The sequence below is a fragment of the Aegilops tauschii genome, chromosome 4 (genome assembly GCF_002575655.3).
Source record: "Aegilops tauschii subsp. strangulata cultivar AL8/78 chromosome 4, Aet v6.0, whole genome shotgun sequence".
NCBI classification, from domain to species: Eukaryota; Viridiplantae; Streptophyta; class Magnoliopsida; order Poales; family Poaceae; genus Aegilops; species Aegilops tauschii.
This window is the reverse complement of record NC_053038.3, coordinates 467,597,946-467,670,034: the sequence shown is the minus strand read 5'-3', so window position 1 is coordinate 467,670,034 and position 72,089 is coordinate 467,597,946. Positions and strand designations below refer to the sequence as shown.

The 72,089-nt window shown below is 44.4% G+C and overlaps 2 protein-coding genes across 3 annotated transcripts; one reads left to right on the top strand and one right to left on the bottom strand.

Annotated features, from left to right (window-relative positions):
- The first annotated feature begins 33,876 nt into the window (after nt 1-33,876).
- LOC109762787 (transcription factor ILI6) lies at nt 33,877-47,795 on the top strand. 2 transcript variants are annotated; one of them, XM_020321660.4, is made up of 6 exons: nt 33,888-34,086; nt 45,528-45,616; nt 45,706-45,897; nt 46,386-46,497; nt 46,615-47,051; nt 47,404-47,795. In XM_020321660.4, exons 5-6 carry the CDS (start codon nt 46,926-46,928, stop codon nt 47,554-47,556), a joined length of 279 nt encoding a protein of 92 aa, XP_020177249.1. In that variant the 5' UTR covers nt 33,888-34,086; nt 45,528-45,616; nt 45,706-45,897; nt 46,386-46,497; nt 46,615-46,925; the 3' UTR covers nt 47,557-47,795. The 2 variants fall into 2 exon arrangements, with proteins under 2 accessions (XP_040243409.1, XP_020177249.1); XM_040387475.3 differs by lacking the exon at nt 45,706-45,897 and having other exon boundaries at nt 33,877-34,086; nt 46,940-47,051.
- Nucleotides 43,296-45,088, bottom strand: LOC141021367 (uncharacterized). Its single transcript, XM_073496951.1, has 2 exons — nt 43,780-45,088; nt 43,296-43,501 (listed from the first exon to the last, which is right to left on the bottom strand). Exons 1-2 carry the CDS (start codon nt 44,945-44,947, stop codon nt 43,455-43,457), a joined length of 1,215 nt encoding a protein of 404 aa, XP_073353052.1. The 5' UTR covers nt 44,948-45,088; the 3' UTR covers nt 43,296-43,454.
- Nucleotides 47,796-72,089: the final 24,294 nt, after the last annotated feature.

Here is a 72,089-nt window from a genome sequence, read left to right as displayed (position 1 = left end):
GGGTCCTTCTTCTTATTCCATTCTTGGATGCTGATTGGGATGCTGTCCCTAACAACAACTCTGCACTGATGTACAAATGTGTCCTTGGTCCGCTTGGGAGCAATCGGTTGGCCATCTCAAGCGATTTCTTCGATTGTGAACCTTTCATCCTGGCCCAACCTTTTCTTCGGGCCTCGTATCCTTAACGAAGTTTGGCTCGATCCGGAGGGCTAAAAGAAGAAAGAAGCGTCAATATATGTACATACAAAATAATTAATGCATCTAGTCAGTAGAGGCTTAATATATATATACACACACCTCGCCGGACTTTGCAACAGTTAGGGCCCCTTCTCCGTTGGATCACCGGAGCCGTCATGATCTCCTTCCTCCTCCATTCGATCACCGGAGCCGTCATGATCTTGTTCCTCCTCCATTGGATCACCGGAGCCATCGTCCTCTCTTTCCTCACCATCGGTGTTGTTGAGAAACAACAAGGTGATATCACCTCTGTCGCGGCTTATATCCCCCAACAACTCTTCTTTTTCTAAGTCTCTGTCCATAGTTTCTGCAACATTACAACATGGCAATATACAACCATGAGAGATGGATTAGTGGCAAACATAGACTTAATCACAACAAGGAATCATATGCATATATATGAGCAATGGATTAGTGGCAAACATCATTCAAAGTTCACAAGTTTTATAACAGTCAGTTTCAGAAGATCGTCGAGACTCCTCCCCCCTCATGTCTGATGAGTCGTCCTATCCTTCGAGAGAGGATACTTTGTGGACCGCCTCTCTCATGGTCGTCGAGGATTTGCCGACCCCCCCCCCCCTCATGTCGAAGTTATCGGGGATATGTTGAATTCCTGAGATAGTTAGGGGTGTTCTAACGCGGCACTACACGATATAGGTGAAGGGGGATAACATCCGGGAATGTTTTTCCGAAGTCTGCAGTTTCGTACAGATGAACGGGAGGGGGATGGTTCCAGGTTCGCTATGCTAGCTGCTTGTGACAGACGAATGGAGGGCATATTCGGATTCGTCACATTTTTCTGATCGATTTTCATATATAAATTATTTTCATTAGAGTTACAGTTAATTTTCTACTTTGTTAGATGATCGCCATTGATCTATAGTTCTAAATGGAGACACTTCATATAAGTGTTTTACATGGACAAAAAAATTATAACTTTGTTACAAACATATGAACATATGAGTACATTTTCTATATACATCAATCCATCCATCCATACATATATACATACATACATGGACAAAAAAATTCTATGAACATAAAAAAATTTAAGAAAAAAAATTCTATGAACATAAAAAATTCAAACTTTGTTACAAACATATGAACATATGAATATTTTCTATATACATCAATCCATCCATCCATACATATATACATATGAACATTTTCTACATACACCAATCCATCCATCCATACATATATACATATGAACATATGAAAATTTTAAGAAAAAAGTGCAGGGGCGGCGGCGACGTAGGGCAGGGGCAGGGCGGCGGCGGCAGTGCAGGGCAGGGGCGGCAGCAGCGTAGGGGATGGGGGGCGGAGCTCACTGGGGGTGGCGTGAGGGCAGGGCTCGGCGGCGTCGGGGCAGGGCTCGGCGGTTATACGTTTTTGAGATAGCTTACCACTCATGTCAAGTGGTTCGGCGGTTATACGTCTCCAACGTATCTATAATTTTTTATTGTTCCATGCTATTATATTATCTGTTTTGGATGTCTTATATGCATTAATATGCTATTTTATATTATTTTTGGGACTAACCTATTAAGCTAGAGTCCAGTGCCAGTTCCAGTTTTTTTCCTGTTTTTGAGTTTCGCAGAAAAGGAATACCCAACGGAGTCCACACGGAATAAAACTTTCGCGATGATTTTTCTTGGACCAGAAGGAAACCAGGAGACTTGAAGATGAAGTCAGAGGAGGTCACTGGGGGTGGCGTGAGGGCAGGGCTCGGCGGCGTCGGGGCAGGGCTCGGCGGTTATACGTCTCCAACGTATCTATAATTTTTTATTGTTCCATGCTATTATATTATCTATTTTGGATGTTTTATATGCATTAATATGCTATTTTATATTATTTTTGGGACTAACCTATTAAGCTAGAGTCCAGTGCCAGTTCCTGTTTTTTTCCTGTTTTTGAGTTTCGCAGAAAAGGAATACCCAATGGAGTCCACACGGAATAAAACTTTCGCGATGATTTTTCTTGGACCAGAAGGAAACCAGGAGACTTGAAATGAAGTCAGAGGAGCCACGAGGAGGCCAAAAGGACGGAGGGCGTGCCCCCACCCTTGTGGGCCCCTCGTGCACCTCCTGACCTAATTCTTTCGCCTATATATACTCATATATCCCCAAACCACCAGAGGCATCCACGAAAACACTTTTCCACCGCCGCAACCTTCTGTACCCGTGAGATCCCATCTAGGGACCTTTTCCGGCGTCCTGCCGGAGGCGGATTCGATCATGGAGGGCTTCTACATCAACTCTATTGCCCTTCCGATGAAGCGTGAGTAGTTTACCACAGACCTACGGGTCCATAGCTAGTAGCTAGATGGCTTCTTCTCTCTCTTTGATTCTTAATACCATGTTCTCCTCGATGTTCTTGGAGATCTTTTCGATGTAATACTTTTTTGCGGCATGTTTGCCGAGATCTGATGAATTGTGGATTTATGATCAAATTATCTATGAATATTATTTGAATCTTCTCTGAATTCTTTTATTCATGATTTGATATCTTTGTAATTCTCTTCGAACTATCGGTTTGGTTTGGCCAACTATATTGATTTTTCTTGCAATGGGAGAAGTGCTTAGCTTTGGGTTCAATCTTGCGGTATCCTTTCCCAGTGACAGTAGGGGCAGCAAGGCATGTATTGTATTGTTGCCATCGAGGATAAAAAGATGGAGTTTTCATCATACTGCTTGAGTTAATTCCTCTACATCATGTCATCTTGCCGAATGCGTTACTCCGTTCTTTATGAACTTAAAGCTCTAGATGCATGCTGGATAGCGGTCGATGTGTGGAGTAATAGTAGTAGATACAGAATTGTTTCGGTCTACTTGACACGGACGTGATGCCTATATTCATGATGATTGCCTTAGATATCGTCACAACTTTGCGCTTTTCTATCAATTGCTCGGCAGTAATTTTTTCTCCCACCATATTATTTTCTATCTTGAGAGAATCCTCTAGTGAAACCTATGGCCCCCGGGTCTATTTCCATCATATAAGTTTCTGATCTACTATTTTGCAATCTTTTACTTTCCGATCTATAAAACAAAAATACCAAAAATATTTACTTTACCTTTTATCTATCTCTATCAGATCTCACTTTTGCAAGTAACCGTGAAGGGATTGCCAACCCCTTTATCACGTTGGGTGCAAATTGTTTGATTGTTTGTGCAGGTATTTGGTGACTTGTGCATTATCTCCTCTGGATGGATACCTTGGTTCTCAAACTGAGGGAAATAGATATCTCTACTTTGCTGCATCACCCTTTCCTCTTCAAGGGAAAAACCAAGGCAAGCTCAGGAAGTAACAGGAAGAATTTCTGGCGCCGTTGCCGGGGCGATCTACGTCAAGTCAAGACATACCAAGTACCCATCATAAACTCTCATCTCTTGCATTACATTATTCGCCATTCGCCTCTCGTTTTCCTCTCCCCCACTTCTAAAACAATTTTCGAAAAGATTTGCCTTTTCTTCGCCCCTCTTTCGTTCGTCTTCTTCGTTTGCTTTTTGTGTGCTCGTGTGTTGGATTGCTTGCTTTGTCACGATGGCTCAAGAGAATACCAAATTGTGTGACTTTTCCAACACCAATAATAATGATTTTATTAGTACTCCGATTGCTCCCACTACTAATGCGGAATCTTGTGAAATTAATGCTGATTTGATGAATCTTGTTATGAAAGATCAATTTTCCGGCCTTCCTAGTGAAGATGCCGCTTCCCATCTAAACAATTTCATTGATTTGTGCGATATGCAAAAGAAAAAAATAAGTGGATAATGATATTGTTAAATTGAAGCTATTTCCGTTCTCACTTTGAGATCGTGCTAAAACTTGGTTTTCATCTTTGCCTAAAAATAGTATTGATTCATGGAATAAGTGTCAAGATGCTTTTATTTCCAAGTATTTTCCTCCCACTAAGATCATCTCCCTTAGGTATGATATTATGAATTTTAAGCAACTTTATCATGGACATGTTGCACAATCTTGGGAGAGGATGAAATTGATGATACGAAATTGCCCTACTCATGGTTTTAATTTATGGATGATTATACAAAAAAATATGCTGGATTGAATTTTGCTTCTAGAAATCTTTTAGATTCGGTCGTGCGAGGTACTTTTATCGAAATTAATTTAGGAGAAGCTACTAAACTCCTAGATAATAATATTATGGTTAATTATTATCAATGGCATACCGAAAGATCTTCCACTAGTAAAAAAGTGTATGCGATTGAAGAGATTAATGTTTTGAGTGGAAAGATGGATGAACTTATGATTTTTTTGCTAGAAAGAGTGCTTCTATTGATCCTAATGATATGTCTTTGTCTACTTTGATTGAAAATAATAATGAATCTATGGATGTGAATTTTGTTGGTAGGAACAATTTTGGCAATAACGCGTATAGAGGTAATTTTAATCCTAGGCCATTTCCTAGTAATTCCTCTAATAATTATGGTAATTCCTACAATAATTCTTATGGAAATTATAATAATAGTTCCTCTGATTTTGAGAATAGTGTTAAAGAATTTTTGAGTTCGCAAAAGAATTTCAATGCTTTGATTAAAAAAATTGCTTAAGATTGATGATTTGGCTAGGAAAGTGGATAGAATTTCTCTTGATGCTGATTCTTTGAAACTTAGATCTATTCCACCAAAGCATGATATTAATGAGTCTCTCAAAGCTATGAGAATTTCCATTGATGAGTGCAAAGAAAGAACCACTAAGATGCGTGCTAAACGAGATTTGTTTGTAAAAACGTGTTCTTCTAGATTTCGTGAAAATAATGATGAACCTCTTAAAGTGATTGATGTGACTCCTATTGAATCTTTGTTTTCCTATATAAATCTTGATAAGGATGGGACCGGAGATGAGTCAACTTTAGTTAAAAGGTGTCCCAATGATTCGAAGTTTTTAGATCTTGATGCAAAAATTGATAAAAGTGGGATTGGAGAGGTCAAAACTTTAAGTACCAATGAACCCACTACTTTGGATTTAAAGGAATTTAATTATGATAATTGTTCTTTAATAGATTGTATTTCCTTTTTGCAATCCATGTTGAATTCTCCTCATGCTTATAATCAAAACAAAGCTTTTACTAAACATATCGTTGATGCTATGATGCAACCTTTTGAAGAAAAGCTTGAATTGGAAGTTTCTATCCCTAGAAAACTTTATGATGAGTGGGAAGCTACTATTAAAATTAAGATTAAAGATTATGAGTGCCATGCTTTGTGTGATTTGGGTGCTAGTGTTTCCACGATTCCAAAAACTTTATGTGACGTGCTAGGTTTCCGTGAATTTGATGGTTGTTCTTTAAATTTGCATCTTGCGGATTCCACTATTAAGAAACCTATGGGAAGGATTAATGATTTTATTATTGTTGCAAATAGGAATTATGTGCCTGTAGATATCATTGTTTGATATAGATTGCAATCCTACATGTCCTATTATTCTTGGTAGACCTTTCCTTAGAACGATTGGTGCAATAATTGATATGAAAGAAGGAAACATTAGATTTCAATTTCCGTTAAGGAAGGGTATGGAACACTTTCCTAGAAATGAAATTAAATTGCCATATGAATCTATTATGAGAGCCGCTTATGAATTGCATACCAAAGATGACAATACCTAGACCTATTCATGTTTTATGCCTAGCTAAGGACGTTAAACAATAGCGCTTGTTGGGAGGCAACCCAATTTTATTTTTGTTTTTGCTTTTTAGGTTATGGTTTGCAATAAATAATTCATCTAGACTCTGGTTGGATGTGGTGTTATGTTTTAGTTAGTGTTTGTGCCAAGTAAGACCTTTGGGATTGCTTACGATGATAGTTGATTTGATCTTGATGAAAAAAACAGAAACTTTTGCGCTCAGGAAAACAATTCTCATTTTTTTTTACAGAAGATTGCTTTATGATTTGATTCTTTTTGAATAAGATTAATAAACAAATTTCTTAGGTCGTCCTAATTTTTCAGAATTTTTGGAGTTACAGAAGTATTCGAGAGTTACAGATTACTACACACTATTCTGTTTTTGACATATTCTGTTTTCTTTGTGTTGTTTGCTTATTTTCATGATTCCATGGGTAGTATCGTGGGTAATGAACCATGGAAAAGTTGGAATACAGTAGATATTACACCAATATAAATAAATAAATAGTTCACAACAGTACCAAAAGTGGTGATTTATTTTCTTATACTAACGGAGCTTATGAGATTTTCTGTTGAGTTTTGTGTTGTGAGGTTTTGAAGTTATGGGTAAGGATTTGATGGACTATGGAATAAGGAGTGGCAAGAGCCTAAGCTTGGGGATGACCAAGGCACCCCAAGGTAATATTCAAGGACAACCAAGAGCCTAAGCTTGGGGATGCCCCGGAAGGCATCCCCTCTTTCGTCTTCGTCTATTGGTAACTTTACTTGAGGCTATATTTTTATTCACCACATGATATGTGTTTTGCTTGGAGCATCTTATATGATTTGAGTCTTTTCTTTTTAGTTTGCCACAATCATCCTTGCTATACACACATTTTGAGAGAGACACGCATGAATCGTGATTTATTAGAATACTCTATGTGCTTCACTTATATCTTTTGAGCTCGACAAATTTTGCTCTAGTGCTTCACTAATATCTTTTTAGAGCACGGCGGTGGTTTTATTTTATAGAAATTGATGAACTCTCATGCTTCACTTATATTATTTTGAGAGTCTTTAAACAGCATGGTAATTTGCTTTGGTTATAAATTTAGTCCTAATATGATAGGCATCCAAGAGGGATATAATAAAAACTCTCATATAAAGTGCATTGAATACTATGAGAAGTTTGATTCCTTATGATTGTTTTGAGATATGAAGATGGTGATATTAGAGTCATGCTAGTGAGTAGTTGTGAATTTGAGAAATACTTGTGTTGAAGTTTGTGCTTCCCGTAGCATGCACGTATGGTGAACCGTTATGTGATGAAGTCGGAGCATGATTTATTTATTGAATGTCTTCCTTATGAGTGGCGGTCGGGGACGAGCGATGGTATTTTACTACCAATCTATCCCCCTAGGAGCATGCGCGTAGTACTTTTTTTCGATAACTAATAGATTTTTGCAATAAGTATGTGATTTCTGTATGACTAATGTTGAGTCCATGGATTATACACACTCTCGCCCTTCCACCATAGCTAGCCTCTCTAGTGCCACGCAACTTTCGCCGGTACCATAAACCCACCGTATACCTTCCTTAAAACAGCCACCATACCTACCTATTATGGCATTTGCATAGCCATTCCGAGATATATTGCCATGCAACTTTCCACCGTTCCGTTTATTATGACACGCTCCATCATTGTCACACTGCTTTGCATGACCATGTAGTTGACATCGTATTTGTGGCAAAGCCACCATTCATAATTCTTTCATACATGTCACTCTTGATTCATTGCACATCCCGGTACACCGCCGGAGGCATTCACATAGAGTCATATTTTGTTCTAAGTATCGAGTTGTAATTCTTGAGTTGTAAGTAAATAAAAGTGTGATGATCTTCATTATTAGAGCATTGTCCCATGTGAGGAAAGGATGATGGAGCTATGATTCCCCCACAAGTCGGGATGAGACTCCGGACGGAAAATAAAATAAAATAAAGAGGCCAAAAAAATGAGAGAAGGCCCAAATAAAAAAATAAAAAAATGAGAGAAAAAGAGAGAAGGGGCAATGTTACTATCCTTTTACCGCACTTGTGCTTCAAAGTAGCACCATGATCTTTGTGATAGAGAGTCTCCTATGTTGTCACTTTCATATACTAGTGGGAATTTTTCATTATAGAACTTGGCTTGTATATTCCAATGATGGGCCTCCTCAAATTTCCCTAGGTCTTCGTGAGCAAGCGAGTAGGATGCACACCCACTTAGTTTCTTTTTTAGCTTTGATAAACTTATAGCTCTAGTGCATCCCTTGCATGGCAATCCCTACTCACTCACATTGATATCTATTGATGGGCATCTCCATAGCCTGTTGATACGCCCAGTTGATGTGAGACTATCTCCCTCTTTTTGTCTTCTCCACAACCACCTTCTATTCCACCTATAGTTCTATGTCTGTGGCTCACACTCATGTATTGCGTGAAAGTTGAAAAAGTTTGAGAACATTAAAAGTATGAAAAAATTGCTTGGCTTGTCATCAGGGTTGTGCATGATTTAAATATTTTGGGTGATGAAGACGGAGCATAGCCAGAGTACATGATTTTGTAGGGATAAGCTTTCTTTGGCTATGTTATTTTGAGAAGACATAATTGCCTTGTTAGTATGCTTGAAGTATTATTGTTTTTATGTCAATATTAAACTTTTTTTTTGAATCTCACGGATCTGAACATTCATGCCACAATAAAGAGAATTACATGGATAAATATGTTAGGTAGCATTCCACATCAAAAATTCTATTTTTATCAGTTACCTACTCGAGGACGAGCAGGAATTAAGCTTGGGGATGCTTGATACGTCTCCAACGTATCTATAATTTTTTATTGTTCCATGCTATTATATTATCTGTTTTGGGTGTTTTATATGCATTAATATGCTAATTTATATTATTTTTGGGACTAAAATATTAACCCAGAGCCCAGTGCCAGTTCCTGTTTTTGAGTTTCGCAGAAAAGGAATACCAAACGGAGTCCAAACGGAATAAAACTTTCGGGATGATTTTTCTTGGACCAGAAGGAAACCAGGAGACTTGGAGATGAAGTCGGAGGAGCCACGAGGAGGCCAAAAGGACGGAGGGCGTGCCCCCACCCTTGTGGGCCCCTCGTGCACCTCCTGACCTAATTCTTTCGCCTATATATACCCATATATCCCCAAACCACCAGAGGCATCCACGAAAACACTTTTCCACCGCCACAACCTTCTGTACCCGTGAGATCCCATCTAGGGACCTTTTCCGGCGTCCTGGCGGAGGGGGATTCGATCACGGAGGGCTTCTACATCAAATCTATTACCCTTCCGATGAAGCGTGAGTAGTTTACCACAGACCTACGGGTTCATAGCTATTAGCTAGATGGCTTCTTCTCTCTCTTTGATTATCAATACCATGTTCACCTTGATGTTCTTGGAGATCTATTCGATGTAATACTTTTTTGCAGTGTGTTTGCCAATATCCGATGAATTTTGGATTTATGATCAGCTTATCTATGAATATTATTTGAATCTTCTCTGAATTATTTTATGCATGATTTGATATCTTTGTAATTCTCTTCGAACTATCGGTTTGGCCTGGCCAACTAGATTGGTTTTTCTTGCAATGGGAGAAGTGCTTAGATTTGGGTTCAATCTTGTGTTGTCCTTTCCCAGTGACAGTAGGGCAAGGCACGTATTGTATTGTTACCATCGAGGATAAAAAGATGGGGTTTTCATCATATTGCTTGAGTTAATTCCTCTACATCATGTCATCTTGCCTAATGCGTTACTCTGTTCTTTATGAACTTAATACTCTAGATGCATGCTGGATAGCGGTCGATGTGTGGAGTAATAGTAGTAGATGCAGAATCGTTTCGGTCTACTTGACACGGATGTGATGCCTATATTCATGATCATTGCCTTAGATTTCGTCATAGCTTTGCGCTTTTCTATCAATTGCTCTACAGTAATTTGTTCACCCACCGTATTATTTTCTATCTTGAGAGAAGCCTCTAGTGAAACCTATGGCTCCCGGGTCTATTTTCCATCATATAAGTTTCCGAACTATTTTGCAATCTTTTACTTACCGATCTATAATACAAAATACCAAAAATATTTACTTTACCTTTTATCTATGTCTATTAGATCTCACTTTTGCAAGTAACCGTGAAGGGATTGACAACCCCTTTATCGTGTTGGGTGCAAGTTGTTTGATTGTTTGTGCAGGTATTCTGTGACTTGTGCGTTATCTCCTACTGGATTGATACCTTGGTTCTCAAACTAAGGGAAATACTTATCTCTACTTTGTTGCATCACCCTTTCCTCTTCAAGGGAAAAACCAACTCAAGCTCAAGAAGTAGTAGGCGGTGTCGGAGCGACGGCGACGGGGTTGGGGGAGGAGCAGCCTGGCGACGTCAGGGGCGTCGGGGAAGAAGAAGAACTGAGATTTCGAGAAAACTGCTAAGTGCTGCTTATATAGCCCCAACTTTTGTCCTGGTTGGTGCCACCAACCGAGACTAAAGGTCAATTTCAGCAGCCCAAAGGGCGGGAAGCACAGACCTTTAGTCTCGGTTGGTGGCACCAACCGGGACGAAAGGGGGCCTTTAGTCCTGGTTGGCACCACCAACTGGGACGAAAGGTGGCCTTTAGTCCCGGTGCGAGGCACCAACCGGGACTAAAGGGCTGGTGCTGCCGCAACCAAATGTTTAGTCCCACCTCGCTAGTTGAGAGGCGCCTGCACTGGTTTATAAGCCCCACTGCGACAGAGCTTTCGAGCTCCTCTCTATTGGAGGTAGTACATGCCTAACCTTTGTCACTGCCCTATTGGGACTGCTAGGCCCGCGGGCCTGCATCCTGGCCCATGTAAAGATGGGTTTCTAGTCGTATGCAGGCCGTGGTGGCCTAGTAGGCGGCATTTTTTTTAATGTTATTTTAGCTTGCTGTTAAAGTTTTTCACAAAAAATACTTTATGAAAAATCTTTTTGCTATTAAAGTTTTTAACAAAAAATACTTTGATAATTTTAGTTGCATAAATTTTATATCATTTTAAGTTAATATTATTTTGTTAATAACTAGAGGTTTATAAAATCTTTTTAGTTGATTCTTTTTGCTTTTGAAGAATATTATAGTTTTGTTTTAGTTGATCATAACAAAATATTTTAATTGATTCTTTTTAGTTCATTCTTTTTGCTATTAGAGTTTTATAAAAGCTTTTTAGTTCATTCTTTTTGCTATTAGTTCATTCTTTGAGCTCAATGGCCCTGAAATTGAAAAGCACTACAAATGAACTCTGAATAGGTTGAAAGTTGGCATGGTATCATATTTTCACCCACATAGCATGTGCTAAAAATTTAGGAGGGTTACGGCAAAAACTGGATGCACTTCGTGTAGAAAATGGATCTCTTTTGAAGTATCACGGTTTCGGACGAAAACTCATCTGTTACAAAGGCATTTCATTTTTTTAACTTATTTCAACTCCAGACATTTTGTGCCTTCAGCATGCACCACTCAAATACACATCATCAATTTTCAACCCTTTCTGACTTCATTTGCTATTTTTCATGAATTTACTGATTTTTTTAGCTAAATGACCCTGAAATTGAAAAGCACTACAAATGAACTCTAAAAAGGTTGAAATTTGGCATGGTATCATCATTTCACCCACATAGCATGTGCTAAATAGTTGAAAGGGTTACAGCAAAAACTGGATGCACTTCGTGTACAAAACGGACAATCTCTTTCGAAGTGTCAGTGTTTCAGACGAAAACTCATCTGTTACAAAAGGCATTTCATTTCTTGACATGTAACTGCAGTGATATTCTAGATGAAAGCCATCATCAAAATAGTTGTGGAGAGAAAGTCTTCACTTTTTCTTCGCATGTGTCCCTTGCTTATTGCGCCGTAACCATGGATAATCTTCATCGTTTAACAGGATGCTTGAGTCAGCCTTCACTTTGAAGGGAGGAATTTCATGAAACTTTTCATAATCTTCAGACATGTCTATCTTGCCCTCCACTCCCATGATGTCTCTTTTCCCTGAAAGAACTATGTGGCGCTTTGGCTCATCGTAGGATTGATAACCCACAAGTATAGGGGATCAATTGTAGCCTCTTTCGATAAGTAAGAGTGTCGAACCCAACGAGGAGCTAAAGGTAGAACAAATATTCCCTCAAGTTCTATCGACCACCGATACAACTCTACACACGCTTGACGTTCGGTTTACCTAAAACAAGTATGAAACTAGAAGTACTTTGTAGGTGTTGTTGTATAGGTTTGCAAGAATATAAAGAGGACGTAAATAAAAACTAGGGGCTGTTTAGATAAAAACACAATAAAGTAAATATAGCGAGTGTGGAAAAGTGGTGGTAGGAGTTGTGAAATTGTCCCTAAGCAATTGACTACTTTACTAGACCGATAGCAAGTTTTATGTGGGAGAGGCCACTGCTAGCATGTCGTCCCTGACTTGGAATTCTATGCACTTATGATTGGAACTATTAGCAAGCATCCGCAACGACTAACGTTCATTAAGGTAAAACCCAACCATAGCATTAAGTGATATTGGTCCCCCTTCAATCCCGTATGCATCAATTTCTATGCTAGGTAGAAGCTTCTGTCACTCTTGCCCTCCAATACATAGTCCTATCAACATACAACTAACCCTATGGTGTGATCCACGCGCGCGCTCATATGATGGGCACCAAAGGACAGCAACATAACCACAAGCAAATTAAATCAATCATAGCAATTCATCAACCACCGATAGGACAACGAAAATCTACTCAGACATCATAGGATGGCAACACATCATTGGATAATAATATGAAGCATAAAGCACCATGTTCAAGTAGAGGGTACAGCGGGTTGCGGGAGAGTGGACAGCTGTAGATAGAGGGGGGAAGGTGATGGAGATGTTGGTGAAGAAGGCGGAGGTGTTGGTGAAGATCGCGGTGATGATGATGGTGGCCACGGCAGCGTTCCGGCGCAATCGGAAGAGAGGGGGGAGGGGCCCCCTTCTTCTTCTTCCTTGACCTCCTCCCTAGATGGGAGAAGGGTTTCCCCTCTGGTCCTTGGCCTCCATGGCATGGGAGGGGCGAGAGCCCCTCCGAGATTGGATCTGTCTCTCTCTGTTTCTGCGTTCTCGTGTTCTGCCCTTTCACCGTTTCGTATATATATGGAGATCCGTAACTCCGATTGGATTGAAACCTTCGCCGAGATTTTTCTCTAAAAATTAGCTTTCTTGCGGCAAAAGAAGAGCAGCAACCGCCTTAAAGGGGGCCCACGAGGGGGGCAGGCATGCCCAGGGGGCAGGCGCTCCCCCCTGCCTCGTGGCCACCTCGGGCACCGTCTCGCGTTGATTCTTCTTCCCATATTCTCCAAATATTCCAAAAATATTCTCCGTTCGTTTTTATCCCGTTTGGATTCCGTTTGATATGGGGTTTCTGCGAAACAAAAAACATGCAACAAACAGGAACTGGCACTGGGCACTGGATCAATATGTTAGTCCCACAAATAATATAAAAAGTTGCCAAAAAGTATATGAAAGTTGTATAATATTGGCATGGAACAATCAAAAATTATAGATACGAGGGAGACGTATCGGCATCCCCAAGCTTAATTCATGCTCGTCCTCAAGTAGGTAAATGATAAAAAAGATAATTTTTGATGTGGAATGCTACCTAGCATAATCTTGATCATGTATCTAATCATGGCATGAATATTAAGACATGAGTGATTCAAGGCAATAGTCTATCATTTGACATAAAAACAACAATACTTCAAGCCTACTAATAAAGCAATCATGTATTTTCAAAATAACATGGCCAAAGAAAGTTATCCCTACAAAATCATATATTCTGGCTATGCTCCATCTTCACCACACAAAATATTCAAATCATGCACAACCCCGATGACAAGCCAAGCAATTGTTTCATACTTTTCACGTTCTCAAACCTTTTCAACTTTCACGCAATACATGAGCGTGAGCCATGGACATAGCACTATAGGTGGAATAGAATATGATGGTGGAGGTTGTGTGGAGAAGACAAAAAGGAGAAAGTCTCACATCGACGCGGCTAATCAACGGGCTATGGAGATGCCCATCAATTAATGTCAATGCGAGGAGTAGGGATTGCCATGCAACGGATGCACTAAGAGCTATAAGTGTATGAAAACTCAAACTGAAACTAAGTGGGTGTGCATCCAACTTGCTTGCTCATGAAGACCTCGGGCATTTGAGGAAGCCCATCATCGGAATATACAAGCAAAGTTCTATAATGAAATTCCCACTAGTATATGAAAGTGATAACTCAAGAGACTCTCTATATGAAGAACATGGTGCTACTTTGAAGCACAAGTGTGGTAAAAGGATAGTAACATTGTCCCTTCTCTCTTTTTCTCTCATTTTTTTCTTTTCTCTTTTTTTGGTGGGCTTCTTTGGCCTCTTTTTTATTTGGGATTCTTTGGCCTCTTTTATTTTGATAACCTCACATGGGACAATGTTCTAATAATGATGATGATCACACTTTTATTTACTTACAACTCAATATTACAACTCGATACTAGAACAAAGATATGACTCTATATGAATGCCTCTGGCAGTGTACCAGGATGTGCAATGATCTAGCATAGCAAAGATATCAAAAACGGACAAGCCATGAAAACCATCATGATAGCTGTCTTACGATCATGCAAAGCAATATGACAATAAATGCTCAAGTCATGTATATGATGATGATGGAAGTTGCATGGCAATATATCTCGGAATGGCTATGGAAATGCCATGATAGGTAGGTATGGTGGCTGTTTTGAGGAAGATATACGGAGGCTTATGTGTGATAGAGCGTATCGTATCACGGGGTTTGGATGCACCGGCGAAGTTTGCACCAACTCCCAAGGTGAGAAAGGGCAATGCGCGGTACCGAAGAGGCTAGCAATGATGGAAGGGTGAGAGTGCGTATAATCCATGGACTCAACATTAGTCATAAAGAACTCACATACTTATTGCAACAATCTATTAGTCATCAAAACAAAGTACTACGCGCATGCTCCTAGGGGGATAGATTGGTAGGAAAAGACCATCGCTCGTCCTCGACCGCCACTCATAAGGAAGACAATCAATAAATAAACCATGCTCCGACTTCATCACATAACGGTTCACCATACGTGCATGCTACAGGAATCACAAACTTCAACACAAGTATTTCTACAATCTACAACTACCCACTAGCATGACTCTAATATCACCATCTTTATATCGCAAAACTATTGCAAGGAATAAAACATATCATATTCAGTGATCTACAAGTTTTATGTAGGATTTTATGACTAACCATGCGAATGACCAGTTCATGTCAACTCTCTAAATAGGTATAAGTGAAGCAAGAGAGTTTAATTCTTTCTACAAAAGATATGCCCACGCTCTAACAAATATAAGTGAAGCAAAAGAGCATTCTACAAATGGCGGTTTTCTAAGTGAAGAGAAACGGGCAATCCAAACTTCAAATGATATAAGTGAAGCACATGAAGCATTCTATAAAGCCATACTCAAAAGATATAAGTGAAGTGCAAAGAGAATTCTATAGATCAACCAAGGACTTTCTCATACCAGCATGGTGCATAAAAGAAAAGTGAAAACTAATGCAAAAAGACGCTCCAAGATTTGCACATGTCGCATGAATGAAACGAATCCGAAAACATACCGATGCTTGTTGAAGAAAGAGGGGATGCCTTCCGGGGCATCCCCAAGCTTAGACGCTTGAGTCTCCTTGAATATTTACTTGGGGTGCCTTGGGCATCCCCAAGCTTGAGCTCTTGCCTCTCCTTCTTCTCCTCACATCGAGACCTTCTCGATCATCGAACACTTCATCCACACAAAACTTCAACAGAAAACTCGGTAAGATCCGTTAGTATAATAAAGCAAATCACTACTCTAAGTACTGTTCCAAACCAATTCATATTTTGTTTTTCCATTGTAGCTAGTGTAATATAACTTCTCCATGGCTTAATCCACTGATATAAATTGATAGTTTCATCAAAATAAGCAAACTATGCATCAAAAACAGAATCTGTCTAAAACAGAACAGTCTGTAATAATCTGAACATTCACCATACTTATGATACTTGAAATATTCTGCCAAAATTAGGAAAAATAAAAACTTTGTATAGAAAGGCAGTGAAAAAATAATCAGAACCGTTTGACGTTCCAGTAAAAAATTAAAAATCTCGCACTAGAGCCAAAGTTTCTGTCCTGCACCGTACAAACCAACAAGCATTGTAAACATCCTAAAGGCAAACCTTGGCACATTATTTTTATAATACAATGGAATTGTACAAGGGGATAATTTTTTTTTGAAAATTTTCTGTAATTAAGATTCACAAAGTTTCCGTGAGCATGAACAAAGTTCAAGGAGCTCTCCCACTTCAACAATGCTTGTCTTTCTCACTTTCACTTTCCTTTTTGAAAAGGTTTTAGGTTCCCCTCTTTATTTTTTTGTTTTTAAACTATATAAAAGCACACAACAGAAATAAATGACTCTCTAAAACTTCCGGGTTGTCTCCCTGGCAGTGCTTTCTTTAAAGCCATTAAGCTAGGCATATAGTGCTCAAGTAATGGATCCACCCGGATCCCAAGGTATATCAAAGCCAATTTTAATTAACAATGATTTAGAATTTAGTAGTGAGCACAAAGCAACATATATCAAGCAAAGACGAAGCCTAACTCTCTTCCTATGCATCGGCATGTCATAAAAGAACAATTCATGCACACAAAGTAAGGGCCAATTCATAGTATAAACAGTTTCTTGCAATTTTTCGTGTTGGAAACATGGAGAGGCGGAGATGTAGTTCCTTTCTCATAATAATTGCAAGTAGGAGCAGCAAGCACATGCATATTATGTTCATCAAAATCATCATGTGCAACGGTAAAAGGCAACCCATCAATATAATCCTTAATAAGTGCAAACTTCTCCGATATAGTGTAGTTGGGAGAATTCAAAAAGATAATAGGACTATCATGTGTGGGTGCAATAGCAACAATTTCATGTTTACTATAAGGAAGTATAGCAAGTTCATCTCCATAAGCATCATTCATATTGGCATCATGGCCACAAGCATAGCAAGCATCATCAAAAAGGGATATTTCAAGAGAATCAACGGGATCTTAACAATCATCATTGCAATCATCCTTCGGTAAGCACGAAGGGAAATTAAACAATGTATGAGTTGAAGAGTTACTCTCATTAGAAGGTGGGCACGGGTAGCTAATCCGCTCTTCCTCTTTTTGTTCTTCGCTCTCCTCATCATCTTTTTCATCCAATGAGCTCACAATGTCATCAATTTCTTCTTCCATAGACTCCTGCAAAGTATTAGTCTCTTCTTGGACAGCGGAGACTTTCTCAATAAATGCATCAATATCGGAATTGAATTCATAATTGGCATAGCAATATTTAAGGATAGCTAAATTTTCAGGTCTATAAACAGCATCATAAAGATTTTCAAACTCTTTGAACATAGATTCAATTTCATAAGCACCCATAAAAGCAACAAATTCTTCTATTTGTTCCACATCATAGTAATCATATATACCTCTAGCATAAGAAGCCAAGGTTTCATTATCATTAAATTTGCATGAAAAGGGAAGGTATGGAGCCTTCATCCTAGAGCAACAAGTATAATCATATCTCAAGCATACTTGACGAGCATACCACTTCAACATATAAATTTGATCCCATAATAGTTTCCCTTTTGAATTAAGCGATAATCCCTAAAGTATTCACGTTGGTCCAACATGTATCCCATTACATAATTGAATGAGGTTTTGTCAGGATTATCAAAGTGGTACAAAATATTTTTCACATAATGATCATCGAGGGTTTTAGGAGGTCCCCATCTCCATGAGTAGCAAGTACACCTAATTTTTTTGGTATTTCGTGTTCCATATCCATAACTAAAGATAAAGAACAACTAAGAACAGCAAATAAAAATTACTTAGTGATAAAGCAAACAAGCACACACGAGAATATTCACCCACGCTATTGCTCCCCGGCAACGGCGCCAGAAAAAGGTCTTGATAACCCACAAGTATAGGGGATCAATTGTAGCCTCTTTCGATAAGTAAGAGTGTCGAACCCAACGAGGAGCTAAAGGTAGAGCAAATATTCCCTCAAGTTCTATCGACCACCGATACAACTCTACGCACGCTTGACGTTCGCTTTACCTAAAACAAGTATGAAACTAGAAGTACTTTGTAGGTGTTGTTGTATAGGTTTGCAAAAATATAAAGAGGACGTAAATAAAAACTAGGGGCTGTTTATATAAAAACACAATAAAGTAAATATAGCGAGTGTGGAAAAGTGGTGGTAGGAGTTGTGAAATTGTCCCTAAGCAATTGACTACTTTACTAGACCGATAGCAAGTTTTATGTGGGAGAGGCCACTGCTAGCATGTCGTCCCTGACTTGGAATTCTATGCACTTATGGTTGGAACTATTAGCAAGCATCCGCAACTAATAACGTTCATTAAGGTAAACCCCGACCATAGCATTAAGTGATATTGGCCCCCCTTCAATCCCGTATGCATCAATTTCTATGCTAGGTAGAAGCTTCTGTCACTCTTGCCCTCCAATACATAGTCCTATAAACATACAACAAACCCTATGGTGTGATCCACGCGCGCGCTCATATGATGGGCACCAAAGGACAGCAACATAACCACAAGCAAATTAAATCAATCATAGCAATTCATCAACCACCGATAGGACAACGAAAATCTACCCAGACATCGTAGGATGGCAACACATCATTGGGTAATAATATGAAGCATAAAGCACCATGTTCAAGTAGTGGGTACAGCGGGTTGCGGGAGAGTGGACCGCTGTAGATAGAGGGGGGAAGGTGATGGAGATGTTGGTGAAGATGGCGGAGGTGTTGGTGAAGATCGCGGTGATGATGATGGTGGCCACGGCAGCGTTCCGGCGCCACCGGAAGAGAGGGGGAGAGGGGCCCCCTTCTTCTTCTTCTTCTTCTTCCTTGACCTCCTCCCTAGATGGGAGAAGGGTTTCCCCTCTGGTCCTTGGCCTCCATGGCATGGGAGGGGCGAGAGCCCCTCCGAGATTGGATCTGTCTCTCTGTCCCTCTCTGTTTCTACGTTCTCGTGTTCTGCCCTTTCACCGTTTCGTATATATATATGGAGATCCATAACTCCGATTGGATTGAAACCTTTGCCGAGATTTTTCTCTAAAAATTAGCTTTCTTGCGGCAAAAGAAGAGCAGCAACCGCCTTATGGGGGGCCCACGAGGGGGGCAGGCGCGCCCAGGGGCAGGCGCTCCCCCTGCCTCGTGGCCACCTCGGGCACTGTCTCGCGTTGATTCTTCTTCCTATATTCTCCAAATATTCCAAAAATATTCTCCGTCCGTTTTTATCTCGTTTGGATTCGGTTTGATATGGGGTTTCTGTGAAACAAAAAACATGCAACAAACAGGAACTGGCACTGGGCACTGGATCAATATGTTAGTCCCAAAAATAATATGAAAAGTTGCCAAAAAGTATATGAAAGTTGTATAATATTGGCATGGAACAATAAAAAATTATAGATATGACGGAGACGTATCAAGGATGTATTCGCTTCCTTATCTTTTCTTTTTCTCGGTTTGGTAGCCATGTCCTTCACATAGAAAACCTGCACCACATCATTGGCTAGGAAGAATGGTTTGCCTATGTACCCAAGATTGTTGGGATCCACTATTGTCATTCCGTACTGCGGGTCTACCTGTACCCCGCCTCCTGGATTGACCCATTTGCACCGAAACAAAGGGACCTTAAAATCATGTCCATAGTCAAGTTCCCATATGTCCACTATGTAACCATAATATGTGTCCTTTCCCCTCTTGGTTGCTGCATCAAAGCGGACACCACTATTCTGGTTGGTGCTCTTTTGATCTTGGGTGATCGTGTAAAATGTATTCCCATTTATCTCGTACCCTTGGTAAGTCAATACAGTCGAAGATGGTGTCCTGGACAATGAGTACATCTCATCTCCAACAATGTTGTTACCCATGAGATGTGTTTGCAACCAACTGCCAAAAGTCCTGATGTGTTCACATGTAATCCAGTGTTTGGAGCACAGAATATTCTTGTGTCCATTGACATACAGGGTCACCAAGGTAGAATTCTATAGAACTGTGTAGTGTGCTTGAGCCCAAGAATGCCCGTCTCTACATATTATTGAATCCGCTCCTAGCGTGCCTTTTCCAGTCAGTCTCCCCTCATACCGCAATTGAGGGAGACCAATCGGCTTAAGGTCAGGAACACAACACCCAATGACCTCCTCTATTTGATGGCCCATGGAGATGCTTCCTTCTGGCCTAGCATGGTTATGAACATATTTATTTAAGACTCCCATGAACCTCTCAAAGGGGAACATATTATGTAGAAATACAGGACCCAGAATGGCAATCTCGTCGACTAGATGAACTAGGACGTGCGTCATGTTATTGAAGAAGGATGGTGGGAACACCAGCTCGAAACTGACAAGACATTTCACCAAATTATTCTTTAACCTTGGTAGGATTTCTGGATCGATTACCTTCTGGGAGATTGCATTGAGGAATGCACATAGCTTCACAATGGCTAATCAAACATTGTCCGGTAGAAGCCCCCTCAATGCAACCGGAAGCAGTTGTGTCATAATCACGTGGCAGTCATGAGACTTTAGATTCTAGAACTTTTTCTCTGGGATATTTATTATTCCCTTTGTATTGGATGAGAAGCCAGACGGGACCTTCATACTGAGTAGGCATTCAAAGAAGATTTCCTTCTCTTCTTTGGTAAGAGCGTAGCTGGCAGGACCTTGATACTGCTTTGGATGCATGCCGTCTTTTCCGTGCACACGTTGCTGGTCCTCCCGTGCCTCCGGTGTATCTTTTGTCTTCCCATACACGCCCAAGAAGCCTAGCAGGTTCACGCAAAGATTCTGCGTCACGTGCATCATGTCGCTTGCAGAGTGGACCTCTAGGTCTTTCCAATAGGGTAGGTCCCAAAATATGGATTTCTTCTTCCACATGGGTGCGCGTCCCTCAATGTCATTCGTAACAGATTGTCCGCCAGGACCCTTTCCATGAATTACTTGTAAATCTTTGACCATATCAAGTATTGCATCACCAGTACGGAGGACAGGCTTCTTCCGGTGACCCACCTCACCTTCGAAATGATTGCCTTTCTTTCTTAAGAGATGGTTCATCGGAAGAAATCGACGATGTCCCAGGTACACATTCCTGCATTTGTCCAAATATATACTTTCGGTATCATCTAAATAGTGTGTGCATATGTGGTATCCCTTGTTTGTCTATCCTGAAAGGTTACTAAGAGGAGGCCAATCATTGATGGTTACAAACAGCAACACATGTAGGTCAAATTCCTGTTGTTTGTGCTCATCCCAGACACGTACACCTTTTTCATTCCATAGCTGTAAAAGTTCTTCAAGTAATGGCCTTAGGTACACATCAATGTTGTTGTTGGGTTGCTTAGGGCCTTGGACGAGCACTGGCATCATAATGAACTTCTGCTTCATGCACAACCAAGGAGGAAGGTTATAGATACATAGAGTCACGGGCCAGGTGCTATGATTGCTGCTCTGCTCCCCAAAAGGATTAATGCCATCTGCACTTAAATCAAATAATATGTTCCATGCGTCACCTACAAAGTCCCCCCACCTTCTCTCAATTTTTCTCCACTGTGACCCGTCAGCGGGTGCTCTCAACTGCATGTCTTTCTTGCGGTCTTCTTTGTGCCATTGCATCAACTTGGTATGCTCTTTGTTTCTGAACAGACGTTTCAACCATGGTATTATAGGAGCATACCACATCACCTTGGCAGGAACCCTGTTCATGGGGCGCTCGCCCTCAACATCACCAGGGTCATCTCGTCTGATCTTATACTGCAATGCACCGCATACTGGGCATGCGTTCAAAATCCTCGTACTCACGCGGTAGAGGATGCAGTCATTAGGGCATGCATGTATCTTCTGCACCTCCAATCCTAGAGGGCATAGAACCTTCTTTGCTTCATACGTACTGTCGGGCAATTCGTTATCCTTTGGAAGCTTCTTCTTCATTATTTTCAGTAGCTTCCCAAATCCGTTGTCAGATACACCATTGTCTGCCTTCCATCGGAGCAATTCCAGTGTGGTACCGAGCTTTGTGTTGTCATCTTCGAAATTTGGGTACAACCCTTTTTTGTGATCCTATAACATGCGATCGAACTTCAACTTCTGCCTTTCACTTTGGCATTCTCTCTTTGCATCAACAATGACCCGACGAGGATCATCATCGGGCACATCATCTGGTTCCTCTTGATCTTCAGCTTCCCCTGTTGCAGTATCATCGTATACAGGGTGATAGTTGTCATCATCCTCTTCTTCTTCGTTGTCTTCCATCATATCCCCTCTTTCTCCATGCTTGGTCCAAACATTATAGTGTGGCATGAAACCCTTCTCAAGCAGGTGCAAGTGAAGGGTTTTCGAGTCAGAGTAACCCTTCATATTCCCACAGACAGTACATGGACAATACATAAAACCATTCTTCTTGTTTGCGCCACTTCGAGAAAATTATGCATGCCATCAATGTACTCGGAGGTGCGTCGGTCATCGTACATCCATTGCCGGTTCATCTGCATGCATTATATAACTAAGTGTATCAAAAACCATTACAGAACATCATGAATAGAGAAGTGACCAAATTAATACAAGTTCATCATCACATTAAAACCAAAGTACTGTAGTGATCAAATGTTATTACTGAAAAAATAAATACATAAAGTTCATACATAGTTCTCATAGAACAACATATAGCTCTCTAGAGCATCTAATTAAAACATACATTGAAACTAACATACAACTATGTAAAACATTAAAATGCAACAACAAATGCGATCATAATCGCAACTAAGGTAACAATTGATCCAATAGCATAATGATACCAAGCCTCATTATCAGTGGCATATTTCTAATCTTTCTAATCTTCAAGCGCATTGCATCCATCTGGATCTTGTGATCATCGACATCATTGGCAACATGCAACTCCAATTCCATCTTCTCCTCCTCAATTGTTTTCAAATTTTTCTTCAAGTAGTTGTTTTCTTTTTCAACTAAATTAACCTCTTGACAAGAGGGTCGGTTGGAATTTCCGTCACATACCTCCAAGATAAAAACATCTATGTCACGTTGGTCGGCATAATTTTCATAAACACTAAATGAAACAAATAGTAATAAAAGATAATATAGCACATCCGAATCATAGACAGGACGAGGGCCGACGGGGGCGGATACCAAAAACCATGGCACTATATAATAACAAACAATAATAAAAGTAATAAAATTATACAAGTATCTATCTAAATCATACAAGTAAGAATTTTTTTCCTTTAAAAAGAAGATAAGAACAAGAGGCTCACCACGTTGGTGCCGGTGTCGAGATCGGCGCGGGTGATTGACGGTGGTGAGGACGGCGACATGGATGTCACCCTACACATGTGCAGACTCTAAGAAGTTAATTTCAGCTCAAATTGTGCATCTAAATCAAAAGAACTCCCACATACACTCCTCCACTAAAACCCACAAACCACTCTACTTCTACAGCATTTGAAATGAGCTAAACTAGCAGTGAGAGATGAAACGATGAAGTTGCTAACCTTTTAGAACACTTGTGTAGTTGGTGCACCACCAAACCTAGACAAATCTTGGGGAAACTGTAGCTTGGAGGTCGAGCTTGGAGCGGAGAAAGCTTAAGTGTGGCTTGGGTATTTCATCAAACACCTCGTGTGCATAGGAGGTGAGAACAAAGTAGCACAAGCCCCCCACCCTTCCACGGCCAAAAAACAGAGGAGATGGGGGGCATGGATATATATATAGGCAAAACTTTAGCCCCGGTTTGTGTCTAAAACCGGGACTAAAGGCCAACCTTTGGTCCCGGTTCCAGCCACCAACCGAGACTAAAGGGGCTACAGCAGGAGCGAGGCCCTTTAGTCCAGGTTCGTGTCTGGAATCGGGACCAAAGGGGTCAGATGAACCGGGACTGGTTCCTGCCGAGGCCCGCCCGGCGCCCTGGCCACTTGAACTGAGACTGATGCGCCCATTGGTCCCGGTTCGTAAAAGAACTGGGGCTAATGCTCTGATCTGGCCTGGACCAAAGCCATGTTTTCTACTAGTGCTAGAACTTGCAAATAATCAATGAACAGAAAAAAATGTGACTTAGACTTTTCTAGAGAAGTGTATGTGGGTTAAAAAAAATGAAACCTACACTTTTCTAGAGAAGTGCAGTCGGGTGAAAAGTGAAAGTTGCATTTTTGTAAATCACATTGTTATGAGATTGCGTAATCTAGACGACGTGTACCTTGTTAATGTTCGGAAAGGAAAAAATTAGGGCTCCCTCTTACTACGTGGTGCACGATTTGATTTGATTTGGTGGGGTAGAAATATGATATGATCTCATGTATCAAACCCTAAATATAGTTTGACTAGACGAGATTGCATTAAGTTACCAATGTTGTGATATGTCATGTGTTTTTTTAGGGAAGTGTTATCATATGACTTTGTGTTTTAATCTGTACCTACAACTTTATTTAGGTGTGCCTAATTGGGTTTGAATTTTGCGCTGATTTTAAGTCTGGGTAACTGACCCTCCCATTAGGGCATATGTATGAGCCCTAATGTATTGTGTGTTATTACAAAATGAACATAGATGACCTAACATTGGATTGTACTGAGCTGCATAATCAAGAAGAATTTGTATATCTCCATGTGTAAAACTACCCCTTTGTTGAGCACAATCGAGAAAGTTTATATCCTAGAGAAGAGAACAAACATGGATAAAATGTTAGTTGTATAAATGTAGCAGTGGGGTGATAGATAGAGGGTGCATGTGCCACGTTAGATAAAATTGGTACACCAAAAGAGATGGTAAAAATAATTTTACAATACTTGGAAACAAGCAACAACAAACAAAAAAGAAGGGGGCACAAAAAGGCACAAGATGCAAAACTATGGTATGTTTACTTTAGTATTTGGACAATCTTTTTAACTATAGTTAATATTGTAGTATACTACTACCTAAGATGTACTTTGGTCTTGCGAGGTATTCTCCTTGTTTCCCTCGACCGATAATCGATGATCACCAAAATGCAGCTTATAATTTACTAGAGAAGTGCAATCGGGTCAAAAAGTGGAAGTGCATTTTTCTAGAGAAGTGCAATGAGGTCAAAAACTGGACTTTTCTAGAGAAGTGCAATCGGGTCAAAAGTGGAAGTTGCATTTTTTTCAAGATTGACCTTGTTACGAGCTTGCTTAATCCAGATGACATGTACCTTGTTAATATTTGGAATGGCAAAAGGACAGGTTCCCAGTTACAATATCTCACATGATTTGATTTGATTTTGTAGGGTAGAAATACGATATGATCTCATGTATCAACCCCTACATATAGTTTGACTTATATTGAATTAATTTACTAATGTTGTGATATAAGGTATGTTTGTTCAGGGAAGTGATATCATGTAACTTCGCGTTTTAATCTATACCGACAAATTTTGAGGTTTGCCTAACTTGGTTTAGATTTTGCGATGATTTTAAGTGTAGGGAACCGATCCTCCCATTAGGGCATATGTATGAGCCCTAGTGTACTGTGTGTTATTGCAAAAGGAACATATAAGACTTACCATTGGATTGTACCAAGTTGCACCATCAATAAGAATTTGTATATCTTCATGTGTAAAACTACCCCTTTCTTAAGCATAATCGAGAAAGTTTATATGCTAGAGAACAAACATAGCTAAAATGCTAGTTGTATAAATGTGGTAGTGGTGTGAGAGATAGAGAGTGCATGCACCATGCTAGATAAAACTGGTACACCAAAAGAGTTGCAAAATAAAACTAATTTAATAGTGTTGACAAGCATCAAGAAACAGAAAGACAGCTACACGAAAAAGGCAGAAGATGCAAACTATGGTATGTTGACTTTAGTCTTTGGACAAACTTTTTAACTAGAATTAATATTGTAGTATACTATTACCCAAGACGAACATTGGTCTTGTGAGGTCTTCTCCATGTCTCCCTCGACCATCGAACCCAAATCTTGCAAATTATCAATGAACACCAATATGCCACTTAGATTTTTTTAGAGAACTGTAGGGTGAAAAAATATGTAACTTACACTTTTCTAGAGAAGTGCAATCTGGTCAAAAAATTAAAGTTGCATTTTTCTAAATTGACCTTGTTATGGCCTTGCTTAATCCAGACGACTTGTACCTTGTTAATGTTTGGAATGGCAAAAAGGAGGTCCCTCTTACAACGTGTCACACGGTTTGATTTGATTTGGTAGGTAGAAATGTGATATGATCTCATGTATCAACGTCTACAAAATAGTTTGACTTAACGAGATTGAATTAATTACCAATGTTGTGATATGACGTATGTTCTTTTAGGGAAGTGATATCATGAGACTTCGTATTTTAATATGCACCTACAACTTTATTGTGGCGTGCTTAACTTGGTTTGGATTTTGCGCCGGTTATAAGTGTGGGAAACCAATCCTCCCATTAGGGCATATGTATGAGCCCTAATGTACTATCGTTCATTGCAAAAGGAACATAGACGAGTTACCATCAGTCAATGTTGAGTTGCACGGTAGAATTTGTATATCTTCGTGTGTAAAACTACCCCTTTGTTGAGCCCAGTTCAGAAAGTTTATACCCTAGAGAACAAACATAGGTACAATGTTATAAATGTAGAAGTGGTGTGAGAGATAGAGGGTGCATGTGCCATGTCAGATAAAAATGATAGATCAAAAGAGTTGCAAAATGAAACTAACTTAAGAGTATTTGTAGACAAGCAACAACAAATGAAAAGACAACTACATGAAATAGGCACAAGATGCAAAACTATGGCATGTTGACTTTAGTCTTTAGACAATCTTTAAACTACAGTTTCTGTTGTAGTATACTACTACATGAGATGAACATTGGTCTTGTGAGGTTTTCTTCATCTCTTCCTCGGCTGCCAAACCTAGATCTTGCAAATAATCGATGAACACCAAAATGCAAACACTATTCTAGAGAAGTGTAAGTTTGTGAAAAAAATGGAACTTACACTATCTTGAGAAGTGTAAGTTTGTGGGAAAAAATATGGAACTTACACTTTTCTAGCGAAGTGCAATCATGTTCAAAACTGAAAGTTAGATTTTTCTAGATTGACCTTATGAGCTTGCTTAATCCATATGACATGTACCTTGTTAAGGTTCGGAATGAAAAAAAGGAGGATTCCCTGTAACAATGTGTCGTGTGGTTTGACTTGATTTGGTGGAGTAGAAATGTGATACTATCTCATGTATCAACCATACATATGGTTTAACTTAAACAGTCTAAATTAATTCTCCAATGTTGTGATATGACATACATTATGTTAGTGTAGTTATATCGCGTGACTTCGTGTTTTAATCTGCACCTACAACTTTGTTGAGGTATGCCTAACCTACTTTGGTCTTGTGAGGTCCTCTCCCTTTCTCCCTGAATCGTCGAACCCGAATTCTGCAAATAATCAATGAACAACGAAATCCACCGGTGAGATTTTGTATAATACTCGCATTGCATTTGTAGTATGAGGAGTTAAGAGAAGAGGGTGTGGTGAGATTAGACATGAGATGTGTCATTGTGGTCTCAATCCCACATTTCGTATCAAATGGGTATTATTTTTGAGAATTTAATAGAGATATATCCCTTATTTGAAAAGAGAGAGGGCACCTCAAGTTACCACACATAAGTGCAAGAAGCTTGTTAGCGACCTTGTTATAGTTTTCTTAATAGGGGAAGACATTTACGTTGTGAATGTCTACAAAGGTACACAACAGCTTCTCCTCTAATTAATTGTGTTGACATTAAATCGGGGAGCAGATTGTCACCTTTGGGCAGCATGCTGACATGACATTTTTTAGGGCAACATGATATGGCATAACTTCGTGTGTTGATCTCTTTATATAGTTCTATTCATGTGTGCCTATTCAAGTCTAGATATTGCAGTGGCATTAAATTAGGGGAAACAATCCTCGCTTTAGGGCATATATATCTATGAGCCCACTCTTGATATCATATGAATCTACCATACTTAATTACTTGAACATGAATTTATACCATAATCTCAAATTCTATATCAATGTAATATTAGTTCATTTCAAGAACAATGACTGCATGGAAATGGAAGTGCGTATAGTTTCTTGTAACAAGCTCAAAAAATACACGAGAAGGGGTGTGAGTTATCATACATATAGCTTTGCAATATTAATCGAGCAACCATGTTTCAATCTCTTGTTCATAATCTTGCGTATATTTGTTATGACTTTGTTCTGTTGTAATCTATTGAGATTTCCTTTCGTTTTAATACGTTTAAAGAGGTGCAATTTCAGTTAACTAAAAGGTGCATACAATACATTGGTGGGTGAAGAAATGCAAGCATGTTAAAAAATAGATTCAAATTACACTTCTATAGAGGAGGGCAAGTGTATGGAACTTACACTTTTCTAGAGAAGTGCAAGTGGGTGAAAAAGTGAAGGTTGCACTTTTCACTAAACTGAAGTTGCATGTTTCCGAATCAACCTTGTTACAAGCTTTCTTAACCCAGGTGACATGTACCTTGCCAATGTCTAGAAAGACAAAACAGGAGGGTGCCATCTTACCCACGAGTCGATGATTCAATAGGATAAAAATATGATACAATCTCATATATCAGTCCCTAAATATAGTTTTGGTGGTGTAAGAACATTTTAGTTCAAATTTTTTATGGATATAAAATGTGGGAGATCAACCCTCCTTTTGTCATGGAACGTAGAGTAGGATGTGTTTTTTTTATGAACCAGACATAGAATCCTAAAGCTTAATTCTTTGAATATGAGTTTTATATCCTAACATCAGGGCACTAACCAACATTTTTTTGGGGAGGGGGGGGGGGGGGAGGGAGGAGATCATCCTAGTTCTCCTTTGTTTCTCAACATGGCGGCCATTTCATATAGGCATGTGAAGTTTCATTAATGCACCATGTACGCTATCTATTGCTTATGTATCTGTCTTGCCTTGGTAGTACCGATTTGTTGTATTTCCCATGTGTACATTGTTGTGTATGTTATACCAAGCCAATGTATATCCATGAACCTTGTTTTACTGATTATGTACATCATTTCTCATAATTACTAACTAATGTACTCTCTCCATTCCCTTAGGCTGGTCACAATGGGGAGGAACTTAGGAGTAACATCACACACTCCAATACAACTTTGCTTATGTGGCACATATTTAATGAAGAGAGAGGTGCTTGTGGTAACTAGCTAAGTTACCGGAACATCACACACTCCAAGAAATAATGAGTCTATAACCTAATAAATACATCGTTGCATAGATGTTCCTACCCACTATGGAGGTAGTAATATAGTCTAGGGAAGTGTGTAAGTTACTAGCTTATGTTCTTGCCCATTGTGACCAGCCTTATACAAGGTCACTATGAAAAATACATTTTGCATATATACAAGGCCACCAATGGTAATCGAGGCAAAAAATTAATTATGTTTTCTTGTACTAGCAACTTCTTTAATACTTGCATGTATGTAGTTATAATGACAATGAGGTACTTCCTTCCCATTCCTTCCTTACATGCCTGCGGCGTACTAATGATCCGGGTTAACGAAAAAAATTGGCTTGTAAAGCAGTCATTAAATTTTACCTTGGTATCTGTAATATAAGTTTGTGGCCTTGTATAAGGGTATGGAGGGAGTAGGTTATATTTATAGAAATTCAATATGTTTAATGTCATAATATATTTATGAATATCCGTATCATTTCATTTTATAAATAGACGGGCGCTGCAACGCGCTCCGTCAACGATCTAGTATATATCTATGAGCCAATGCTTGATCCTGATAAGTAGCTAGCATATGACAGTTTATCATATAAACATACCATGCTTAATTCCTTGAACACCAGTTGTACGCTATATGATGAAAGCCTAAAATTAGAAATTGATGTAATTATAAAAAGGGGGAAAAAGGACTACTTGGAAATGGAGGTCACTAGAGTCCCTTCTATAACAAGGAAAAAGCTAAAGAACACCTGAGAAGGCGTATAAGCTATCGCACATACAACTTTATTTGCACCACTAGTCGAGCAACCTTGTTACTACTTACTCCCTCTTTCTTAATCTTGACGAGACGTAGCTTTTCGAGATCAATGTGATGTGCGTTGCAGTCTGCCTGCTCAGCGTCCATAATTAGCAGGTGCGCCACACCTATCTAGCTAGCTAGAGTATGTTGTTTACATAGGGTCCCGGTGAATCAAAACACTATAGCGTGCAGTCGATTTACCGGATGAGCGACAAATGTTGCAACCTCAACGATGTGCTACACAACCAATTGAAATTCTTTTTCAGGGCAGATCCCTTGGTCACTGGGGTTATGATTCCGTTAGTAGTGCCCACTGGGTTGATTACCCCTGTCAAAGCGTGGGATTAAGGGATCTGCCCTAAAAAGAAGTGCAGTCCCCTCCCCCATCTATGACACCACCAAGTGCAACAAACGCTTTAATCTTTTTTTATCCCCGTTTGAGGCTCCTTTGAGGCTCTCGGTCTAAAAATTCCCTCCGGACTATATACCACTGCTTACTTTAGCAAATTGGAGCGGGTGATGACAACTTAACCCACCAATGGCCGGGGAATAAATTCTTAAAGCCCAAACTTTCTCGATGGTGGAATCGGGCGAAAAAGAAAGAAAGAAAGAAAGAAAGAGAGCCGGAGGGGAAAAGGAATTAAAAGAGGCACAAATGCACGCAGCATATATCCGCCGGTCGCTTACCACGGAAGAATCAACGGAGGAATATGATTTCATTTCTGCCCCCGGCCGTGTCAATGCGTAGAAAATTGTGGCACAGTGGAATCAACCCACAGTGTATGTGTGTGTGAGAGAGAGATAGAGCCGTGTCACGACCGAACTCCGTTTGTCTTCTATTTGACCCTGCTACGAGTACAAAACAAACGATTCCGACGGCGTCCCAAAAACAAACGATTCCAACGTGGGCGCCTGATTTTGACACGATATAAGTAACGTATACTTGTATATGCAGCCGGCCGGGCGGTACCACAGCTATGGCTACCAATATCGTGCTGTAGTTTTCTAGCTAGGAGGGGTTCAAAGGCAAAGAAAAAGACTGTAGCGCTATAGGGCTGTGCGTGCGTGCTGCGAGTGGCGACAAGGCTTCGCTAGCTAGAGGCAAAAGAAGGGGAAATGGAGACGCGGACGCGGCAGGGTGAGAGAGAGAGAGAGAGAGAGAGAGAGAGAGAGAGACGGTGAGAGGCGAGCGACCCCATGGACGGCGGCACGTGCACGTACGATAGATCGGCCTCGGTGGTGTGGCGTGAGCTGTGCGCCTGTGACCACACCACCCTCTCTAATAAAGCGACTTATTTGGTTTGAGGAGGTCACATGTATGTACGCCTAACTCACCGCCCGGCTAGGGTACCAGCTTGCTTGGGCTGGGCGTGCTGGCTGCGCTGTGTGCGATGCGACGTGATATTTTCTTTCTACGCAAGCATGTTTAAGGCCCACCTGATCTCGCTATCCTTCTATCACACCTAGCGGGTCCAATGATTTCATTGTGCTGCATGCTCATGCTCATGCATGGACGCAGTGGCGGCTTCTTGCATTTGCGTTTACTGGGCAGGGCAGGGCAGGCCCAAATTATATGTCACTTCAAGGGAAGGGGAAGGCTTGCTTTTCATTGAGCGATCCGTGCAAGACTGGTGAACACCACCACGCCAAGGGACTAGTAGTAGCACTAGTACGATTCGTTCGATCCATAGGCTGGCCGGCTGGCTTTTCGGGCGAGTTTAGCTTAGCTACCTTCCTTGCCTTTGCCTTCTGTTTGAAGCCACCCTTGACCTAAAATTATTCAATGCATCTCAGGCCAGTACTGCCGGTACTCAGTACTAGTAATATAGTACTATGTGGAGTGTGGAGTACATATATATAATCCGTTTTCCCTTTGGTGAACCGATCAGCCACAACCACAGGCCCCAGGCATTTTTCAAAGACGGCCGTTTGTCGATCGAGATCACGATGGGCTTAACCGACGCAACGCTGCAGCGGCCCGCCGGTGTGCGCGGCGGGATCGAGCGTGACAGATCGATAGAAGAAGAAAATGCGGTAAAAAAAAGATAGAAGAAAAAAAACGACACTTTTTTTGTACGTATCAAAAGTGGCTGGCGAAGAAATGATCATGGGCCAGGCCAGTCCGGAGGCGCCGCTTCCCAGCCTAGCTAGAAAACTCTGGTCGTGCACGTTGGCGTCGCGCCGGCCGCCGCCGCCGCCGCGTGACCTTTTTCCTGGCACTGCGGCCAAGCCCTGTCCAATCTGTCGCCGTACACGCGCACTCACCTGTAGTACGTAGCCCGCGCGGTGACTGACGTGCCGGCGCGGTTGGTCCAGGTGTCCATGTCCAACCGTCGTTTGGGTGTCCAATCCGTTGATGCGGTCCACCCCCGCCCGGCGCCCATCGACGTCGCGTCATCGCCCGCAACCGGGTACGTACGCACGTACGCCCGCCGCCGCGCCCACACCACCACACCATACACACGCGATCGAAGCGGTCGATACGGCGGCCGGCGACGGCGACGCCGACGCGTTTGGTTGGGTTCGGTTAGGTTTGTCCTCCCGCACCGATGGCTGGAGCTGGTCAATCCAATCGTCCCGTCGTCACCTCACCTCCGATGGGGACGTCGTACCGAACCCACCCCACCCCACCCAGATCCATCCGCTCGCCCGCAACGCAGAATAATTCATCTACTACGATACGAGTGGTAGTACGTGGCCTCTGCCTCTCTTCAGGAAAACTACCTGTACTACCACCACCACCGCGGTACCACCCGCCACGCCGCCCTTGTTGTTTTCCCCCGGGCCGGGCCGGGCCGGACCCCGGCGAAGATCGACACGGGCAGACAGCAGAGCGGGTAGGGTTGCGTGGTACGTCCTGCGACGCTGATCCGCTGATGCGGGCTCTGAAACTATCGGCTTTCAGGTGCATGCGTGCCTGCGTCCTCTGCCTGGCTCGCAGACCGGAGGAAATGCAACGGCTGGGCAGACGGATTCAATGGGGTTGGTCGCTCGCTCCTCCTGAATCTTGATGGGCTAGCATGCCCATGCCCGAGGCGTGGTCCTGATGAGAAGAACGTATAGCGGAGATGTGTGAGCGCGAGCCCGTGGACTGGCAATAAAGGCGTGTACCGCCACTACCACTCTGCTGTCTGTTTGTTTCGGCCTGCCTGCAGCTGCGCTCCTGGCCTGGCAGCAGCAGCAGATGATGATGATGGTACTAGCACGGCCACACCGACGCCGTTTTGGACGGTAGCTCGATCCGTCCGTGGAGCGCTGAGCCTGGTGTGGAGCCCGTACGCAGCGCACACGAGGTGTGACGAGGTCGCTGGATGGTGTTGGCGTCTGGTCATGTGGCCTGGCTGGCGCCCAACTGGGCTGGACAGGGAGAGGGACTACTGCTGGGTTGACGATCGCCTGCGCCTGCGCGCACGGCCGTGGCTGCACGCCCACCGCCGTCTCCGTCCGTCCGTTGGAGGGATGGGGACGCACGCACGCACGTACGTACTCCGTGTGGTGCGACGGCGCTTGGGTGGGTGGGTGGGTGGTTGGGGCGTGGCTGAGGCTCTTTGCTGGTCGCGTTCGCGTCCCACGCGGCTGCGGACTTCCCGCTGCGGTCACCGGCGCCGGACGCGTGCCGCGTTGGGCTGCGTTGAATCCGTCAGCCCGAAACTACAAATGCCAGCTATGGGCTGTCCACTTCGACGATTTAAGGCCCATCTTTTTTCCCTTTATCGAGTAAAGAAAGAGATCCAAATCGAATTAACGGGCCGGCTCCAAGCACCTTACCGACCCATCGAGCTAATTCAGCCCATTTTAGCCCAGTTGAAGCCAACGCGCTCCCCACCCGCCGCTTCGCCCCGGCGGAGGAGCGTCAGTGCCGCCGCGCCCAGATCGCCTCCGCAGTTCCGCTCCCTCTCTTCGCTTGTCTCTCTGCCCCTCTGCCGCTAGTGGCGTTCTGTCTCGATCCTATCCTATGGCGCGACCTCCCCCAGCCCTCTCCCCCAAAATGTCGCCATCTCTCGCTAGGGTTTCGCTGTAAGTTTCCCCTTCCTCCTTCGCGCAATCTGGTGTTCGTATAAATCGGCACCCTGCTTTCTATTACGGTGGTAAGACATATTATGCCGCCTAGGATTTACGTAGCTTACTTTTGTGCTTCGCTCGCTAGAGCTACGCCTGTGCTCGCTGTCATCAAATAGTCAATGCCAATAATTATGCTGCGGTTACCATTTCCTCGAAATGCTGTTGCTGCGCTTGGATAATTCCATGCCTAGGTGCTTAGGTGCTTGCATTAATGGCCTATGTTGGCAGAGAGACCCTAATTATCAGGATGTTGATCATGGCCTATGTTATTAGTAATAATAGAGAAATGAATGGAGCCCCCAGACCGCTTCGTATATTCAAACTGATAAAAGTTCAGTACCAAGAGTGAGATGGCCATCCTCGGAAATCAGAAAGGTCTTCCTTGCTAATCGAATGGATCAAGTGCCTTTTTACAAACTCTGGGTGTGTCCACGCAAACAAAGCATTCAGGAAACTTCATGTGTCAATTGCAGGGCCAGTTTGATCTTAATTGGTGTTTGCGAATGATTGCTTGATCCAACTCCAAAAAGGCTTTCATGTTGTACTAGTGCATTTGTATATCATCCGCCCTTTTGTTCGGTAGGGAATCATGTGTTGATGCACTTTTAATGAGATACGGGCCATAATGATATATAGTACGAAGCGGAGACTAATCGATATATTCAGACTACCTACCTTTGTTGGGGGATGGGGCGAGTGACAGAGTAGAAAACGAAAACTAAATGATATATTCAGACTGTATAGTTTCTTTGTTACTAACCTTACCGTGAGAATTCTGGTTCTGCAAGTGATATGTGTTTTAACCATGGAAAGATTTAACTATGTTGCTCTAGCAGTCTAGATACTGGACGGGTACATTTAGCTTTATGTTACTTAAGAAGCTATTACATTGGTAGATTTAGCTACTGATTTGGAACCTCCCTGACCTGCAGTAAGAAGCTACCACGTATGTAGATTCAGTTACTGAAACCTCCAGTGACCTGCAGTATAGATTGCATTTAAAAGTGCTGTTGAACCCGCAGTATAGATAATGGGTTCAGGGAACTTATTTCTGGTAAACAAATGTGAAGGTTCATTTACTAGCTATCCAACCATTGAGAATCAAGCTTCTCTGATTTTGAATCTGAATAGGTCGTAGGTTTCGTGTAAAGGGGAGTTTGTTTGCATGCAGACACACATTATGCTACACATAGCCTGCAATTATGTCTCAACAAATTTTCACTCTATTTACTCTATTCAGCCTGTACTACCCACTCAATCCCAATGCCATGGCTACAGTATCCCTCTAAACAACACTTCTTTACTTGTTAAATTACTCGAATGTAACTATCCGCCGTTTTCTGGAACCAACGATTTTCACATCTATGATCCATAACTTAAAATGCAACTGCAGGACCATGCTAGGAATTCGGAAAGGTCTTCCTTGGTATGAATGCACCAAGTGCCTTTTCCAAACTCTGGGTGTGTCCACAAGAACAAAGCAGTCAAGAAATATGATATGTCATTGCAGGGCCAGTTTGATCTTAATTGGTGTTTGCAAATGATTGCTTGATCCAACTCCAAAAAGGCTTTCATGTTGTATTAGTGCATTTGTATATGATCTGCTTTTTTGTTCGTTAGGGAATCATGTGTTGATGCACCTTTAATGAGATACGGGGCATAATGATATATAGTAGGAAGCGAAGATCAAGTGACATATTCAGACTACCTATCTTTGTTTGAGAGATGGGGCAGAGTGACAGAGTAGGAAGCAAAAACTAGATGATATATTCAGACGGCCTAGTTTCTTTGTTACTGACATTACTGTGTGAATTCTAGGTCTGCAAGTGCTATGTGTTTTAAGTTTTAACCATCGAAAGATTTAACTTTGTTACTCTAGAGTCTAGATGCTGGGCTGGTGCGTTTAGTTCTATGTTACCTAAGAAGCTATTACATTGGTAAATGTAGCTACTGATTTGGAACCTCCCATGATCTTCAGTAAGAAGCTACTGCATAAGTGGATTCAGCTACTGAAACCTCCAGTGACCTGCAGTATAGAATACATTTAACGATGCTGTTGAACCTGCAGTATAGATCATGGATTCAGGGAACTTCTTTTTTCTAAACAAATGTAAAGGTTCATTTACTAGTTATCCAATCACTGAGAATCAAGCTTCTCTGGTTTTGAATCTGAATATGTGGTAGGTTTTGTGTAAAGGGAAGCTTGTTTGCGTGCAGACATACATTACGCTACACATAGGCTGCAATTGTCTCAACAAATTTTCATTCTCTTCTACTCTATTCAGACTGTACTACCCACTCACAAAACAACATTTGGGACTACCAATGCCATGGTTACAGTATCCATCTAAACAACTTTTCTACTTGATAAATCTGTAACTATCACCCGTTTTCTGGAACCAACAATTTTCACATCTATGATCCATAACTAAAAATGTATTAGTAAACTGAAATGCATGGCTTGGTGAAAACGATTCTTGAATGTAGGTGCACCTATTGATCTAAAATTCTCAATCTTGGACCTCTAACATGAAACAAAATAGATTTTCTAGTCTAGCTATATTTGTGCTGTTTTTTTTAAATTGTTGCATCAGCCCAGTAGCTATAATCCTATAATCATGTTTACTAGATTGAATAATAAATTATAGAAAGAAACACACATATCTACTGATAAGTATTTGAGCATGTAAAATACGTATACTGATCGCATCAGAACCGGAAATTGTAACCAAATACTTTGAAGATTTTTGCATATTGATCGCAAATGCAATTTTCTTACTGCTTCTAGAGCAGAACTTTTACCAAGCATTAAGTATGAACCCTAGTTCATTGTGTGTGAGTTACGATGTAATCTATTTACCTAGCAAAAATAAACTTAATCGGATGAGAGTCCTGGCTCCAATTATTTATGGCCCCCTTGCTTAATACGTAAACCTCCGCAAAACAACAAAATACTCTTAACATATGTGGTGTCAGCACAGGTGCATACTTCATTTTTATCATTTTTCCTCTGAAAATTGTAATGCGTTTGGGAAGAGTTCGATTTCTGCACACCTTATTTTTCCTTGGAACATGCACTTTTCACACTTGTTTTTTCAAGAACATGCACTTTTGCACGCTTCATTTTATCTGGTCCATCCAAGTTTAGATATTTGAGTTTATGCTCATGCCATTGGAGAAACTAACATTTGGGAAATTCAGATGATATTTTCGACAACGGGTTTGAATGGAATATTCAGTGCTAGGAGTTTATGTGATCAATCAACTTGTATCTACGAGACTATCACTATCATGGAAACCATCCTGAGCTGGAACTGGCTACCCAATCGCCCGGACACAAAATTCTACGATTGGAAAATTATTAACTCCATTAGGTGATGGTGATTCTCTTTACTGTCTTAACTAAAGATTTCTGCTCCCTAGAGGAAGCACTACCTTATTTCCATGGTGCTCAACTCGCAGTAGTTTATTTGGCTAAAACAGATACACATGGACCAAAGTTTAGGCATGAATATATGGTGGCTTTGATATGCATGGAAGATAGAACCAAGGGAGTTGAAGCTTTCGGCGTCGACGTGTGCACTTGCACACTTCCTTTTTGTGAACGGTATTCCTGAAAATGTCTCCCCAGACCGGCATAATCACTTTGCTGGGTAACCTGCACACTGTATTTCGTGTTCTGCAGCCCTACTAGCACATGATTTTTCAACTTCGTAGTACATGTCGGTGCGTTCTTACGTGCCTTTAGGGGGATTTCAATGCTACTCTGTTTTCATTTTTGTCCAGTTCTGAATGTCTGTCACCTGAAACTCAATACTAGGGTAAATTTAGCCGATGGTGCCTGAACTAGTAGATGTGCACTGATTGTAGCTTTAGCCTTAGAATATTTGTTTTAATTTCCTGTTTACCAACCGCCCGCCCTAGTATAATCTAGCTTTCAATGATGAGCATGTTGAGGTTCTGCAGCAAGATCTGGATTCTTTTCCTTGTTAACTGAAAACTAGTTGTATTGTATCTTTTCGGTTGTTGGGCACTGAGAGCGCTGTCAGAACCTTAGTTTTAATATTTATTAGCAAGTAGGTCTTAGATTTCCTAGAAATAGCCAGTCATCTTGGAGGAGTGTTGAACTGAAGACAGCTGACCGTCAGTATCTCCAGATCATATGATTCCCTCTCTTGTGTCAGAGTAGTACCTGTCATTTCATTAAAAACCCTGTTAGTCATATAGTGAGTGGAAGCATCTCGCCTTACAAAATCAACCTTGGTAATTTATTGTTTGTTTTGCCTGTCTATACCTCTAGGCACATTCCTCGGTATGATTTATCTTCATTCAGGATGTCACTACATTGTCACTCTTTTCTGGAATTCACTTGTTCTTTTGTCTAGTAAAGAGTCCTTTGCTTGTTGTGGCAACAAGGTGTGATGATAACGTAAACTAACTGTGATATATGTAAAGTTTTGCTGACCAGTACGACTCCATCAATGTTGTGTGGTGGTCGGTGGTCAAAAGATTATCCAACTGATGCCCAAATCATGCCAATGTTGATGAGGAAAGACCGATTTTCGTGGCCAATATTTGCATCTTACATATTCTTATCCTAACTGAGCAGGACTGCCTTTTGAGGATCTTTTCAGTATCAGACCATGAGGCTTCATCATTGTCCATGCTGATCTTCTTTACAAAATTTACCTGGACCTCATGATTCACATATCACTTTTCAAAGTTTACGCACGAACAAGGTGACAGATCTAAAGTATGTAAGGCATGTGAGGGTCTGTTAACGTAACGCAATACGATAAGATAATGCATGTGATTCCTAGCATCTGTTTAGCAGGCAGGCCTACTTGGCCTATTGTATAGTACATAAGCAGTACTCTCTATTTTCTTAATTGGTCAAGTGTAGACTTAAACAAGAGATTGATCTCACTGGAGTGTGTGACCTTGGGTGGAGGGCTGGGGCCAAGGGGTTTCTTCATAAACAATACCATGTCCACGTGATAACCTGTAGGCGTTTTCTACTAATTGGATCGAGCTACATGTGCCCCGTGAGACATGCTGCCATCAAGATACGCACGGATCATCACCGACTAGCTGGTTCTAATTGGAGATTTGATGTTTTATATTGTTTTCTCATCGTACTTACGTGTAAAATGGTCATTTGGGAGTAGCTTACCCTGCAATTGGTATTCTAGGCAAGCTGTATGATGGTAGTTACGCTCAGAGCAGCAGCACCTAACGATCCAGCATTATTGTACTACTGGCAGTGGATCTTGTGAATTGAATATTCCTGAGACAAAGAGAACTTTTAGTGCATGTATATGCTGTGACTGGCTGGCTAATCAGATCGTTATCAGGCTAATAGGATTTTTATTAACCAGCTCGTGCATGTCCGATGTCATTAGTTCGTCATTACCAAATTATCTTACAAAACAAGATGCGTTTCTGCTATTATTAAGTTTCACACTAGTATGCTAGATCTCTTGAGCTCTTACATGACGTGCATTATCATCGCTGGTGGGCAAATTGTGGCATATTGCATTGGAGGGAGTACCTGCTTATAATCTAAGGATTGAAATGATCAGTAACATTGAGCTCCCTGGAAACTTTATATGTTCCAGTATGATGTTTTACTATGTTGGTTGGATTTACTTTTGTGAGTGTAGAGATTTGGGTCAAAATGCAAGTACCCACATGCTTACATTTTGAGGTTCTGCTGTCATGTTCACATCTTAATACTGTCTCTTAAGCTTCTAGAGGGTACGAAGGGCTAATATGTGTCCTACTAACTCAGGTGTCTGGTCACTGAAGGAATAAAGCTGGCAGTTGCACTATAGTTGCTGTACTGCCTGGCTCGTTGCATTGACTGGTCAAATTCCCAATGATTCTTCTGAGTTGTCCAGCAACTCTTTCCTGGAAGGACAGATTCATTCTACTATGATCTGTAGTATAGGGGTGCATTTTGCAAACATATTTGGTGCCATATAGTCCAATGCATATACTCTTATTCCTTACAGAGCTAAATGTTGTGGCTGATACATGGGAGTGTTTTGCCCATAATACACAGTCATCAAGTAAAACTTGTTGCAAACTGTGTTAGCCTACATGTATTGATACATTCCCGAGAGTTTGTTGGGAGCTGAAAGGGCATACATGATTCAGATATGCTAATTGGTCAAGCTTAATACATTGGGAATCTCAAATTTGCAGAAGGCGTTACTGTTTTGTTTTAAGCATCAGTACATGCATAGTCTATTGCATATATCAAAACATTGGGGGTCTTTTTCCGTACTTTCAGTGTTTCTTGTTAGGAATAAGCAACTTGTATTCCCATGAGGCCATAGGCTGATATATATACATGTACATGTGTGGTACATATGCAGGAAACCCCTTATACTACGGGATAAATACAAAGGGGTATACATGACTTATATTATAACTCTAACACCCCCCCTCAAACTCATGGTGGAGGAACAACACTGAGTTTGGAGAGATAAAAGCCATGTTGTGCTCTAGTCTGGGCCTTCGTCAGGAAATCCGCCAACTGTAACTCGGAAGGCACATACTGAAGAGCAACGACCTGATCCTGCACAGCAGCGCGCACATAGAAAGCATCAACACCAATATGCTTGGTGAGCTCATGCTTCACAGGATCGCGCGCAATGCTAATAGCACCTGTACTGTCAGATAAGAGCATAGTCGGTGTAGTGACAGAAACACCAAAGTCCTGAAGTAACCACCGTAACCAAGTCACCTCTGCCGTCAAAAGGGCCATAGCTCGCAACTCAGCCTCAGCACTCGAACGGGGAACTGCAAGCTGTTTCTTCGTCTTCCAGGCAATGAGAGAACCGCCAAGAAAAACACAGTAAGCAGAAAGCGAACGGCGATCAGAAGGATCACTAGCCCACGTAGCATCCGCATAGGCCTGAAGCTGTAAAGAACTGGAGCTAGGAAAGAAGAGACGGTGAGAGATCGTGCCCCGAAGATATCGGAGAACACGAAGGAGATGACTATAATGAACCGATGTGGGAGCAGAAACAAACTGACTCAGAATATGAACCGGATAAGAGATGTCCGGACGAGTGACAGCTAGATAGACAAGACTGCCAACGAGATGACGATAACGCGTCGGGTCAGGGAGAGGATCACCATCAGTAGCACGAAGGTGAACATTGAGCTCCATAGGAGTCTCAACAGTGCGCTCGTCAGAAAGAGCAGCACGAGCAAGAAGATCCTGGATATACTTTTCCTGGGATATAAAAAAGCCATCAGAGGTAGAAGAGACTTCAATCCCAAGAAAATAGCGAAGAGGTCCAAGATCAGACATAAGAAACTGCTCACTAAGACGGGCCTTTACAAAGGCAATATACTCGGGGTCATCCCCAGTGATGACCATATCATCAACATAGAGAAGAAGAAGAGTCCGGCCACGAGGAGAAAGGTGAATAAACAATGCGGGATCATGAGCACTTGCTGAAAAACCAGCAGTAGTGACCACAGAAGCAAAACGCTCAAACCAGGCGCGAGGGGCTTGCTTAAGGCCATAGAGAGAGCGACGAAGACGACACACCATGCCATCAGGAACAGAATACCCAGGTGGTGGCTGCATGTACACCTCCTCACGCAGCTCACCATTAAGAAAGGCATTCTTAACATCAAGCTGAGATATAGACCAGTGGCGTGCAGAGGCAACGGCAAGAAGTGTACGAATAGTGGTCATATGGGCCACAGGAGCAAAAGTCTCGTCATAATCACGACCATGCTCCTGCTGAAAACCACGAGCCACGAGACGAGCTTTGTGACGCTCAAGAGAACCATCGGAGCGAGTCTTAACCTTGTAGACCCACTTACAAGTGATGGGACGGACTCCGGGAGGAAGAGAAACAAGATCCCAGGTACCAGTGCGTTCAAGAGCAGCAATCTTCTCCGCCATCGCAAACTGCCATTCAGGTTGAACAACAGCCTGACGGTAAGAAGTCGGCTCAAGAACAGCAGCACCAGCGGTGGGAAATCCAAAGCCATAAGTAGGCTGAGAGGAAGAGGACGACTCATCCAAGGAAGCATCCACAGGTCGTGAACGACGAGTGTAATGCTGAGGAAGAGATGGAACAAGAGAAGGAGGAATCGCCAAGGTAGAATCAGGGGGTGGCGACGAAGAAGGCACCGGAGATGAAGGTGTAGAATCCGGTGACATGCTAGGTGAGGAGACCGGGGAAGATGGTGGCGGTGAATCGACGAGGGGTGGAGAAGCAGAGGGAGTAGGACGAAGAGGCACAGGCGCGACGGGAGTGATAGGGGAGTCAGGAAAAGTGAGAAAAGAGATATCCTCCACTGAAAAGACCGAGGAAGATGGGCGTGGGTAAAAAGGACGAGACTCATCAAAAGTCACATCTCGAGAGATACGCATCCGACGACCGACAAGATCCCAACAACGATAGCCCTTATGCTCATCACTGTAGCCTAAGAAGACACACTCAACAGACTGAGCGGTCAGTTTGGTGCGTTCGCGAGGGGCAAGAAGAACATAGCAAACACAACCAAACAAGCGAAGCATCGAATAATCAGGAGAGCGATCAAACAGACGCTCAAAAGGAACACCACCCTGCAAAGCAGCAGATGGCTGAAGGTTGATGAGATAGACAGAAGTGGAGATAGCCTCGGCCCAAAAATGAGGCGGAAGAGAGGCGGCGATCATCATAGCACGAGCCGTCTCAAGAAGGTGACGATGCTTGCGCTCAGACACACCATTCTGAGCATGAGCACCAGGACAAGAGAACTGGGCAAGAGTACCCTGCTCAGCGAGGACACCACGCAACATCTTAGAGATATACTCACCAGCGGAGTCAGCACGAAAAACACGAATGGGTGAAGAGAACTGAGTACGAACCATGGCAGCAAAACGCTTATAAATAGACAACACCTCACTACGTGAAGTCATGAAATAAAGCCATGTGTAACGAGAAAAATCATCGATGAAAATAATATAGTATTTATGACCACCTTTCGAAGTGAAAGGAGCCGGACCCCATACATCAGAATGGACTAAATCAAAAGGACGTTGAGACACTGACTCACTATGAGAATATGGTAGCTGAATCTGCTTGCCAAGACGACAACCCTGACACTCTAAAGAGACATCTCCTGAGACAGACCCCAGAAGACCTCGACGAACTAAAGACGATAATCGAGAACCACACAGATGACCAAGTCGATGATGCCACTGCTTGAAGGAACCAGTAACAGAAGCGACAGCAGCGGAGGAACTGGCGATGGTGGTGGCAGCGGAAGGAACATGAAGCCAGTCCAACTCCCAAAGACCCTGAGAATCACGGCGGCGAGGGCCAGCCCCAACCAGAGTGTGCGTGCGACGATCCTGGACAGAACAAGAGTCAACATCAAGGATGACACGACAACCAGAATCAGTAAGTTGACCGGCAGAAAACAGATTCATGGTAAGTCGAGGAACATGAGCAACATCAGGAACAGAATAAGAAGGAGTAGAAAGATGGCCTCTACTAGCAACAGAAAGTGGAGTACCATCAGCAGTGAAGACATGAACAGGAGAATCCAGCGAGCGAAGAGAAGACAAAGCGGAAGAATGAGAAGACATATGAAAAGAAGCTCCAGAATCCAGAACCCATGGGGATGTACCTGACTGTGTAGAGGGCGGGTGCTCAGTGCGGGAAGCATCAGTCACAGAACCAGCAGTACCCGTCGAGGAAGAACCTGAAGCCGCGAGCAGACGCTTAAGTCTCAGAATATCCTGCTCGGTCAAAGCAATGGCTGAAGCTGGCGAGGGAGATGACGAAGTCCCTGAGGAGGATGATCGTGCCTTGCGCAGGTGTTTCCGCTTTGTGTAGCACTGGGACTCAATATGACCATCATTGTTGCAGTAGTCACAATGTGAACGGGGCCGACCTGAGCCTCCAGAAGGAGTGGGCAAGAGCGGCGGAGCACTCGAGCGAGAATGGGGCGGTGCAGCAGGTGGAGTGGAAGAAACCCGAGTAGCGAGCACAGAGGGAACCTCCAGCAAACCAGCACCACGTAGGCGAGTCTCCTCAGCACGAATCTCTGAAAGCGCCTCCATGAGAGAAATACGGCCACGAGCAAACAACTGAGCACGCCGGGGCTCAAACTCCTTACGGAGCCGAGACAGAAACTCATAGACGCGATGAAACTCCAAATCGGCTTGGACAGCCTGGCAGCAGGGGCAAGTACGACAATCAGCACTGCGGAGAGAATCAAGCTGGCGCCAGATAGCAGAACTCTGTGCATAAAAGTCATCAACAGTAGAGTCACCCTGCTGAAGAGCATGCTCCTGACAAACCACAGAAAGATATAAGGCATCACCAGAGGGCTCATAGCGCTGACGAAGACAGGTCCACATCTGGAAGACAGTAGGAAGACCCAGAAACTCAGAAGCAAACTGAGGCAGAACACTAGCAGTGAGAACAGCTGCAGCACGAGCATCATCATCAAGCCACTGAGTGTAAACAGACAAAGCACCATGATACATCTGAAGAGCCTCCTCATAAGCCAAAGCCCTCTCATCATAGGCACGATCAGCAGCCTCATCAGCAATCTTAGCCGCATCCTTGGCAGCCTGATTAGCATCCGGAGGAAGAACCAGTGGAGTCGGCGGAGTAGGGGCCACCGGAGGAACCGGACGTGGCGGACAGCAGACCTCGCCAGAAAGAACACCCCAGAGACGGATGCCACGCATGTGAATGCGCATGAAGCCAGCGAACTCGGTGTAGTTAGTACCATCAAAGATCACCGGACAGCGAGGGACCGAAACATAGCCTGATGCAGCAGACATTTTTTTTTGGCAAAGATCCGAAAATAGTAGAGGCCGGACGAGGACGGTGGCTGGGAGCGAGATCCGGCGCAGCAGACGACCTGGCGACCGGGCGAAGTCCTGGCGGGCGAGAGCTGCGGACGGCAGGAGCTGGCGGGCGAAGTCCTGGCGGGAGGGGACCTGGCGACCGGGCGAAGTCCTGGCGGGCGGGAGCGGGCGGGCGGGAGCGGCGCCTGCTGGCGGACGGCAGGAGCTGCCGAGCGGAAGCGGCCCTGAGAGCGGGAGCGACGGGAGGCGTGAAAAGCGGCTGGAGACACAGCAGCGACGCCGAGGCAAAGAGAACCCGCGGCGGCGACGGAGATGGGATTGTAGCACGAGTTGCGCGTGCGAAAAAGAGACCTAAAGCTCTAATACCATGTTAGGAATAAGCAACTTGTATTCCCATGAGGCCATAGGCCGATATATATACATGTACAGGTGTGGTACATATGCAGGAAACCCCTTATACTACGGGATAAATACAAAGGGGTATACATGACTTATATTATAACTCTAACATTTCTAACTAACTTGCCGATCATTTTCCTTGTCATACTTTTAGGAAGCTTGGCTACATCATTTTATATCAGGTCAACTTGAGCAACAGAACAAGAATGAAAATGACTGAAGTAGGGGAACCAAAGCGTTTCAGTAAGTAATCATTTCACAAAATTGCAAGTATGAGTTTATCTGCAACCAGCTCATTCCTTTGTTTCACTCCATTTCTGTACTTGAAACAGTGCACCGATCTGATACATGAACCCACAGTATTGGTCTTGATTCTGCCTGATAATGTGTGGGTGTAATAACACTTGTCAATGTGCCCCATACATGTATTGATTATCAGGCGCCGCAAGACATGGGCCGTGGGTGCCAAATGATCGAAGAGACCAGTCAGCATCATGACACTGCTGAATCTGATACACTGTGAGGTATTCAGCGCCAGAAAAATCTATTAACTGATTGGTTCGGTTCATGCACTCATGTTTCAGCAGTTGTGCATGGTATTAGTTATATTTTTATAAGGAGCAAAGCTGAGAGTGCTAAAATTTCTGATCTGACAGGATCGATATGTAGATAGGAATTAGGAAACTGTACAGAAATGTCACCATAATTACATTGTCTAGGAGGCACTTGCGCATCTATAGAGTAGTGAGTAGTGACTGGAATTTACCCGGTATCGCTGTTCCCCCGGGCCCTAGTGTTTGTGGAGACAAGAGATTTGTGCTTCATGCATGGGTGTACACTGAACCCTAGACATGTCCAAATAGAGCCGCAAACAAAGCCATCTACCAGTAACTGTAGAGCCACTGTTCTTATTTCATACAAATATTAAGTACATAATGTGGGGGCAAGAACAATAAACCCACATATATTTTGGCAGTTCAAGTAACATGGCATGTGTTTCTCCTTCTGACAGTACTGGCCTCCAAGTCGTCTCTCCCACCAGCACTTCATCTCCTGTTGTTCAAAGCTTCCTCCCACTTGCAGCGGCGATGTACGAGTAGCATGAGACTCACACAAGCTCCTCAGTATGGTCTCTCTCCCTCTCTATGTCTCTGTGTCTCTCTCTTCGCAGTTCCGCTTTCAGTTTAATATTTCCTGCATGTGACTGCCATTTGGACCATAGTTTGGTTTTGTCCCTATAGGTCAGGGTCTTGGACTGGGCTGTGCACTGTGTAGATCAGAAGAAGCTTACTTCCTCTTGCCTGCCCTTTGGGTTTCTCGGTTTGCAGCTGCCACTATTTAACACCCTAGTAGCCACTCATTTCTTTCTCCCATGCACAACTTGTCTTCCCTCTCTTCCAACACCATTTCTTCTTAGCTCCTCTCCGTCCCTGTCTGCCACCACTTCTGTCCCTCAAACTTGTCTCACTCCAACCATAAACCCGCACTGTCTTGGGCTCTCTCTGCCAAGTATCCAATTCCTAAGTACATCCGATCACTCACATTTGCAGTGATGTCGAGCCGTAGGTCAAGGTCAAGGCAGTCCGGCTCGTCGAGGATCACTGACGAGCAAATCAGCGACCTTGTCTCCAAGTTGCAGGACCTCCTTCCCGAGGCGCGTCTCCGGGGCAATGATAGAGTACGTAATCATTCATCATTGGCATTCTCTCTTTATATGCAGCAAATGGTTGCTCTAGAAATTATGGTTAGACTCTTCTTCTTCTTCTTCTTCTTCTTCTTCTTCACACACACACCCAAACACAAAGAAATTGGCCACTGCTTTGTGGTAGTTACAAATCTACTGCTCACCGTTCAATCCCTTGGCTACATTAAGGCCTAATAAATGATGAACTAATCAACTATGTCCTGTACAATCCTACAATTGCATGCTCTTCCGACGCTTCAACTTTCTGCATTAGCTATCATTAACATTATAATGATCTTGACCTGACAGCAGACCCGTTAATTTCCCTTTGGTTCCCCAAATCCAGGTGCCATCTTCAAGGGTGCTGCAGGAGACGTGCACCTACATCAGGAGCTTGCACCGGGAGGTGGACGACCTGAGCGAGAGGCTGTCGGAGCTGCTGGCGACCTCGGACATGAGCAGCGCGCAGGCGGCAATCATCCGCAGCTTGCTGATGTAGAGCCGGCTCCCATGCAGTGCGCAGGCGCCTCGTCGCTGTCTTGCTGAGCGCACAAGCCTGAATTTGAGCGTTTGTAGCCTAGGGAGCGATCTTTAATTAGTACCGGAGTTGCAGGTTACCTACTTAATCCGCGTGTGTGCGCTGTCGTCGTGTCATCATCGTCTTAATCAGGCCCATCTTTTTTGTGTGTGTACTTAAATCAAGTCGTTAAATCAAACCCCGCCCGTGGTTCGTGCAAATTGTGCTCGCGTCTCGTTTGTGTGTGATGTGCTGCTTCCAGTGGCGTCACGGCGCCAACTCGAAGTGTTGCCATGCTTAGAAAAAAAGACACTCGGAAGTGTTGCTTGCTGCCTCTTTTGGCACAAGAAGATTCATGGGAGTTGTCTTCTTTTGGGCAGCAGCGTGGTGGTCGCTGATGAGGGCAGATTCCTCTCGCTCTCCCTTGCTTTCCAGATCTCGCAGCTGCAATTATCAGGACTTCACAACCGACAGTTCCGCGATAACAAATCCAAGCACAGGTCGTTAGCCCAGTCTGATGACTGATCGCAACGTCTGCTCCGCGGGAATACTGACGCGTTGCAAAGGAGGAAAAAAAGAAGGCGATGCATCTAGGAGGTGTGAGCAGTGACAGTTGACGCTCGGTCAAAAAACTACGGTAGATTCTGAAATCACACTCGCCGTCTGAATGAACTTGTGGATTGACTGCAGACAGACACGATAACCTTTTCAATGACACGATAAACCACAGTAGTGGGTGGGACGGGAGGGGGGATCCATTCCAATAATAATATCTCGATATCATTTTCAATGGGAGCCTACAGGATTCTGCTGTCGTCCGCGCTTCCGGCGTCGTCCCATGCCTAGCAGAGCACCGGTTCCACTACTTACTCGTTCCCGCGAGTCAATCCTGGCTAAGCTAGGTACTAGGAGCTAGGAGTAGTATCCTATGAAACTCCCAGTTCCGCCGTCCAGTGCTGGCCACTTCTCGGCAACTACCGACTGCGCTCGGCGAAGCAACCACCGCCTCCACCTGGGGTTTGCATCGGCCAGAGGAGAAGGAATAGAAAAACGCATGGTCAGGACGGGCGAGGTGCGCAGGACACGAGCGCCTAGCGCGAGCTTCGATTCCGCACGGTGCTGGAGCTCGTGGCACGCGTGTCGCACCGTTATCAAGACGAACTTGTTGAGCAGCTGTATCTTTTTCTTCTTCTTTTGATTTGAGTGAAAGCGCAGCTGCAGACACGAGCCTCCCACGTCACGCTGGTTGTCGGAGTTCTCATTTTATTTTTTGCAGATCCATCGGTAGATACAGTATTAAGGGCATCTCCAACCTGGACCCGCAGGCCTACCGCATCCGTCCGGACCGTGCTATCCAGACCGCGAAACCAATCCAACATGATCCGGACGTGTTTTTTTTTCGCAAACCAAAGACAAACAAAGGGGGTGGGTCTTTGCAAGAGTTCGGACACGCGAAACGTGGCTCTCTGCCCCCTCCTGCCCGGCCCATCCAAAAGAAAGGCGGAGCTCGCGCTTTTGGAGCATCCCACATTGTTTCCGTGTCAAAATTCCCCACTCTCTTCTTTCATCCCCGCCGCTCTCTGCCGAATTCCCGCTCTTTTCTCCCACCCTCTCCTTTCTTCCGTCGTCGCCGACATTGGAGAACCTGTCGGAGAGGGAGCCGGCGGAGGTGCCGGAGGATCCGAGCATCACGCTCGTCCGGAAGATCAGCTCGGCGACACGGCAAACTCGCCACGTCAAAGCGAAGGCCGCAAAGGAGGAGAAGCTCAAGAAGCGGTTGGCCGTCGGTGAGCCTGGTGGTGGCGTTGGGCGTGGAGGTCGTGGCGGACGAGGCGGTCGTCGCTTCCATGGCGGGCGCCGCCAGACGGGCACGCCCACAGTACAGACGGCGCCGCGGCCGGAGCCTTACAAGCCTTCGTATTACTACGCCGCCAAGCAGCTCGGAGCCCCCGCCGGTACGGTGCCTTACATCGTCGACGTTAATGCGGCGCCGCTCTTCTCCGAGTATTCTTCACCGCAGCTCGTCCGGGCGCAGACGGCGGTCCAGGAGCAGATGGGTGCCCGCACGCTGTTAGCTGCAATGCCTAGAGCATGGGAGTCAGGGTACGACACTGACAGGGAGATTCTCGACATCATCCATGATCGAGGCGAGGGAGGAGGGGCCTATGAGGACAGACAGGTGGAAGACTCAGATCCCACCCAGTCCGACAACTACCAGCAGCAGCAGTCCTACACCCAGAGGCCACACAACAGTCCTACACCAGACTGGCGATGGCACACAACAACAACAACATTGGGCCACCGGAGATCAGCAGCTGTATGGGGAGGGGGAGGATGAGGATAGCGAGGACGATGATCCGGATGATACAACTGGTGATCCGAAAAAGAAGGGTATTAGGGCATATTTCTCTCTCAATGGTTTTGGTGATTGATGACAATGCTTTTGCGGATTAATCGTGTGCATTGAGCATTTCAGATATTCCTTCATATGGCACGAGACGATTTCTTCCCCTCGGTGTTTAAAAGAGAAGACGGTGTTTTTTTCCTTCGTTTCATTTTTGGTGGACTTGAGTCATAGGATATACCGTACTATCAAGAGGGGGTCCGTATCGGAAAGGTTTGGCTGGAATCAACAGTACACATCTTCTTTGCACCCCCAGTTCTTTCCCGCTTCTCTGGAGTATTCTCCGTTGTGTTGGAAGTGGCTCAGGATGGAGCCAGCGGTAGTACCGCGGAGAGCAAGCGGTAGTACCGCCGATAGCGGCAGGCCGTAGTACCACTCCAGTACCGCTTGTACTGCCGCCTCGATTCAGGACCCGAGTTTCTCGTGTCGGGTTCAGCGATAGTCCAGCGGTGGTCCCACTGGCATACTACAGCTAACCCCAACTAGACCCATTCGAGCAGCGGTAGTAGCAGCGGCAGTAGGAGCGGTAGTACCGCGCCTACCACCGCTGCTAGTACCGCTCGTGGTTTTTGTCCCTCTGTCCCTCCCCTGTGCTCTCGTAAGCCGCTGAGCGCTGTCCCAGCGGTAGTACCGCTGCGGCAAGCGGCAGTGCCGCTGTAGCAGGCAGTAGTACCGCTCCCTTGAGCGGTAGTACCGCGCGTTGCGGGCTGAGCACGGGAATAACGGTTGGATCTTGTCCCCCACTATATAAGGGGGTCTTCTTCTCCAAGAAGACCTACCTCTTCCTCTCCCAAACTCCATTGTTGCTCCAAAACTCATTTTCGCTCGATCTCTCTCCCTAGCCAATCAAACTTGTTGATTTTCTAGGGATTAATTGAGAAGGCCCCGGTCTACACTTCCACCAAGAGAAATTTGGTCCCCCAACTAATCCCTTGCGGACCTTGTTACTCTTGGGTGTTTGAGCACCCTAGATGGTTGAGGTCACCTCGGAGCCACATTTCATTATGGTGAAGCTTCGTGGTGGTGTTGGGAGCCTCCAATCAAGTTGTGGAGATTTCCCCAACCTTGTTTGTAAAGGTTCGGTTGCCGCCTTCAAGGGCACCACTAGTGGAATCACGGCATCTCGCATTGTGTGAGGGCGCGAGGAGAATACGGTGGCCCTAGTGGCTTCTTGGGGAGCATTGTGCCTCCACACCACTACAGAGATGTACTTCCCCTCAAAGGGAAGGAACTTCGGTAACACATCCTCGTCTCCTCCGGCTCCACTTGTGGTTATTTCTTACCTTTACTTTGTGCAAGCTTTACTTGTGTTGTATATCTTGCTTGCTCTTGTTGTTGTTATTGTTAGCATCATATAGGTTGCTCACCTAGTTGCACATCTAGACAACCTACTTGGTGCTAAACCTAATTTGTTAAGAAAAGCTAAAAATTGGTAGTTGCCTATTCACCCCCCTCTAGTCAACCATATCGATCCTTTCAATTGGTATCAGAGCCTCGTCTCTTAATTAAGGGTTTCACCACCCGAAGAGTATGGTTGACACCAGGGAGAAAGTGCCCGAGGCCATGGAGTTGACTTTGATCACACGTGATGACTTAAATAATGAAGCCGTGGCTTCACTTAAGACGTCCATGACGATCGAAGTCAAGTTCATGCTTAAAGAATTGCTCGAGGGGTTGAAAGCCTCTCCCGATCCATTGCTTGTGGTTAATCCCACCACATCGGAGTCAGAGGCCAATTCTGCCAAGGAAGCGGCTAAAGGTACTCAAGTTTCTTCCCCTCATGACAAGAATGGGACGGGAACCTTTGCCTCGGTTCCCCCTCCCCCGGTCTATGGAGGACCAGCCCCTACACCACGCATTAATCATGTTGGTCCTCGTCCTAAGCTTGTTAAGGTTTTTTTTTGCTATTTGGGTTTTTTTTGCATCAAGTCTCATTTGAATCACAGCTCAACAAACCTTTGGAGAATCATCGAGCAAGGCGTCTACCCGAATGATCCAAACAACCTCACCCCAAGAGAAGAAGCGGACAATCAATACAATCACTCCGCCTTGTTCATCCTTCAAGATGCGGTTCCTCCCGAAGATCTATCTCACTTGCGTCCCTTCACTCATGCAAAGGATTGTTGGGAACACATCATATCTTTGTACAAGGGAAGCTCAAGCATCCAAGGTCCAGCTTTGAAGTGGTCCTCGATGAGGCTGATGAATTCGTGATGCTAGCAGATGAGGATCCGCGTGATCTCTACCGGAGGGTGACAACTCTTGCGGTTGCTCTCCAAGACCATGGGAGCAAGGATACAGATGACAATTGGATCAAGCGCAAGTTTCTCAAGGCCATCATGCCATTCAACAAGGCCATGTCCTCCGTTATTCATCAAAGGCCGGATTTCCACACCTTAACCCCAAGTGAAGTGTTGGATGAGTTTATTGCCATGAACATCATGAACAAGACCGCCGACAATGCTCTTGCTCGTGTCCAGTCAAAGAAAAGCTCACCCACTCTTGCCTTGAAGGCCAAGGCCATTCCGGAAGAAGAAGAGGAGGAAGAAGAGGAGAGTTGCCCTGAGAACACCAAATATGCTTAGCATGAGCACATGGCTCTTGCATCAAGGCAATTTTGGGGAAACAAGAGGAACTCAAGGCCCAACTTCACCAAGAACAACTCAAGTGGCTCAAAGAACAAGCAACGAGTGAGGACTTGCTACAATTGCGGCAATATGAGTCACTCTGTGGCAGAGTGTCCTTATGAGAAGAGGGAAGACAATGGTGGCAAACTCATTCGCAAAGGGAAAGCCAAGTCTTTCCTAAGCAAGAACAACTTCACCAAGAATATACTTCCAAAGGGCCTGGTGGCACATGAAGAGTACGCCTCCGATGATGATGATGATGACACAAGTGGAGAAGGAATGGCAACGGAAATCGTGGCCATTGCCACATCTTCCCCCTCCAAGGTGTCGCTCTTCGACGCCCCCAACGAGAACACCATTGCCAAGCGTCTCATGGCCAAAGGTATCAACAAGGTAACTTCAAACATCAAAACCACAAGCACTACTACTCCTTCATTGTTAGATTCTGTTGATGATAGTGAGGTGGTGAATATTGATGAGAATGAGTTTACCAAGTTTGTGAGTAAGCTCAAGGGTGAATCCAAGAAGCACTTTGTTGCTCTCTTGGAACAACTTGGTGAGGCCAATAACATCATTAAGTCCCATGAGGATACTATCTCCAAGTTGGAGGGGCATAGTCGTGACTATGCCGATGAGATTGCGGATCTTTCCATTGCTCTAGAGGAAGAGCGAGGTCTTCATTTGACTCTTGAGGATTCACACAAGATTGATCATGCTAAATTGCAAAAAGATCTTGATCATGCTATTGTTCTTACTCGTGTACTTAAATGAGAAAGTTGAACTTGGGGTTGGCCATGATAGACTCAAGGAAGAGTTTGATACACTTGACAAGGCTCACAAGGTCTTGAAGGGTGTTCGTGCTTCTCTCAAGGAGTCTCATGATCAACTCCAAGTGAAGCTAACCAAGGAGATTTCCATGTGTCCTCCTTTCATTCTAACTGATAATGGCCATGCTACTAACCCTTGTTGTGAGCATGTGCAGCCTGTGGAGGAAAATGCCAAGTTGAAAGAGCAACTTGAGAAGGGCCTTGTGACTTGCATACAAGGTGAGAAGAACCTCAATGCCCTTTTGGGTAATCAAAAGGAAGTTGTGGGAAAGGAAGGACTTGGGTTTGTACCCAAGTCAAAGAAGAAGAAGAAGAACAAGACCAAGCAACCTCTTCCGCTCAAGGAAACCTTTATCAAGGCGGGTGAGGGTACTCATGAGAAGAAGAAGAACAAGGAGTTGGGTGGTAATGCCAAGAAGGGCAAAACCGCCCTACCAACAAAGCCGGCGACTTTAACCCCTCTTATGTTTTGTGCCGAGCTAGTGATGGGCATGTTTATGCCAAATTTGTTGGTTCTTATTATGAGTACATAGAATGGTATATTTGGGTTCCTAAGACCCTTATTACTAACATCAAAGGACCCATTCGAAAATGGGTACCTAAATCCAAGCATTGATCTCTTGTAGGAGTTTGCTTCCGGTGGGGTGTCATGGTTGCTCGATAGTGGATCAACAAATCATATGACTGGGAGCAAGGACTTGGTGGTGGATGTGCATCCAGTTCCATCTATGCCACCCATGTCCAATTCGGTGGTGCTTCAACATCTATGGTATTGGGACTTGGCAAGGTGGTAATCTCTCAAGATTTATCTATTGAGAAGGTCATGCTTGTTGAGTCCCTTGCATACAATTTGCTTTCCGTTTGTCAACTTGCACTTATGGGCTTTGCAACATTCTTTGATCTTGATATCGTGGCCCTTTTGAGGAGCAAGACTCTTAAAGTAGCTTTTATTGGGCATGTCGAGAACGATCTCTATGTGGTGAACTTTTCGGAGCGACGCACTAAGACCGCAACATGCCTAATGGCTAAAGTTGATGTGGGTTGGCTTTGGCATCGCCGACTAGCCCATGTCAATATGAGATCTTTCCAAATTAATTCTCCTCAAAGGGCATCACATCCGTGGACTAACAAATGTGAGTTTTGCCAAAGATCGTGCTTGCAGTGCTTGTATTGAAGGAAAGTTACATGAGACGGCTCACCAACCCTCGACTATCATCTACTCGAAGAGGCCCTTGGAGCTCCTTCACATGGATCTCTTTGGTCCTGCATCCTTTGATAGTCTTGGTGGAAGAAAGTATTGCTTGGTGCCTGTGGACGAGTACTCAAGATATACATGGCTATACTTCTTCAAAAGGAAGAGTGAGACCCAACAAACCATCATCAACTTTGCTAATGAAGCTCAACGTCAACCTGAAGCAAAGATATTGATGACTAGAAGTGACAATGGAACTGAGTTCAAGAACTACACCTTGGATGAGTTTCTCAGTGACGAGGGGATCAAGCACCAATATGCCACACCCTATACCCCTCAACAAAATGGTGTGGCGGAGAGGAAGAACCAAACGTTGATGGATGCGGCAATGACCATGATGGCGGATTCAAATCTTCGTACAACTTTTGGGCCGAAGCCATCAACACCGCATGTCATGCATCCAATCGGCTCTACCTCCACAAAGGCTTGAATAAGACTCCTTATGAGATACTTACAGGTAACAAGCCCAACCTCAAGTACTTTCGGGTGTTCTGTTGTAAGTGTTTCATTCTCAAGAAAGGTGTTCGTTTGTCTAAATTCGAACCTAGAGCTCAAGAGGGCATATTTGTTGGTTATGCTACAAACTCTCATGCTTACCGTGTCCTCAACAAGTCCACCGGACTCATTGAGGAGACGTGTAACATGGAGTTTGATGAAAATAATGGCTCCCAAGTGGAGCAAAGTGGCTTTGTGATGTAGGTGATGAAATTCCTCCTCAAGCCATAAGAAGAATGGGGATTGGTCAAATACTACCCATTGAGGAACCCCTTGTGGCCGAAGGAGAAGGACAATGATCTACTCAAGTGGAGCCATCACCATCACTAGACCCACACGCTTCCGAAGAACAAAGTGAAGACCCTCAACCAAGTGAACAAGATCAAGGGCAAGATCAACCTCATGATGATGGTGTTGCACCAAGTGATGCCCAAGATCAAGTTCATGATACCGAGCAAGCTGAAGAGCAAGAGGCTTCTCAAGATCAAGGGCAAGCTCAAGACGGTGCTCAAGATGAACAAGATGATGATCCTCAAATGCCTATTGAGGAACTTTTGGAGCGCCGTGCCACCAAGGTGGCTTCCAAGATCGAGCGTCAACAACATGTCATGGAGAATGTGCTTGGAAGCTTGAGAAAAGGGGTAGCTACTCATAAACAATTTTCAAACTTTTGTGAGCATCACACGTTTGTTTTGTGTGTTGAACCCCAAAAGGTACATGAGGTGCTTGTTGATGAGGATTGGCTTGAAGCCATGCATGATGAACTCAAAAACTTTGAGCAACCAAGTGTGGGAATTAGTGCCAAGGCCAACGGAGGAACACAATGTCATTGGGACCAAATGGATCTTCAAGAACAAGCAAGATGCGAACGGTGTGGTTGTTTGAAACAAGGCAAGATTGGTGGCACAAGGTTACTCCCAAGTCGAGGGTATCGACTACGGTGAAACCTTTGCGCCCATTGCACGTCTTGAATCTATTCGCATGTTGCTTGCATATGCATCTCATCATGATTTTAAGTTGCAACAAATGGATGTGAACAGTGCATTTCTTAATGGTCCTTTGAATGAGTTGGTATATGTCAAACAACCTCTCGGATTCGAGGATCCCAAGCTCCCCAATCATGTATACACACTCAATAAGGCACTCTATGGCCTTAAACAAGCCCCACATGCGTGGTATGAGCACCTTACCAAGTTGTTGCAAGATCGTGGGTTTGAAATTGGGCAAATTGATCCCACTCTTTTTACTAAGAGGGTCAAAGGGGATTTTTTTTCCATATGCTAACTATATGTTGATGATATTATATTTGGTTCTCCAAACAAATCCTTCAATGATGAGTTTGCCGCACTAATGACCGAGAAGTTTGAGATGTCTATGATGGGAGACTTGAAGTTCTTTCTTGGGTTCAAAGTCAAGCAAAGGGGAGAAGGAACATTCATCAACCAAGCCAAGTATACGCAAGACATGCTCAAGAGATTCAAGCTAGATGATGTCAAGCCCGTCAAATTTCCCATGCCCACCAAATGCAAGCTTGACAGTGATCCCAATGGTCAAGCGGTGGATCAAAAGGTATACCGTTCCATGATTGGATCCTTACTTTACCTTTGTGCATCTAGATCGGATATCATGTTGAGTGTGGGAATTTGTGCATGGTTTCAAGCCGCACCTAAGGAAAGCCACTATGTGGCGGTCAAGCGAATCTTTCGATATTTGGCCCATACCCCAAACTTTGGCTTATGGCACCCCAAAGGAGCAAGCTTTGATCTCATGGGTTATTTGGACTCGGATTGGGCGAGAGATTGTGTGGAGAGGAAGTAAACTTCTGGAGGGTGCCAATTCCTTGGTCGCTCTTTGGTAAGTTGGTCTTCGAAGAAGCAAAATTGTGTGTCTCATTCCTCCACCGAGGCCGAGTATGTGGCTGCCGCAAGTTGTTGTGCACAATTGCTATGGATGAGGCAAACTTTAGAGGATTACGATGTCACTTGTGACAAAGTGCCTCTTCTATGTGACAATGAAAGTGCTATCAAGATCTCACACAATCCGGTGCAACATAGCAAGACGAAGCACATTGAGATTCGTCATCATTTCATTCGGGATCATATCAAGCGTGAAGATATTGAGATCATCTACATCAACACTCAAGAGCAACTAGCGGATATTTTCACCAAGCCTCTAGATGAAGCAAGATTCTACAAGTTAAGGCATGAGCTAAATATCATTGATTCGAGCAATGTGGCTTCAATCTTGGCACCCCCACTGCACTCATCATTCTATCTTGTTCTAGATGCAGACATGGACATAGGGGGAGTGTTGTTCTCTCAATGAACTCTCCCTCCCCCCATTATGCATAAATCGATCAAGTCTTTCACATTAGCCATTTTTATGGTACTTGTGCTTCAAAGATGAGTTTTGGTTATGGGCCCACGGTTAAAATCTTCGCGGTGCCATACCAATTGACTCAAACATAGGTGGCTTCGGCCACCGCCCTCTCCTTGAGAGGTGTCTTGGATTTCTTTGATCTTATCTAGTCGCTAAGGACTTTATTTGTGCTTTGAGTCACTCCAAGTTTGCTTCTCGTGTTTATTTGTCTTTTGCACTTGGAGTAGCTCCCTCCGGTTGTCGGTGTTTCGTGTCTCCAATCCAAGTCATTCTTTTTCTTTGTCTCTCAATTGCATAAGACCCTTTCTTTTTCTCCTTGCTATTGTTTGTTGTCGCTTGCACAACACTACTGCTGGGACTGGGCGGTAGTACCGTTTATATACATAAGTGGTACTACCGCCAGCTCCGCGGTACTGCCACTTTGAGCGGTACTACCAGGCATCCTGCCGCTGTGTAGTACCGGGCGGTACTACCGCTCTTACGAGCGGTACTACCGCTCTGAGGCGGGGCGTGGGGGTTATGAGTCAGGCAGGGGGAGTTTCAACCCCCCATACCCATTCACCTCACCCTCTCACTTCTTTTCCTCTCTCCAGTGATGAACAAGCAGCGGACGGCCATCGCCGGGCCGCCGTCTCCGTGCCGTCTTCTGCGATTCCATCTGGTGGGATCGTTCCCCGCCTTCTCCTCTTGCAATGGATGCCAGTATTGCCTCCGCTTTCCTCGCCTATGGTTCTATTATTTGAATCTAGGCTTTAGGACAATATTTGTGGCATTCGTTGATTTTTGGTCAAATTGAGGCTTGAGTAGGGCGTAGAAGACTGCTAGATTAGGTGGATTGAAGTTTGGTAGGAGGAAATTTGAATTTGGTACCCCCGGTAGTACCGGATCTAACAGCGGTAGTGGTCAGGCCGTTGACCTCCACCTCGTGAGGTATTGCCACTTGTTGGTAGCACTACCACTGTCTAGAGGCGGTACTACCGCTCGGGATGCCAATTTCCTCTTCCCTCGCATCAACCTTTGATCCATATTGCTTCCTTTTGTTGGCTTATGCAATGTTTTACACCTGCTTTCCCTCGCTTTTTATGGGTACCAGGTGATGGAAATTCTGGGTTTCAAGGACAACACAAGAACCCCGAGCGTCCTGGAGGGTCCAAGCGCTATCTCACTTCTGAGGAGGTTGGTGCATCCTCTAGTGCTCAACTGATGCAGCCCAAGCAGACTACCAAGCAAGTTGCTAGCAAGCCAAAGCCGAAGGACAAGTCCGTGTCAGAGATGTCTACTAAGGATTTTTGTGTGGCTCATCGCCACAAACCGTATTCCCATCCTCAAGATCCTGCTCTAAACAATCGTCCCTTCTCGAGCAAGCAACAACTCTCTATTTATTTTGATGTGCTCAAAGCAAAGAAGAACCTGTTTGTGTGTGTCAGGTCCATTGACATTCCTTATTTGGAGAAGGACCGTGCCTACTTTGGAGAGGCTCTTGATATGTGTGCTCAGCTGAAAATCATCAAGGTCATGGAGTTCAACAAGGATTTTGATGCTGACATTGTGGCTCACTTTTATGCCATGGTTCACCTTGGCACTGATGAGGAAAGAATGATGACGTGGATGACTAATGGAAAACTTCTCTCTGTCAAATGGAAGGCTTTCATGGAACTTTTGGGATATGAGGACCAAGGGCTTGACAACCCGGTTGGCTTTTGCCCTCACAAGGAGATCACTTGTACCCACAAGTTTGCTCTTTGGCCCTATAGCACGGTAAAGATTAATCCCGTCACGAAGAAGAAGACTTATGAGTTGTTTACTTTTCTAGAAATTCTTCATCGCATCTTCAGGCACACTCTTTTCCCTCGAATTGGGAACTTGGATCAGGTACATTCCTACCTAGTGGATATGCTGCTCTTCTGTCAGCATGAGAAGGAGGTAAACACAGGAGAATCTTTGGATGTTTCTCATGTCATGTGGTCTGAGCTCCTCTCTGCCATCACCGAGCACAAGTGTCCCATCTATGGCCCCTTCCTGATGTTACTTATTGAGAATGCATGGGCATACACTTATCCTGATATCACGTTTGAGACCGGTGACTTGATCCCTCATGAGATCGTTCGACTGAGACAGAAGGAGAACTGGGGCACTCCTGTTCCGGATACAGAGACTCCTTCAGGAGATGTTGAGGCTGAGGATGATGGGTCGGATTATGAGCCCTCTGGAGTGGAGCCATCTTGGGCTAAGAAGCTCAAGTTGAAGATGAAGAAGTTGTTCTGTATGGAGGTTCACATGCAGTATATGGCACATGTGTCAGAGAAGAAATCATGCAGTCGTCACAAGGTCCTTATGCATCAGGTTGGAGTAGAGGTTGTCGGTGGGTCAGAGAACAAGGTCACTGATGAGGAGGCGTGGATCTCTCAGCATTGTCCCTGGACGGATTCAGAGACCGATCAGCCTGCTGCTGCTACGGATGACAGAGGCGCGAGCGACCACGCGGAGCTGTGAGGATGGGGATCTCCGGCATTGCTATCACCTGTGACCGTTGTAGCACTCTTTTCCCTTTTTGGTGTCTCGATGCCAAAGGGGGAGAGAGTTTAGGGGATTTGCCGAGTTGTGAGTGTGTCTTATTTGCTTTGTTTTTCTCTCTCGTAAACTCGTTTGCTTTGGTTCGGTTTGTGCTTGTGAGACTTGGATATCTTGTCATATGGTGTGAGACATATGCTATCTTATCATTATCCTTATGGTGTCTAGTACCTTGTTAGTAGGTGAGTTTTATGCTTAACTTGTCCGATCCTTACGCTCACATGCTACTCCTTGCATTTTAGTTTACTTCTCCCATATCTCATAGATGCAAGTGTTTTCGGTCTATAAAATATAGGGGGAGTGTTGATCCAAGTGTGTGTGCTCTGCATTCCAAAAGCATTCTTAATTAAGTGCACACATCTAGGGGAGCCCATCTATTTTTGTAGATTCTGGGGTCTGCTTATTTTCTTATTGTATCTCAATGCAAATCTCGTATTTTCATCAATCCACCAAAAAGGGGGAATTTGTTAGGGCATATTTCTCTCTCAGTTGTTTTGGTGATTGATGACAATGCATTTGCGGACTAATCGTGTGCATTGAGCATTTAAGATATTCCTTCATATGGCACAAGACGTTTCTTCCCCTCGGTGTTTAAAAGAGAAGACAGTGTTTTTTTCCTTGGTTTCATTTTCGGTGGACTTGAGTCGTAGGATATAACGTACTATCAAGAGTGGGTCCGTATCGGAAATGTTGGGTGGAATCAATGTTGGAACACGTGGTACGCTACACTAGCGCCAAATAAAATTTTCTACCACGCACCCAAGATCATGCTGCTGGAAATAGATCACGGGATCGGGTTTACCACTAGACGCGCAGTCACCGCAACGGAAGTAGAGTTGGTGATGCGTGTAGCCGATCTCCCGCGAACAGCGAAGACCCGTGAATGGTGATCTCCGGCGAACGGCACCTCACGGTTCCCTCGAACGGTTCGTCCAAGCACCGCAGATGCGATGCCTCCAAGGTATCCACACGTACGGGGAGCAGCGTCGAGCGGCGGACTGCTAGGTCCGGTCGCGCGGCATGGGCGTGGGGAGTGGCGGTGGCTAACCAGGGTTCAATCCAATCAGCCCTAAGTGGTGTGCCCACTCCCCTTTATATAGACCTCCGAGGTGGGCTCAACACTTGAGCCCACTAGGAGTTCACATCCATTTTCCACTCAGACCCAATCCGAATGGGCTGCAGCCCCTTAAGTGTGCGACCCTATAGGTTCACGTACACATGGACACGACCAGAGTCGATAGTTGGTAGCGGCTCCTAGCAGAACGTGCCAACTCCCATGTGGGCGTAAAGTCGTTTGACGAACCTCAACAATGTGGCATATGCAACATTCCTTTTGCCTCACGATATTTGTTGTCGAGCTCAAGGCGAGTACTTGTCACCCTTGTGTTAGCTCGACCTCTCTTCTCGAAACCATGATACAGATTCCCGAACTAGGTTAACACTTAACCCAAGTCGCATGGCCATGCTTTCCGAATCTGATCACTCAAGAGGGCCCAGAGAATATCTCTCCAAATAGGAGGGGCAAATTCCATCTTGGTCAACCATGTCTCGCGGCATGTCTCACGACTCACCCGAAAGCTACCTTTATAACTACCCAGTTATGGAGTAGCGTTTGATAGACCCTAAGTGAGTCGATCCTCATCCCGAGAACATGCGAGGACCTCAGGTCTAGGACATGGCATAGACATTGCACTTGAGACTAACAGATGACTATATCTCGCTGCGTCTCAAAGTGGGTCTGTCCGGCTCAGTGATCTCCATCCCCGAGCCCATACTATCGGTTTAGCATCTTCATGCACATGACTTGTGAAACATAGTCATCAACCGAGTCGTATACTAGTCAAGGATATGTGTCCGCATAACCTTATCAACTAGGGACCATTAAGACAATCATCATACGATACATAGTTCCATAAACAAGTCACATACTTATTGATACATATCATTGATGATGTTCAAGGACAATACAAAGGACTCATGAATACATATGGAAATATCATCATCACATGATTGCGTCTAGGGCATATCTCCAACAGTCTCCCACTTGCACTAGAGTCAATCATTTAGGCATCGTATGCCTATGGAGTTCATGTGCGCCTCATGCTTCGGACGTGGGAGAGGCTTCGTCAATGGATCAGGAACATTTGCATCCATGTGTACCTTGCATATCTTTATATCACCTCTTTCGACAATGTCCCGAATAAGGTTAAAACACCTGAGTATGTGTTGGGTTTTATGATGGTTCCGTGGTTCCTTGACTTGCGCAATGGCACCACTATTATCACAATAGAGGTCCAATGGATTAGACGCGCCCTCAACCACACCAAGATCAGAAATAAAATTCTTCACCCAAACACCTTCTTTTGTAGCTTTAGAAGCCGCAATGTACCCGACCTCTGTTGTAGAATCAGCTACCGTATCTTGCTTGGAGCTCCTCCAGCTCACCGCTCCTCCATTCAGAATGAACACAAACCCAGATTGCGATCGACTATCATCCCTATCTGTTTGGAAACTAGCATCGGTGTAACTCTTTACAACGAGCTCATCCTCACCTCCATAAACCAGGAACATATCCTTAGTCCTTCTCAAGTACTTAAGGATATTCTTAATAGCTGTCCAGTGACTCTCCCCTGGATCAGCCTGGTATCTGCCCACCACGCTAAGAGCAAAACTAACATCGGGACGAGTACATACCATAGCATACATGATGGACCCAACATCCGAAGCATACGGAATCCCATCCATGCGTCTTCGCTCATCAGGAGTCGTAGGACTCTGAGTCTTGCTAAGACTAATGCCATGTGACATGGGCAAGAAACCTTTCTTGGCATCTTGCATGTTGAACCGCTTCAACACCTTAATCCATAAATGGATCTCTGAAGCTTGCATACCATGCTAGACTTCTTTGGATCGACAAAACCCTCGGGTTGTGTCATATAGACATCCTCGGTTAAATTTCCATTAAGGAAAGCCGTTTTGACATCCATCTGCCATATTTCATAGTCGAAATATGCCGCTATAGCAAGAATGATCCGAATTGATTTAGGCATCACTACCGGTGAGTAAGTCTCATCGTAGTCAACTCCTTGAACTTGTCGATAACATTTAGCAACAAGTCGAGCCTTATGGACTGTGACATTTCCGTCCATATCAGTTTTCTTCTTAAATATCCACTTGCACTCAATGGCTCGAACGCCATCTGGCAGATCAACCAAGTTCCAAACTTGATTGTCATCCATGGACTTTAATTCGGATCTCATGGCCTCAAGCCATAACTCGGAATCAGGGCTCTCCATCGCTTCCGCATACGTAGTCGGCTCATTGTTCTCCAAGAACAACACATTGCAGTCATGCAAATTGCGTAACCTTTCCGACCTCCGTGGAACCGTTGTCGACTCCACTACGGGTTCCCTGACTAACTCCGGTGTGACAGTATCACCTACCGGAACGTCCCCGTGTGGTTCTCGAATTTCTTCTAGTCGAACCGTCCTCCCACTAGCCTTCTGATTGAGAAACTCTTTCTCAAGGAAAACTCCATGTCGAGCGACAAAGACTTTGCCCTCTTCACGGTTGTAGAAGTAATATCCCAAGGTTTCCCTTGGATATCCCACGAATATGCACTTGTCCAATTTGGGTGTGAGCTTATTCGACTAGAGTCGCTTGACATATGCTTCACATCCCCAAATTTTCAGAAAAGACAAACTGTGACTCTTCGCAGTCCATATCTCATATGGTGTCTTATCTACGGACTTAGATGGTACCCTGTTTAGTGTCAAAGCTGCAGTTTCTAGAGCGTATCCCCAAAATGACAAGGGTAAATCTGACTGACTCATCATCGATCGGACCATGTCCAACAGGGTCCGATTCCTCTGTTCTGACACACCATTTCTCTGTGGCATACCCGGAGGAGTCAGTTGTGGAACTATTCCACGATTCTTCAGATGACCATGAAACTCCTGGCTCATATACTCACCGCCACTATCAGATCGTAGAAGTTTGATTTTTCTTGCCGAGTTGATTTTGCACTTCGTTCTGAAACTCCTTGAACTTTTCAAAAGTTTCTGACTTGTGCCTCATCAAGTAGACATATCCATATCTACTCAAGTCGTCGGTGAAAGTCACGAAGTATTGGAAACCACCTCCGGCTGCCCTGCTCATTGGTCCACATACATCACTATGTATGAGTTCCAACAATTCGGACGCCCTCTCGCAACTCTTTGCAAAAGGAGTCTTAGTCATCTTACCGAGTAGGCAAGACTCGCATGTCTCGAATGATTCAAACTCAAACAAAGTTAGAATTCCATCATCATGGAGCTTCTTCATGCGTTTTTGACTAATGTGTCTTAGTCGACAATGCCAGATGTAAGTCGGATTTATCTCATTAGGCTTATGCCTCTTGACATTTATGTTATAGTCTGATTCACCTTCAAGATCTAGGATAAATAACCCATTTACAACGGGTGCAAAGCCATGAAACATATTATTCAAGTAAATAGAACAACCATTGTCCTTAATACTGAATTCATAACCTTGTCTCATCAAACATGAGGCAGAAATAATGTTTCGACTCAAAGCAGGAACATAATAACAATTATCAAGTTCCATTACAAACCCTGAAGGTAAATTAAGTTGCATAGTGCCGACGGCCAATGCAGCAACTCTTGCTTTATTCCCGACGCAAATGTCAACTTCTCCTCTTGCGACATTCCTAGTTCTGCTTAGCCCCTGCATCGAGTTGCATATGTGAACAACCGATCCGGTATCATATACCCAAGAGCTACTAGAAACATCAGCAAGATAAATGTCTATAACATATACAACAAGTGTACCTGAAGAAGAAGTCATACTTCCAGTCTTCTTGCCCTTCTCGGCAAGCCACTTGCTACAGTTCCTTTTCCAGTGTCCGGTTTCCTTGCAATGAAAGCAAATACTCCCCGAAGCCGTCCCTGACTTAGGCGCAGCGGCTGCAGTTGGAGTTGCCTCCTTCTCTTTGCCCTTTGCCTTAGCCTTTTTCTTGGACCAGCTCTTTTTGAACTTAGCCGAGTTCTGCACCATCAACACTTGATGATGTGTACCTTTCTTGATATCCTGCTCTGCCACTTTGAGCATCCCATGCAATTTAGTGAGCTTCTTTTCCATCCCATGCATATGGTAGTTCGAAATGAACGGCCCATAGCTGTCCGGAAGAGAACCCAGAATTGTATCTGTGGACAACTCATCCCCAAGTGGGAAGCCCAGCCTATCCAGAGCTTGCATGTACCCGATCATCTTGATCACATGCGGGCTCAGTGGATCACCCTCTTTCAGCTTACAATCCATCAAAGATCGCTAGACATTGAACCTTTCGGTCCTTGCCTGCATTTGAAACATGCTCTTAAGGTTCTCGATCATATCGAAAGCCTCAATATTTTCGAACTGCTGCCACAGATCGGGCTCCATAGAAGCCAGCATGAGACAGCTGATCTTGTTTGATTCATCAACGAGTTTCCGGTAGGCATTTCTGGCTGTGGCATTAGCATTATCGGCAGGTTCCTCTGGAAGCGGATTCTCTAGAACTTGTTCCTTTTTCTCATGCCTAAGAACAATTCTCAGGTTTCTATACCAGGTGGTAAAGTTTGTTCCATTCAATTTATCTTTTCCAGGATTGATTTCAACGCAAAAGGGGTAACTTGAGCAGGTGGTGCCATTGATCTACAACAGAAATATGCAAAACACTAAGACATGTATTCATGAAGAGTAATTCATATTAAACATTTTAATAAGATCATTACTCCCACTAAAATCAACATCCCTCGGTTGATACTTAGTGATTCAAGATCCAAGATCAACATGTCAACTAGTGAGCTTTTGCATCACCGCTAGAGGACAAGATCACTCGGTAAGCAACTCTTGCTAATCGTATCTCCATACGACTCTTGTTGTTGGGGACATCTCATGCGTCGCCAACACCTATGCCTCGTAGCCCAAAACTTTTTGATAGCCACGACAAGTCAACCAATGCTCCGCGTGTAAGTGTCCGGCACAAACCCATCACTTCAAGGAGATCTAGTGGCACCCTAATTTCATAGGCCCGCCACTAAATATACTTGACATGTGAAGGTGCAGCAATTGGGGAGGCATTTGTACTTGACATTCTTTGAGGGATCACCCTACTTAAAACATCTACCATGCAAAAGGAAGGGTGCATAAAAGGGATAAACTATCACAGGCAGTTTATGTATGTGTGATATGGTATAGCCCCTTTTCACAGCGCGTGGTGATCTCCATCTCCATGTGCACAGTATGCCCATGCATGGTTGTCCTCGTGGTGATCTCCATCTCCACGCTATGGTGTCAACCGCCAAGTGTTACATAAGATACTATGCTATTAAAAATTAATAGCTACTGAAAGTAAATTACATTACATGGCTTCTCTTGTTGACATGCAGGTCATTAATACAATAATGGGACAACCATATGGCTCCTGCCGGTTGCCACACTCATGACACGCAGGTCATGAAACAATAATATACAAGCAACATACATGGGCTATACCAATAATCACAGTCATTCCCTGCAAAAACGAGTCAGACGTTCTATCGCCGAAGATAAAACCTCCTGAAACTCTATCTTCCAAGCGGATTTTGGCCTAGCCAGAAGCGCGGAAACCCTGTTCCAGAATTTCGCCGCTAATCCAACTTTTCGTTAGCTTCAGTTTGACAGGTCGTGGAGCAAAATCGGAGTTCATATGCAAAAGTTACAGCCGTTTTACCGAGACCGCTCCAACAGATTTCAGCACCGCGGAAATCACATTTCCAAGGTGTTGATCTATGTTCCGATTCGATCAATCTCATTGATCTTCGCCATGCTGCATCCGGATTTACGTTCCACTGCCTACCCTGATGGCGGACAACCGACCGATAGGGGTAAGTCGTGTCACGACCTCTGCATCACGATCACGGAAACAAGATCACGAAACCAACCTTCAACACTGACATGCGCGACCGATCTCATCGACCCGCACCTGAACCGATCTACATATCTCATATGCATATCATCGAATCTATTACCACACAACGGAGGCTCTGATACCACTGTTGGAACATGCGGTACGCTACGCTAGCGCCAAATAAAATTTTCTACCGCGCACCCAAGATCATGTTGCTAGAAATAGATCACGGGATCGGGTTTACCACTAGACGCGCAGTCACTGCAGCGGAAGTAGAGTTGGTGATGTGTGTAGCCGTTCTCCCGCGAACAGCGAAGACCCATGAACGGTGATCTCCCGCGAACGGCACCTCACGGTTCCCTCGAACGGTTCGTCCAAGCACCGCAGATGCGATGCCTCCAAGGTATCCACACGTACGGGGAGCAGCGTCGAGCGGCGGACTGCTAGGTCCGGTCGCGCGGCATGGGCGTGGGGAGTGGCGGTGGCTAACCAGGGTTCAATCCAATCAGCCCTAAGTGGTGTGCCCACTCCCCTTTATATAGACCTCCGAGGTGGGCTCAACACTTGAGCCCACTAGGAGTTCACATCCATTTTCCACTCAGACCCAATCCGAATGGGCTGCAGCCCCTTAAGTGTGCGACCCTATAGGTTCACGTACACATGGACACGACCAGAGTCGATAGTTGGTAGCGGCTCCTAGCAGAACGTGCCAACTCCCATGTGGGCGTAAAGTCGTTTGACGAACCTCAACAATGTGGCATATGCAACATTCCTTTTGCCTCACGATATTTGTTGTCGAGCTCAAGGCGAGTACTTGTCACCCTTGTGTTAGCTCGACCTCTCTTCTCGAAACCATGATACAGATTCCCGAACTAGGTTAACACTTAACCCAAGTCGCATGGCCATGCTTTCCGAATCTGATCACTCAAGAGGGCCCAGAGAATATCTCTCCAAATAGGAGGGGCAAATTCCATCTTGGTCAACCATGTCTCGCGGCATGTCTCACGACTCACCCGAAAGCTACCTTTATAACTACCCAGTTATGGAGTAGCGTTTGATAGACCCTAAGTGAGTCGATCCTCATCCCGAGAACATGCGAGGACCTCAGGTCTAGGACATGGCATAGACATTGCACTTGAGACTAACAGATGACTATATCTCGCTGCGTCTCAAAGTGGGTCTGTCCGGCTTGGTGATCTCCATCCCCGAGCCCATACTATCGGTTTAGCATCTTCATGCACATGACTTCTGAAACATAGTCATCAACCGAGTCGTATACTAGTCAAGGATATGTCTCCGCATAACCTTATCAACTAGGGACCATTAAAACAATCATCATACAATACATAGTTCCACAAACAAGTCACATACTTATTGATACATATCATTGATGATGTTCAAGGACAATACAAAGGACTCATGAATACATATGGAAATATCATCATCACATGATTGCCTCTAGGGCATATCTCCAACAATCAACACGTACACATCTTCGTTGCACCCCCAGTTCTTTCCCACTTTTCTGGGGTATTCTCAGTTGTGTTGGTAGTGGCTCAGGATGGAGCCAGCGGTAGTACCGCAGAGAGCAAGCGGTAGTACCACTGATAGTGGCAGGCGGTAGTACCGCTTGTACTACCGCCTCGATTCGGGACTCGAGTTTCTCGTGCCGGGTTCAGCGGTAGTCCAGCGGTGGTCCCACTGGCATACTACCACTGACCCCAACTAGACCCATTCGAGTAGCGGTAGTAGCTGCGGCGGTAGGAGCGGTAGTACCGCTAAGCTTATGAGCGGTAGTACCGCGCCTACCACCGCTACTAGTACCGCTCATGGTTTTTGTCCCTCTGTCTCTCCCTTGTGCTCTCGTAAGCTGCTGAGCGCTGTCCCAGCGGTAGTACCGCTGCGGCACGCGGCAGTGCTGCTGCAGCAAGTGGTAGTTGAGGGAGTCCTGGATTAGGGGGTCCCCGAGCATCCATGCTATGTGACATGGGCCGGACTAATGGGCCGTGAAGATACGATATTGAAGGCCTTCCCTCGTGTCCGGATGGGACTCTCCTTTGCGTGGATGGCAAGCTTGGCATTCGGATATGAAACTTCCTTTCTCTGTAAACCGACTCTGTACAACCATAGCCCCCTCTGGTGTCTATATAAACCGGAGGGTTTAGTCCATAGATATCATCAAAATTCATGCAGGCTAGACATCTAGGGTTTAGTCATTACGATCTCGAGGTAGATCAACTCTTGTAACCCCTATACTCATCAAAGTCAATCAAGCAAGAAGTAGGGTAGTACCTCCATCAAGAGGGCCTGAACCTGGGTAAACATCGTGTCTCCCGCCTCCTGTTACCTTCGATCCTCAGACGCACAGTTCGGGAACCCCTACCCGAGATCGGTCGGTTTTGACACCGACATTGGTGCTTTCATTGAGTCTGTGTTGTCGATAGAAGGATCGATGGCTCGCCTTGTTGTCAGCGATAAGATCACCTTTGGAAGGGCCCTAGTTCCCGAGCAGATCCTCCAGATTGGCAGTTTCACCATGGGCGCCCGCCCGGCCGCCATGCCCAAAGCGGTCCCCCAGATCACCAAAAACCATCTCTGCATCAACCTCGAAAGCGTCGATAAGATGGATCTGGCAGATATCTCGTCCTTAAATGAACTGCTAGATCGCATCACCACCCTGGGGGTCACAACAGATTATGATCTGATTGGGCTTAAACCCGATCAGAGGGAAATCATGTCCCCACCTGTCACCCACCTGGTGACCGTTGTGGAAGGGCAAGTCGAGGATACCGCTCCTCCTATGCTGAAAACAAACTATGTTTGGATCTCCGAGCCCTGCGAGCCGGACACCCATCTTCGAGAAGAGACCATCTGTCCTCCGAACATAGAATCAGGCATTGAGCCTAAAAACCCCCAGGACACTTCGGATCCTGGGCTAGTTACCTCAGAAATTTTGCAAAATCCGGATTCCTCAGTGGGTCAGGGTTCGGATTTAAACCCACCCGCCCACCACAATCAATACTCTCCAAGCAATTCTGCCCCCCGGATATATACGACTTAATGTACATATGGCAGCAACCTCAGGAAACAGTCCATCACTTTTGGACTAGATTCCTACTTGTTAAAAACAAGATTAAAGATTGCTGCGACGACGATGCGGTATCAGTCTTTTGCCGCAACTATACGAACGAGGGGATCCTTAATGCTCTCAACCGGCGCCGCACATTGCACTTTGCAGATTGGGCACACATAGTACAGAAGTATTGTGCAATGGAAAGTGCCTGGATAGCTCGGTGGGAACCATTGGCCTTTAAGCCACCCACCGGCCGGGCAAAAAGGATGCACCCTCACGGGGCACCTGATCATCGCTTCACAGACAAGAAAATTAAGCCCTTAACGGGACGTAGAACTGTCCTTGATGAGTGGCTCGACAAGCCTTGCCGGATACACACGATGCCAAATTCCGAACCAACACATAGCCTTCAGGCATGTTGGATACTCCGGCAGGTGGCTAAGAGCGGTGAGGCAATCCTCACCAACTCTACCCCAGAGAAGTACCCCTCTGAGGATAATGATCTCAATGTATTTACGGTCTTTGAGACCTTTTCTTCAAATAATTGGTGTAAAAGGGCGCTCCGCGACCTCGCCGAAGTTAAACCAAGTAGCTGCAATAAACCCTTGGAACGACATGGCGATAACCTTCAATGCCACTGACGAACCACGGGCCCAATCAGTCCGAGCACCAGCCGCCTTAGTGCTAAACTCAATTGTGGATGGCTTTCGGCTCACTAAAGTACTCATGGATGGGGGCAGCGGACTGAACCTCATCTACGAGGACACTCTTGACAAAATGCAAATAGACAAGAGCCGCATCGAGCAGAGCAGTACAACCTTTCGGGGTATTATCCCCAGCCGAGAAGCTCGGTGTCCGGGAAAAATAAAACTTGATGCGGTATTCGGCATGCCTGAGAACTACAGGTCCGAAGAGTTAGTCTTCCAGGTGGCACCTTTCAACAGAGGATATCATGCCTTGTTGGGGCGATATGCATTCACACGCTTTCAAGCCATACCTCATTATGGGTACATGAAGCTCAAAATGCTTGGGCCTAACGGAGTTATCACTATCGCCAGTGATCCAGACATAGCACTCCGCGCCGAAAATAAAACCGCATCCCTGGCCCTCGAGGCAGTATCCGAGGCCCTTGCGTCCGAGGAGTTCACCGCTCTGCGTACCACAGTGGATAGAGATGACGTAATCTTTGACAAAAGGCCTAAATCCACTTCTTTCAAACTGGCAGACAAAATAGTCAAATTCCAAGTTCACCCGACGGATCCTAATAAAACAGCAGCCATTGGAGCACAGCTGGATCCGGCGATCGACGCCGCTCTGAGAGCATTCCTGCGTGAGAATTGGGACATTTTCGCATGGCACCCTTCGGATATGCCAGGAATCCCATGCAGACTGGCCGAACACAGCCTGAACATAATAAAGGGGTTCAAGACAGTTAAGCAAACGCTACGGGGATTTTCCGAACCCAAATGACAAGCTATGCGAGAGGAGCTAGCCAAACTACGGCGATTTTCCGAACTCGGATTGGCTAGCAAACCTGGCCATGGTGCCAAAGAAGGACAAATCCTAGCGCCTTTGCGTCGATTTTAAAGACCTCAATAAAGCTTGCCCTATGGACCCCTTCCCACTGCCCCGCATTGAGCAGATCATTGATGCAACTGCAGGACATGATTCACTGTGTTTCCTCGACACATACTCCGGATACCATCAGATTAAGATGAAGGAATCTGATCAGGCTGCAACGGATTTATCACTCCGTACGGGCCTTTCTATTTTAACACTATGCCTTTCGGGCTAAAAAACGCCGGCGCCACCTATGAACGCATGATTCAAACATTCCTGGAAATTTTTTTGGGAAGACAGTGGAGGCGTATGTAGACGATGTAGTCATCAAAACCAAACATGTCGAATCATTGATAGATGATTTGCGTCTTACATTCGACAACCTTCGAACATATGACA

What these genes read in the sequence shown, in the direction of transcription:
- LOC109762787 (XM_040387475.3), top strand. Translation starts at nt 34,025, where the DNA reads ATGGCGCGACCTCCCCCAGCCCTCTCCCCCAAAATGTCGCCATCTCTC. An exon ending in AGGGGAACCAAAGCGTTTCA is followed by an intron (nt 45,617 to 46,385) that starts GTAAGTAATCAT and finishes TCCTTCTGACAG; the next exon opens with TACTGGCCTCCAAGTCGTCT. An exon ending in AGACTCACACAAGCTCCTCA is followed by an intron (nt 46,498 to 46,939) that starts GTATGGTCTCTC and finishes GTCGAGCCGTAG; the next exon opens with GTCAAGGTCAAGGCAGTCCG.
- LOC141021367 (XM_073496951.1), bottom strand. Translation starts at nt 44,947, where the DNA reads ATGTCTGCTGCATCAGGCTATGTTTCGGTCCCTCGCTGTCCGGTGATC. An exon ending in CCCGCCCTCTACACAGTCAG is followed by an intron (nt 43,502 to 43,779) that starts GTACATCCCCAT and finishes TGTTCTGTCCAG; the next exon opens with GATCGTCGCACGCACACTCT.